This window comes from Acanthochromis polyacanthus, chromosome 24 (genome assembly GCF_021347895.1).
Source record: "Acanthochromis polyacanthus isolate Apoly-LR-REF ecotype Palm Island chromosome 24, KAUST_Apoly_ChrSc, whole genome shotgun sequence".
In the NCBI taxonomy this organism is placed as follows: Eukaryota; Metazoa; Chordata; class Actinopteri; family Pomacentridae; genus Acanthochromis; species Acanthochromis polyacanthus.
Genome location: NC_067136.1, coordinates 1615697 through 1686004, shown reverse-complemented (window position 1 = coordinate 1686004; position 70308 = coordinate 1615697). Strand labels below are relative to the sequence as shown.

General features: G+C 41.7%; 5 protein-coding genes and 1 non-coding gene across 12 annotated transcripts in view; 2 read left to right on the top strand and 4 right to left on the bottom strand.

Moving 5' to 3' along the window:
* LOC110947974 (steroid 17-alpha-hydroxylase/17,20 lyase) overlaps positions 1–2486 on the top strand; it is a 14598-nt gene extending 12112 nt beyond the window's left edge. For both annotated transcript variants that reach the window (XM_022189336.2, XM_051944335.1), the window contains 2 exons: positions 1682–1785; positions 1884–2486. In XM_022189336.2, the coding sequence (XP_022045028.2) occupies positions 1682–1785; positions 1884–2149 (370 nt within the window). In that variant the 3' untranslated portion in view covers positions 2150–2486. The remainder of the gene's footprint in view (positions 1–1681; positions 1786–1883) is intronic.
* A 1070-nt stretch (positions 2487–3556) lies between these two features.
* On the bottom strand, positions 3557–22182 carry LOC110947964 (uncharacterized). 2 transcript variants are annotated; one of them, XM_051944275.1, is made up of 6 exons: positions 21955–22182; positions 20197–20260; positions 17725–18283; positions 16384–16545; positions 14592–14796; positions 3557–12824 (listed from the first exon to the last, which is right to left on the bottom strand). In XM_051944275.1, the coding sequence occupies exons 3-6, from the start codon at positions 17867–17869 to the stop codon at positions 10889–10891; spliced, it is 2448 nt and encodes an 815-aa protein (XP_051800235.1). In that variant the 5' UTR covers positions 17870–18283; positions 20197–20260; positions 21955–22182; the 3' UTR covers positions 3557–10888. The 2 variants fall into 2 exon arrangements, with proteins under 2 accessions (XP_051800235.1, XP_022045016.2); XM_022189324.2 differs by lacking the exon at positions 20197–20260.
* A 5903-nt stretch (positions 22183–28085) lies between these two features.
* Positions 28086–33103, bottom strand: LOC110947965 (PRELI domain-containing protein 1, mitochondrial-like). Of its 4 annotated transcripts, none has more exons than XM_051944272.1 (7): positions 32851–33103; positions 31986–32001; positions 31751–31872; positions 31007–31232; positions 30823–30936; positions 30635–30713; positions 28086–28503 (listed from the first exon to the last, which is right to left on the bottom strand). In XM_051944272.1, exons 3-7 carry the CDS (start codon positions 31816–31818, stop codon positions 28496–28498), a joined length of 495 nt encoding a protein of 164 aa, XP_051800232.1. In that variant the 5' UTR covers positions 31819–31872; positions 31986–32001; positions 32851–33103; the 3' UTR covers positions 28086–28495. The 4 variants fall into 4 exon arrangements, with proteins under 4 accessions (XP_051800232.1, XP_051800229.1, XP_051800231.1 ...); XM_051944269.1 differs by having other exon boundaries at positions 31768–31872; positions 32851–33100; XM_051944271.1 differs by lacking the exon at positions 31986–32001 and having other exon boundaries at positions 32851–33102.
* Positions 32238–32309, bottom strand: trnag-ucc (transfer RNA glycine (anticodon UCC)). The gene has a single exon. It is a non-coding gene; the product is annotated as a tRNA-Gly (tRNA).
* Positions 33104–35618: 2515 nt separating the features above from the next.
* Positions 35619–52503, top strand: LOC110947966 (CXXC-type zinc finger protein 5-like). 2 transcript variants are annotated; one of them, XM_022189328.2, is made up of 4 exons: positions 35619–35857; positions 38230–38440; positions 41487–42521; positions 45544–52503. In XM_022189328.2, the coding sequence occupies exons 2-4, from the start codon at positions 38324–38326 to the stop codon at positions 45589–45591; spliced, it is 1200 nt and encodes a 399-aa protein (XP_022045020.2). In that variant the 5' UTR covers positions 35619–35857; positions 38230–38323; the 3' UTR covers positions 45592–52503. The 2 variants fall into 2 exon arrangements, with proteins under 2 accessions (XP_022045020.2, XP_022045019.2); XM_022189327.2 differs by having other exon boundaries at positions 35619–36138.
* Positions 52504–55725: 3222 nt separating this feature from the next.
* Positions 55726–63782, bottom strand: LOC110947967 (E3 ubiquitin-protein ligase Topors-like). Its single transcript, XM_051944763.1, is given in 6 exon segments — positions 55726–57614; positions 57714–57845; positions 58572–59455; positions 59458–60247; positions 60349–60956; positions 63529–63782. Coding segments are annotated over 6 exon segments (3912 nt in total). The 5' UTR covers positions 63619–63782; the 3' UTR covers positions 55726–56206.
* Between the last annotated feature and the right edge of the window lie 6526 nt (positions 63783–70308).

Here is a 70308-nt window from a genome sequence, read left to right as displayed (position 1 = left end):
TCCATGGAAACAGAACAACATGAAGAACTCAGAAACGTCTTCAGAAACCAGAAAAAAGAAGAGCTGCAGATAAAACTTTCTGATGCTGCTAAAAAAATTAATAAAGAAATTAAAAGAAATGATTGTGATCAGAGACAGAATGAGGTGTTCATCAAATATACAGCCTCAGTGGTGGTGTAGTTCCACTCAGGGCCAGAAGGGGGAGACAGAAGCTCCTCACCGAAATGAAAAAGGGTTGAAATAATCTGAAATAAAAGGATTAAAGGGACGTTTTTCTTCAAAGAGCTGTCAGAGGGAATCATCTGTCAGGTTTCTTGGTCTTTACCCCGGCTATATGTGAACTGGTGCTACAGAAGTAAAATTTAATAGAAAATATAATGAGTAAAACGCATTGTCTGAAGCAACTGAATAATGACCAGAAAGCTGCTCATCCTGTCTGAAGGTGGAAACTGTAATACAGGAATGAAATATTTAGTTAATTATAATGGAAATAATTAGATAGAACTGACGGATAAACATGTAAAAACAAATATGTCACATTTGAATGAAGTAAAACTGCTCAAATATACTTTAAATAACTAAAAATGGTGAATTAAATAGTAGAAATGTGCAGCTCCGCCACACGATCAAATACCTTAGCTACTAATGCTAGGCTTACATCACACCTTCAAGCTAATGCTAATGATTAAACTTTGACTGAACAGAGAAATGACATTCTCAAAATTCTGTTTTAGTAAAAGTTTAATTAAGTAAAACGGGAAGAAATAATTTCTAATTGTGCCTTCAGGCTCCTTAAACATTCGTTGAATGTTTTACAAAAGAAATATGAACCACAGCTCTAAAAGAATTTATCAAAAAAAAAAATACTACAATTATTCTTGAACGTTACACTTAATCAAAAATACCTGGAGTAAAAATACAGCCAGTGGAGTTAGTAGAGGTGTTTATCATGACAAATACTTACATTTTTATGCATTTTTTTTACTGCAAAAAGTCAAGGGCAGCTGAGCTACTTTGTTCCATTTAATCACTGAAGAAGATAAAAAGCTAACTAGCAGAATTAATTTCTGTAGGCTAACACATTTTGTTATATACACATACCACATTTTGTTAACTTGTTAGCAGATAAACATTATCATAAACATTTTTTATTAAATTTTTTTGCATGATGTGATACGAATTAACAGGCAAACTTAAAATCTATTTTTTGTCTAACATCACAGCTCCAAGCTAACGGTAATGTCTAAATTTAGCTTCAAAACTGTAATCAAGTGTACAACAAATCTGTTTAGTTAATAATAACGATGGCAGATGGCGGTACTTAAGCTGTTTTAAATCTGTAACTAATAAAAGATCTTTAGTTTGGTGTTTATTTAACTATCGATGCTAGCTAGCACCAAATTAGCAGCTATTTGTGGCTAGCTCTTTAACAAACGAAAACAGTTTTGCTTGAGACAATACACTCAAATTAGCAAGCAGATTATCAGCTACTAATGCTAGGCTAATGCTGTAGCCTTATTAGCTTCATGCTAATAGCTTATCTAAACTGAGCTGTGTTTTTTCTGTATTAAAACTTTAAATGTAGTGGATTTTCTTGAGAATTTCTGTGCTAATGATGCATTTATTGAGCATACATCTTAACAAATAACGACAATAACTGGTGGTTCTTTGTCTCCTGTAGCATCGGAGGTCACGCTGTCCGTCGTGGGACCCGTGTTCTGGTCAACATGTGGTCGATTCACCACGACCCCCGACACTGGGACAAACCGGACCTGTTCAACCCAGGTAGCGCTAACGCATGTAGCTAGCTGCAATTGACAAAAAGTTCCTAATGAACACCTGAACGCATCACCTTTTTTCTTTTTCTTTTCCTGCCATTCCAGACCGTTTCCTTGACGACCAGGGGCAGCGTGTCACGCCTTCCTGCTTTCTGCCGTTTGGAGCGGGGCCTCGAGTCTGTGTTGGCGAATCGCTGGCCAGGCTGGAGCTCTTCCTCTTCCTGTCATCTCTGCTCCAGCGAATGAGCTTCAGGCTGCCAAACGGCAACGCCCCGCCCAACCTGCAGGGGCGTCTGGGCGTGGTCCTGCAGCCACTGCCTTATAAGGTCATCGTCACGCCAAGGCCGGGGTGGGAGGGCGGGGCCAAGTGAGGGGAGGATCTTAGAGTCAAGCTCAGCGGTAAGAAAGTGAAATGTGATGCTAAAATGCTAACATCTCTGTTGCTTTGATGAAAGTTTTTTTTTAAGTAAAATAAATCCGTCGTCTGCAGTGAAGTTTAGCATCACACTTATATTTATGAGTGAAACTACAGATGTCAACATTGTCAGTGTTGTTAACCGCTCTGTTTAGAAATTAGCATAAAAAATATTTCAAACAGCATCAGAATCCAACCCAAAAACTACCACTGTTACCTAAAGTCTTTTTCAAAATATGCATTTAATTTTACTGTAAATTTCTGAAATCAAGATTACATTGAAGGTTATTTTGTCACATATTTTGGCTAAATTTGTCAAGATGCTAATTCTTGTAGGCTAACATAAAACTAGACCTTCCAGCAGCTTAAAGCAGATCAGTTAGAACATTCTTTCTAAACACAAGAGGGTTTTTTTTGCATAAAAGATGCATACATTATGCAGTTAAATGCTAATGCTAAGCTGCTCTGTGGCTGCACAACACTGCAGCTTCAAACATAAGCTAAGATCTGGACTTTGAGTCAAAATTTTACACTGCTTATGAAAAATCACAAAATCATGATTAACTATATCATGAATTAGTTATCATTACGTGTTATTGCAGGGGAGCATAATATGACATTATCACAGTTTTCCAATCAATCATTAAAGTTTGATTTGCAGTATGTTGACTACCAGCTAGCATCAGTTAGCTCTGACAGTTGCGTTAGCTTTTTAGCAGAATGATAAGGGCTGTTATTAAACATAACAAGCTTTTGGATGTAAAATTTGTAAATTAACACATTAGCACAGTCTTAAACTGGTAATGCTAGGCTAAACTTCAGCCTCTCTACATAATAGCTTTGAGCTAATACTAACTTCTAAAGTTTGATTCAAAAATTTTAAGCTACTCACGACAAATCATGGAAACCTGAATAAATATCTGGTGAATTAACTATTATCATTATTACTGCAGTGGAGTATAATTATACATTATTACAGTTTTTTAATCAGTCAATAAAGTTCGATCTGAAGTACCAGCGAGAATGAGAATAGCTCTTTTAGTCTACGATAAAGACGTTTAAACACAACAGGCTTTTGGATGTAATACTTAAAAACACACTGTTAACTGCTAATGCTAGACTAACCTTTAGCTGCTCTACATAACAGCTTTGAGCTAGCAAGCTAATGCTAACCTCCAACGTTATTAAAAATTGAAAAATTAAAATTGAAGCTGTTCATGACAAATCATGGAAACATGAATAATTAAGTAGTGCATTATCATCATTGATTATTGTTGCAGTTCTACACTATGACTGATATGTAATCAATAAAAACTGATAGATCATTCGTTGAAGATGGTTTTTCCGTACAAACAGAGGCAGGTTTGAGATTTGACAGTTTTATTCAGTATAGTTTCACACACTTTTAGAACAGGCTGGTTTAGTTAGGTCACACACACGTACATCCACACACACACACACACACACTACCAATACCAATAATTAGCATCGGGATTTTAACGACCGATCTCTTCTCTGCTTCCTCTGACTCCTCCGACAGAAACCTCATGCAAACCAGGAGGAAGAGAAAAGCATCGAGTCGACAGGAAGGACTCCTACAGTGGAAACAACATTTTAGTAAAATAAATAAACCACAGGTGGAGCTGCTTCCAATGAGCAAACGCTGATTAAACATCTGAGTTTGAATGGAGTCTCAGGGTCAAAGATCATTTAAATAGGATGTTCTAAATGCATGAATGATGACCCACAGTATGACTAAGAGTCCTTCAGTTCCTCCGGTAGGATCTCATGGTGGATTTCCACTCATGGCGTTTCACCAAAGTAGAAATTTGAGACAAACTTGAGGCCAACAAGCAGCAAAGACACTGCAGAAAGAAAATTACCACCAGATGCAAGCCTTGAGCAACAATCTGGCAATAATGAGAAGTTTCCCACCACTGATGGGTTGTGACAACAGTTAGCTAGTGGTGCTAAACTTCTAGTAATAAATGTGCTACTAGTCTGTCATCTTGGAAGACAGTTGTAGACAAACTTTGGTAGTTTTCCCACAAATCTGCAGCAAAAGTCATATTGTACTTTCTTACTGTGGAGTGATGCAGGGGAACGAATGATAAGGATCAGGGTTAGACAGGAAATCGAGCTGGAAACTCGCTGATTGAACTACATCTGAGTAGATCCTGGGAGCTTTGGTAGAAAACAACCTGGACTTTTCTTTTAGGTTCTTAAAGATGTTTCACCTTCATCCAAGAGGCATCTTCACTTCTAATTGACTGAGTTTCAGGTGTTTTAGCACTCTGAAGAATCCTCTTGGCTGAAGGTGAAACTTCTTGAAGAATCTAAAAGAGATGTCCAGTTGACTCTTGAAGGCTCTCAGACAAAGTCATAGTGTATTATTTCGAGGTTGATTTTCGTGCTACTTCCTGACTGGTTAGCACCGTCGCCTCTTAACAGGAAGGTTGTGGAGATGTGACTGAATCAAGCCCTGTCTAAGGATAAAGGAGCTAATCAACAAAGACTTTTCCAAAGTTACTGCTAAACCCGCTGCAGGTTTGATACACGTATAATTTGTATTTGGAAATACGACTTGCTGCAAAGTTGCGGCAACGATTCCAAAGCTGAACTACAACTGTTTGCAAGAAATATAAAACTTTCATAAAGGTGACTGGAACTTTGTAGTTAAACTGAAACCATCCTGACGAAGTTCAGTCACCCTTTCAGATGATCACCAGTGTTTAGTTGGATTAGATGGTTAGTGGATCTACTCTTTCTGTAAATGTCTGCATCACTACAGACTTGAGAGTAGTGGAGCTGATCACTACTCTGGGATCGATCTTTGGGTTGAATCTAAACTTCTGAATGTGAATCCGGTCGGAATTGTTCAGAAACATGTTTGGATTAAACATCTCAACAAAAAGACAGAAAGACGATGGTTTCCAAAGGTTATCCAGCCCTTATCATGCCTTGACTTCGCCACCAGAACATCTAAGACAACACAACGTCCTGACCGTTAGGTCCAACTCCAACCAATGCTGGCGCCTCACTGAAGCTACAGCAGGAGATAAACTTTGTTTTAACCATGTGTTCGTGTGTCCTGCATCTGTTTGTGCTCATCCTCAGGAGTCGATGATGCATAAAACATCACATAAAGTTCCTCATGTGTCGCCATGTTTGTCCTGTTCCATCTGATTCTCGTCTCGAATCCTCCAGTGAAAAGGCAAATGTGTGAATGGTTACATTCATGACGTAGCTGGTCATAGACGTGAATGCGTAGGTAGAACACAAGTATATCTCCGGCCTTACAGTCGCCAGGACAATAACCATGGAGGTCGACGGCAGTGTTCCTCCACCGTCTCAGATTTCACTTAGCTGTTATTTCACCCAAAACTAAGTTCTGTAAAATACTTTAGTTGAATGTTGAGAATTTCATATGAACTTCACCCTAAAAAACAATTTATTTTAGTCCATTTAAAGGATCTCCAAAAAATACTCAAAACTCTGACAGTATTGCAGTTTGGTGAGAACGTGGACAAAACTGTTCCCGGCTGAGAACATTTTTAAATTACTGGTCCTTGAAAATGGATAAAAGTAAACAAAACAAACATGGTATAGTGTCTCCAAAAAGTCCCCGTAAAAATATGGATGGATCCATATTTCTACTAAAATCCAGTCTTTGGTCAACATTTCACCAACTTTTGCTAGCATCAGTAGAATCTGATGTGGGGAAAGTTTGACCAGACAAGGTTCCATATTTTAGATATTTAGACTTTAAATCAGCCAAAGACGATTCATTTATCCATAATGTATAAAGATGTGTCCAACATAAGATGAATAACGTCCACAGTAACTGGAAACCTGCCAAGAAAGACTCAAAACCATCCAAAATGACAATACTGATTAATTATTGGCAATGAAAATTGAACAAAGTGCAACATTATCAAACTAGGATATTATAGTGTCCCATAAAGTTCCTGTCAGTGTTTATATCTATGGAGGGATCCATATATATCGACAATTACAGGAATTGTATGGAGACACAATACCAGCCTGGATTGAACATTTGCACATTTCTTTCCATTTTTAAGGTAGTTTTGGACACATTTTACTCATTTTGGGGAGACTTTTAATCATCCTGGACAGGTCTGGAGACATTTTAAATAAATTATGAGAAATATGGACAAGTTTGAATTCATTTTGGACATTTTTTTGAGTCGGTTTGGACATTTTTCTTTATTTTACTTCTTCACTCTGCTTTCCCCGCATTATGTTCCCTCAACCAATGGGCAGAGATCCAGGAAGAGGAAATGTAGATCAGGTGGAGGCGTGGCCTGTTAGAGTCTCTCTGGGACCATGTGGCCATCTCAGGTAAGTCTGTGGTCTAAGGTAGTGGCTGTGTCCTTGTCTTCTTTTGTTTTTTCTTTTCAGATAGCATTAGCGACTAGCAATTAGCAATTGGTACTTGAATCTTATACGAAGTCTGCTTCTATAGTCTCTGTCTGTGGTGGGCTTGGAAGAAGTAGTGAAGTATTTAAGCAATTAGCAGTTAGAGTTAGCATTAGCATGTAGCACTGGCAAGTTTGGTGGGCTGGCTTATGTAGTTTCTTTGTCCGTGGTAAGTTTGTTAAGTTTTAAGCATTTTTGGCCGAATGTTGAGTTATTTTGGACAATCCTCATCTTATGTTGAACAACTTTTTAGTAAATTTGGATGGTTTGAGTCATTTTGGACAGATTTCACTCCAAAATAGCAAAAAAATAGAACCTTGTCTGGTCAAACTTTCTACATATCAAATTCTACTGACGTTAGAGCCTAAACAGTTGGAGAGCTGTTGACCAAAGACTGTATTTTTAGTAGAAAGATGGATCCATTCATTTATATACACTTATTGGAATTTTACAGTGACATAATACCACATTTGTTTGAAAATTTTGCACTTTTTCCATTTTTCAGAGCCAATAAACCTTAAATATTGGCATTTTTGGCCAAATTTTGAGTCATTTTGGACAATGTTCATGTTATTTTGAACAACACTTCAGTAAATTTGAATGCTTTTGAGTCATTTTGGACAGATTTCACTCCAACATGGCAAAAAAATGGAACATTGTCTGGTCAAACTTTCCACACATCAGATTCTACTGATGTTAGAGTCTTCAAAGTTGGTTAAATGTGGACCAGAGACTGTATTTTAGTAGAAATATGGATCCATCCATAGATATACACTTACTCATAGAGATACTATACCATCTCTGTTGGAAAATTTTGCACTTTCATTTATTTTCAAAGGCTAATAAATAATAACTGTGTCTTCTGCTGGGTCTTTTTAATCATTCTGATCTGATTGAACTATTCTGTCTGTTCTCACCACATTTCATGGCTGCAGGAGTTCTATTTCTGGAGATATTGAACCATTAAAATGGCTTCATGGGGCAGATGTCTTTTAAGGGTGAAATTACAAAAGTTCACAGGTCTGAAAACAGATGAAATTCTCAAATTTGTGCCAAACTATTTGCTAGAACTTGGTTTTGGATCTGATTTGACGCCTCCAGAGAACAGACGGGACCTTCAGTGATTTAGAAGATCCAACCAGTTACTAAAATCATTGGTTCTGTCTGATCACGAATGCCTTCATTGATCTGTTTAGAAGTTACTACAGGCAGATTTCTGGTGAGATTCCAGATACTCCCAAAACTTTCTATATCTCAGGGCTGGACATCCTTTGGAAACCTGAGCTACAGACAGATTTCAGACAACACTCCTTCATTCACTCTGCTCAAAAGTCCACATTCACACAGAGCAAGAACGGCTCTATCTAATCCTAAAGTAGTAACAGTTGTCAAGTAGAAATGGCACTCTGCAACCATGAAGATATATAACCTTTTTAGTTCAGGTAAACAAAAAACACCATCAACCACAACATCAACCACAACATCGATGGCTCGGTGTCACCCTTGAGCTTTCCAGAGAAGGTCCTAGAGCTTCTACAAGCTCCTCAAAGACGTCCAACCACACACGAAATCCCTTCTCAGGATCCCAATCGAGTACCAAAAGGTGTGAAATCATCCGCTCTGTCGCGTCCTTCTAATGGCAGGACGATGCTTTTGTCAGAATAATTAACTTTGTCCATCCTATGGGTACCTCTGTCAAGAATGATATTGTAATGCAGCATGGTCACAGGGTTTAAGACTCGGTCAACCAGAATTCCAATCGATAGAAGATGCTCCAAGTCTTTACCCTCTGAGACGAAGTCAGAACATTCTCACGGTTCTGGTTCAAGCAATCGTCTGCTGGTGCAATCTGCTAAACGCCACTAAAGATTGACTTTTCCAACGTGCCGCACATTTGTGAAACTTTCCAGTGCAGCTCACATTACCAGTCGCAAAAACAAGTGCACTTTGTGGGAGCAGGTGTACGAAAAACTAAGAGGCATCTCACCTTTGTGCTCCAACCGGGTTCTCTGACACGAGATAACAAGCGGACCGAATGTTGGGTTTTGTTTTGACCTCCACAAATGTGATGGCGCAGCCCCGTCAAGCTTGTTGGAAATCCTGCTTTTGCTGAGTGAAAACCTCCAAGAAGAAGGCTTGTTCGAAAGTTTTCGAGCGCAGAAATTGCTTGAACCACAGATACTCAACAATGCTTCACTATCAAGCCTCTCTGAAGCTGTGTTTTTTGTTTTTTCGGACTCTTGCTGATGAAAAATATTGCTCTTTACTCATTTCAGATTCTACGGTGATTTGAAAAACACCAGCATGTACTATACAAATCATTGACAAAATATATTCTACCTTCATGTCTTTCTGTCACAAAATATTAATATCGACACGCCTACTGAGCTTACAGCGTACGAAACATCAATATGTTACAATGACGGCCTCAATGGAAATCCCAGTTTCATTTTAAAGCCCTGCTCTGACTTGTTGGGTGAATCTGACAAGGAGGAGAGGTGTCTATGAATGCAGAGATGCACAAAACAAAAGGCAGAGCTTTATTGTTCAGACCGGCTCTGTGGTGTTTATTGTTTCATCTCAGAGAAAGAGGCAAAGACGGGGATGATGACGTCTTCCGTCTCTACTCTGTTTGACGCTTTGTTTCCGTCTAAAAGTGCCCATTGTTTTAGCTTTTGTTCCCGTCAGAGCTTTTTGTCTGCGCAGGAAGCCGACCGATCCATCCGCCCCGAAACCCTCCGCACCGAGTGAGTCGGACCGGGACAGAAATCTGAAAACGCCCCACCTAATTCCGCTTCAAAACGTCGCCTTCATGAATGAATCAGTCTTCCCCACTGTCAGTCAGCGTGAATCATCCTCCTACATCTGCCTTGCTTCGATTCCAAAACAGCCAATCTGTCCGCGGAGCTTTTCCAAACCTTCGTCATCACATGAGACAGGCGAGGTGTCTCCGGGTAGACGTTCAACTATTTTAAGTTCTGAGTTTCTTGACGAACGAGAGAAAGCGTCACTTCTGTAAGGGTCGCCGTTAGACAGAAGGTTCCCATGTTTACGACCCGTGAGGGTTCAACAGCTGCGCTATTAACATTTATCTGTAAAAAACAGCTGCACTACTTCCATGCTGACTAACGCCACCACCTGCTAATCTCAACACACTACCAATATTCAACCAACTCTACTTTTTTTATGAGCATCTACTGACTTTAACATCAGGGATGTAGTTGCTGGGGACACATTTTGATTTGAAGCCAAATATGAAAGGAGAAACCAATAAACTAGAGATGATTTGTCAGATTTGCATTTTTTTTAAAAAAGTGCCATTCGAAGACACAACAATAATCTAAAACTAACGAAAGCATAATATGAACAGAAAAAGACATACAACCAAGATGTGCAGCTGTTTAAATCCAACTGGAACACTACTTAATGTGCTAACGTGACTAGCTAGCAAGCTTGTAGTCACCAGTAGCTTTGGTTAAATGTACCGGGTGGATTTTTGATGTCTCTACAAACTAAACAACTCTTGACTGCCAGGAAATGCAGCAATGGTTTATCAGAAGCTGCTATGGATGTAAACACAGTCTGAAGGTCCATAATATCCTGACTTTTACTCTCTAGTGTAGGTCGAAACACTACAACCACTGAAGTCTGTTTCATTTGATCTCTCCTTTGTGTTAAATGTAAACCTTTATAAACAACTAATTTTAAATGTTGCTGAAGAAGAATTATTCCAACACACTGAATTAACTCCTAATGTCCTTTCCAAAGCATTTACTAAATTTATTGTGCCTCATTTTGTTCTATTTTGGGCATCGGTTGTTCTGCAAGATTCGTTGTAGAGATTCTGGGAGATTCACACGAGACTGAACAGAAGCGTTACTGGTTGTAAAGCACCAACTTCGACTACATTTGCTTTGGCAAAGAATATTACCGGATGACACTTCAGAACAAGCTGCTGACCGCTCTTAGCCTTAAGTAGAGTTTTAGACATTCTTCATAAATAGACAACTCTCCAGCCTCATGTAATATGTGTCCTAATGTTCCTTTCCATTCCCAAAATGCTTTGAATGAAACGTGTCATAAAGCTTTGTGATGATTCTCATCCCATCAACCATCTGATACCTGTGGAGGCGTATTAATGCGACCCAACTCAATTACAATCATTTCTGTGGGAACAGAAAATCAGTTTGAAGCGGCGTCATTCACCTCGTGTTCAACTCTTGTCTGGATGCTTTGATCCGACCATTCATGTCCGTCACACCGTCTCCATGACAATGACAACTTTGCTGCTGTCTTCGGATGTTGGCGTGGCGGTACACAGTGCGAGTCCTTCCTCCGCGGTCATCTGTCCTCTCACAGGACAGTCCATGCTGTCATGGAGATCAGTGTCTCCACCCCCTTTCTTGTCACACTCCCCTTCTCCTCCTCCTATCCTGCCTTCCTCCTTGCTTTCCCCCTCATCCTCCTCGTCCTCGTCCTCCACCCGACACCTGCACACCTCGATCCCAGAGTCACCAGTGAGTCGCCGGTGTCGGTACTGGCTCTCATCAGCCCCCATGTCCTCATCTTCATCCTCGTCATTGTCCTTCTCCTCCTGCTCCTCGTCTTCATCCTCCCAGCAGGGGGGTCCTGGTTCAAAGACGTCCACGCAGGGAGAGAAAAGAGTCTGTTTGGGTGGGGACTGAGTAGCCCGAGGCAAGGGGGACAGGGAGGATGCATGGCCAGAAGAAGATCCACCTTTGTCAGACTGGTGCAGAGCAGTGAGGGGGTCCAGGAGCAAAGCTGGTGCAGGGAGGGAGGTGGAGGACAGGGGTGGAAGGGAGGGTGGGGAAGGAGGAGAGGTAAGGGATGGGGGTGAGGATGGGGAGAAAGCTGCAGGGGACAATTCAGACTCTATGTTTATGGCTGGGCAGAAGACAGAGGTGGACCCAGGTGTTGAGAAGGTGAGAACTGGGGTAGAGGTGATCAGAGGACCTGATCCAGAGCGTGATCCAGAACCAGAATCGGAACTCAAACCAGTGTGGACATCTGAAGGCAATGGAAGGACAGGGTCTGATGATTGAAAATGGACCAAAGAAGGAAATGAACGGTCTGCAACTGCAGGTGAATCTAGACAAGATAGAACCGCATCAGAACCTGAGTGTTGTGAGGACCCCGCCTCTGGACTCGGAGGAAAGTGGACAAGACCTGGTCCACATGACAGTAGTAGGTTCTGAGCTGATATGGGTGAAGTGAGTGCTGCATCTAGGGCAAGATCTGAACATTCAGGTTTTGGAGTTTCGTTATTCTTACTCAAGGAGTCTGCGTTGGTTTGAGGTTGTGCATTCGGAACCAGAATCTGGTCTAAAGGTGCAGGATCTGGAGCTTGGGTATGCGTTGAGAGCAGTGATTCTGGTTCTTGATCTTGGGTATGCTTTGAAGGTGCCAGAACTGGCACAAGGCTAAGACTTGGGTTCAACGTTGGGAGACCAGCAGAATCTGCTATCAGGACCAAAGTTCTTCCAACATCTGGGGATGGTGCTGAGGTTGGGCTACCAGGAACAGTGGCTGTGTCACAAGTTCTTGTTAGTGTAAGGGTTTCTAGGGCTTCAGGAGCTTCAGGGCTGAGAGAAGCGCTACCTGTTGGGGTAGGAGGCCCTGACATGCAGGTGGTCTTGGGGGCAGGGATGGTTGCTGGACCCTCGGTGCTTATCATCTGGATGGAGGGGAGAGCTGCATCAACAGCACTGGGACTGGGGAGGGTACTTGAGCTACAGGTGCTGACCATCGGGGTACCTGGTACTTTGTCCAACTGCTGCATTGTGGGAGATGTCGTTCCGATAGGAAGGGTCAGCATGGGACCAGATGAGGGTGAAGGCTGAGGGGAAGCCACCCTGGTAACAACCGCCACAGTAACAGTCTGGTTGGGAACAGATGAGTCCGTGGCAATGGGTTCCTGAGCTCCAGCAGCGTCTACTTCGTCAATGTCTACGGCCACCGCGGTGGCCATTTTCTCAGCAGCAAGTCGAGCCTCATTTGCCTCCAAGCGGGTAGCGGCAGCAGTGATGGTCTCCATGGTGACATCGAGGGTGAGGGGCATGGCCTCGCTAGGCGTGGAGGCGTGGCTTGTGTCTGTCTCATAAGTGACTGGTGCGGATAGGGAGGAGCTACATGGAGAGGAGGGGCAGCAGGAGTCACAGGAACAGCTGGAGCTGCAGGAAACAAACGCATGTATTCTTTAGGGGTTTCATCCTGAAACTAAAACAGGATCCAACTGAATGTTGACGCACATGTTCGAGATGTTTCAATGCACGTTTTTATCTCCCAATCCAATCTGACTGATTTGATATTTAGTATTTGCCAATACTAGACACCATTTACCTATTTAATAAATAGTTGAAGTACTGCAGATTAGCTAGTAGCTGCTCTCTGCCTGTGCCACCAGGTGGAGCCGCTTACTGTGTAGAGACCAGAAGAGGTTGTCGAGCACAGAGCTTTGTGGGTGTTTAGCGCATAAAGGAGCATCACGATAAAGAGTTTTCAGAGGCTTAATGACCTCCAGCTAGTGCACAAGAGATGCACTAGCACATCGGTTCTCTACTCCAGTAGCTAAAAAGCAGTGGTCTTTTTGTCATGTTACACAAAAACAGGGTTTCTGCAGGAATCAGTCAGTCAGATTTAATACATGCCATTTTAATGCTATACTGTAAAAAATGTAATGCCATGACCGTGAACTCAACAAATTACACGGGTTTGTTTTTTTCTAAAAGAAGATTTTTTTTATATGAAAACTGTCCCTAACTTTCACTATTTCTGAGTCCAGAAACCACTCCTGACCACCCACGGGCTGCAGTCATTCTCTGAAATCAACGTTTTCCAGCCATTTTTGCTGGAATTTGTATTTCCCCATTTCCCAGCTCTCCTCCACCTGGTCCAGCCTGCCGACCACTTTAACCCTCCTGCTGTCCTCATTTATGGGCACCAAAAAATATTGTTTCCTTGTCTGAAAAACATCCCAAAATTCAGCAAAAAAAATTCCCCAAATTTCTGAAAATTTGTAAAACCTTTAGGAAGAAAATTCCAATAATTCCTTAAAAGTTTACCTTAAAAGTTTCTTTTTTTTAAAAAATGTGGCAAGACAGTTCTTGCAAATATTTTCAAAAAATGAGTAAAAATCTTCCAAAAAAATCCTAAAAATATCTAACGTGACTACACATATATCAGTAAAACTTCTAATATTTTCTTTGAGAACATTCACATAAAAATCAACCAAAATCCAGCGAAATTCGCTGGATTTTGGTTGATTTTTATGTGAATGTTCTTAAACATTTTTAACATGTTCAAAAATTTTCCAAAAATGTTGAAAATGTGGACATGAGAATATTTTTTTCCCCCACATTTTCAAACTTTCAAATGGGTCGATTTGACCTGCAGAACGATAAGAGGGTTAAAAACATGCAGTTTTTGTACCCAACCGGCTGGAACAATTATTGCAGTGGTTTGGCATGTTTACACAGATGCACATATCTGATGAATAGCAGTCTATAATCATGTATTATTAGGTTATTATTGTCAAATAATTTCTTGAAAACTGCAGAAAATTTTTTTAATGCCACTGAGAATCAAATTTAATGATTTTTTTGCCATTTAAGGCCTAAATTTTCGCAAAATCAGCTTAGTGACTATTGCTTTTAAATGCCCTGCAGAAACCCTGAAAAATCAGCATAGCCTACTGCCAATAACAATCAAGAAAACGCCGTGATCGGCTCCTAGTACATGTACGCATCAGTAGCCAAATGCAGTAGGTATTAGCAGTAGTTTTACCAACAGTAGTAGCAGTACAGCAACAATAACAACAGTATCAGGAGTACTACTGGTAACTACTGTATCAGCGGTATTAGCAGTGGAAGTACCATCCATAACAGTGCTGCGGTGCCAGTGATGCTTCATAATCGCTAACCAGCTAGCGGTAGCGTCACCTGTTGTCGGAGCTGAGGGAGGAGGGCCCGTCGCTGAGCGGACGGTGCAGCAGCGGGCCGTGTTGCGTCAGCAGGTGGGGGTCGGAGGCGCGTGGAGGCTGCGGGTACCGAGGCGTGGTGAAGACGGAGCTGTAAGGAGGTGGAGGGGTGGAGGGCTGAGCCGCCACCTCCTCGTAGGACGGCAGCTTCAGCGACGCCAGGAAACCTTAAAGAGAAGAGGGGAGCGAGCTCAGAGAAAAGCAGCCCATAAATCATATGTGAACGTGTATGAGTTTTTACATTGCTGTGTAAGACTTCATTTATTCTCCAAGAAGACTGAATCTGGGGGTTAGAAGCACAGTGGTCTCACCCACAAAAAATCCAAATGCAGTTTTATATCATTTCTGTAATATTTTATGGTCGAGATTTTAGTGGCAAAGTGGTCAAACCAACAACCCAAATATAGCATTACAGTGGAATGTTAAACCTTTCTGTAGGTAGAAAAATCCTCCTGAGTAAAAAACAAACAAAACTTGAAAGTGATGAGAGGACAAACTTCTGCAGGACATAAAGGCAGTTTTACATCTGACAATCAGCAGAATTGTGCTTCAGTGCCACTGAGTCGAGACGGCAACTGATTAGCAAATCGACAGCGTCAGTCTGTCAGCCACAAAAACAAAAGAGGAACTGACTTCACTGTGATGTTGATGAAGGAGTGTAGAGACACTGAGTGGATTCCACGTCCAGGAAAACCTGGAAACCGAGTTTTGTAGGCTCCATCATTCTTTTGTTGTTTCATTGAAGCTTGCTAAGTTTAGCTTAAGCAGCCACGCTAAGTGGCTAACGCTTCTTATACGTCTGAAATGATGAACTGTGTTTAAGACTGACGAGTTTGAACCTTCTTGAGGTCGTCCTTTACCTCCTGAAATGATCCCACATGGCTGTAAGTGGACCCTCAAGCCCAGCTTCATTCCTGGCCTAAAGTCTCAGTCCTGAAGTCCAGGTTCAGGCTGAATCTCTGGTTTTGGCCCTGCAATTCAGTTTTGGTACTGAAACCCCAAGTTCATCCACAAGCCTAGTTTTGCCTCAACGCCCAGTTTCAGTCAATCCTAAAGTCTCAGTCCCAAAGCCCAATTCCAGGCCGAATGTCTAGTTTTAGTCCTGTAACCCAGTTTTGCCCTCGACAGCCAGTTTCAACCCCTCAAACCCAGTTTTAGTCAAACACCAGTTTCATTCCTGGCCTACAGTTCCCTTCCAAAGCTCAGTTTCAGACCAAATGTCTAGTTTTGGTCCTGACCCCCAGTTTTGGTCCTGACCCTCAGGTCTGTCCTTAAGTCCAAATTTGACCTTGAAACTCAGTTTCAGTCCTGGCCTTTAGTTTCAGTTCCAAAGCCCAGTTTCAGGCCAAATGTCCAGTTTTGGCCCCGCAACCCAGTTTTGGTCCTGACCCCAAGGCCTGTCCCGATGTCCAGTTTCGGCCTTGACACCCAGCTTCAACTCCAAACATACTTTCAGCCTCTCAAACCAAGTTTCAGTTCTGGCCTATAGTTTCAGGCTAAAAGTCCAGTTTCAGGCTGAATGTCTAGTTTTGCCCCCACAACCCAGTTTAAGTCTTGATGCTCAGTTTCAACCCCAAACCCAGTCTTTTTTTACACCCAGCTTTGGTCCCAAAGACAGTTTCTGTCTCAACGCTCAGTTTTAGCCCTGACATTAACTTCTACCCTCGACATTTATGTGTAGGGAACAGCCGTGCAGACGATCACATCTGTTCGACTGACTGACGGCCCTCGGTATGATGGGGTCAGGGTCTTACTGAGGTCAAGCATGGAGGACGGGTAGGAGTTGGCTCCATGGTAGGCCAGCAGGCTGATCTCTCGCTGCCTCTGCTGCTGCTGGACTCGTAGTTTGGCTCGGCGGTGTCTGTAGGCGCAGCAGCAGCTGAACAGAATGAGGACGGTCCACAGCAGCCAGAACCCTGAACACACACACACACACACACACAGTGAAACAGATGTTACCTAGACACATCTGGAGCTGCCGCGACGCCAACATCTGCAGCTGCTTCTGATTGTTAGACTCCATATTAAAGCAAAGATGCAGGACTGTGAACTTTACTTCTCGTCAGACAGACCTGCAGCTTTTTCTCACACTCTAACTCAGACATCAGAATCAGACAGTCAAGGAGAGGTTTCAGGTGATGAAACCACGAAAAACACTTAAGAAAAGGAACATATAATCATGAAAAAGACAAAATGACCAAAAAATGGACAAAAATATGACCAAACTTAGATGAGAAATGATTGGAAAAAGACTAAAAATGACCACAGTGAGATGCAAAATGGTGAAAAAGACACAAAATGAGTAAAAACTGGCAAAAATGTGACCGAAATCAGATACAACATAACAAAGATAAAAAATGATCAAAAACCGAGAAATAGGTGAACAAAATGAGATGCAAAATGATAAAAAATAGACACAAAATAACCAAACAACAGACAAAAACATGACCAAAATGAGACAAAAAAATATGTAAAAAAAGACTTTAAATGACCAAAATGCAAAGAAAATGGTAAAAAAAAAAAAAGACACAAAATTACTAAAAACTGACAAAAAGTTGACCAAAATGGATGTAATTGATAAAAATTACACAAAATGACCCAACTGAGATGCCAAAAGGGGAAAAACACATGAAATAAATTTTAAAAAGACAAAAAAGTGATTAAAATGAGATGCTAAATGATGAAACAGACAAAAATATGACCAAAATTAGATGTAAAATGATGAAAACCACATAAAATAACCAAAAATAGACAAAAAGATGACCAAAATGAGGTGCAAAATAATGAAAAAGACACCAAATGACCAAAAACAGACACAAGTTGATGTGAAAAAAATTAAAATAAGTCTGGTTTTGGCAAGAGTTTTGCACATAGGAAGCTTTTTGTCCTGATATACACTTTTTTGGCATATTTCTGAATTTGACAAGTACAGTTTAGTGATTTTTTATAAGCTCAGAAATGTCACAGATGACAGTTTAAAGAATGTTAAAATTTAAAATCTGACTGTTCTTTCTGTTTTAACAGTTTGTAGCTATAATAAACAATGCCTTTTTGAAGATAGAGGCAATTTTTGGGCCTCAGTGTGTTGAACTTACACCAGAGTTCGTAGTAGTAGGTGCAGCAGCCGGTTTCTCCACAGCAGTGTCCCGTCTCACACAGGTATCCTCCGTTAGCGCTGGCCCCAGGGCAGTACCGCGGTCTCCCCAGCAGGGGCAGGCTGCCACCGGAGTGGTACTCCATCGCACCCCTGCTCCGCCCACAATCAGCCCCGCGCCACCGCTGCTTGCTAGCCGCTAACTAGCCGTTAGCCGCTGAACACTCGGATTGAGATCACAGTCCAGCTACATTTTTGTCTAGTCTGTTTTCAGACTGAATTTCACTTCTGCACAGTTTGTTTTCGGTTTGTTTGATAGCTGTTAGCCGCTAGCTGCAGGCAGTTTCAGAATGAAGCTAATCTACATTTTTCAGCTGCTAGCCTGCAACTTTCACTGTCACTTTTCTGAGCTCATCGTCTAGCACGGGAGTGTCTATTTCATTCACAGGATAGCGCCCCCTATAGCTAGTTTCACTGCACTTCAGCTAACAAACAATAACTGCAACTGTAGCAGCGGCTGGTGGGACGAGACGGGATGCTGGCCAATAGGAGGTCCTAAACTGCAGAGAGAGAAGAAAACACAATAGTTTATTGATAAAGAACTCGACGACGCGTCACACAGCTGCACGACTGCTTGATATTCATCACCGCAGCGACTCAAACCACAACCAACACAAAGCTGCCACTCTGTCCGAGTCACACACGAGTTAGCGCTTCTGCACATGTGAGGACCATCGCTGCCGTGATGCGCTAACTGGACAGGTGTAGATGTCAAGGAGAAAAAGACACGAAATGACCAAAAACTGACAAAAACATGACCAAAATGAGGTGTAAAGTTATGAACAAGACACAAAATGACCAAAAACATGACCAAAATGAGATGCAAAATGAGAAACAAGACACAAAATGACCAAAAACATGACCAAAATGAGATACAACATAATGAAAAAGACATAAAATGACCCAAAACTGAGAAAATCATGACTATACTGAGATGCAAAATGATTAACAAAACAAAAAATGACCAAAAACAGACAAAAATATGACCAAAATGAGATGCAAAATGAAAAACAAGACACAAAATGACCAAAAACAGACAAAAAAATGACCAAATTAAGATTAAAAATGATGAAAAGGACACAAAATGACCAAAAACATTAACTAAATGAGATGCAAAATAATGAAAAAGACATAAAATGACCAAAAACAGACAAAAAACACAACCAAAATGAGATGCAAAATGATAAAAAGGACAAAATAGGCAAAATCAGACAAAAGAAAACCAAAATGAGATGCAAAATGCAAAATGATCAAAAAAAGACACAAAATGTGATGCAGAAATTATAGAAAAAGACACAAAATGAACCAAAACAGACAAAAATATGACTGAAATATGAGATCAAAAATGATTAAAAGGACACAAAATTGTCAAAAACAGACAAAGAAATGACCAAATTGAGATGCAAAATGATAATAAAAGACACGAAACAACCAAAACAGACAAAAATATGACCAAAATGAGATCCAAAATGAGGTCAAAAATTATGAAAAAGACACAAAATTGTGAAAAACGGGCAAAACACGACCAAATGAGACACAAAATGATAAAAAAAAAACACAGAATGACCAAAAACAGACACAAAATGACCAAAATGCGATGCAAAATGAGATTTAAACAAATTATGAAAAGGAGGCAAATTTGTGAAGAACTGACAAATTACGACCAAAATGAGATGCAAAGTGATAAAAAGGACACAAACAGGGACAGGTGTAGACGTCAAGAAGGACACACACTGTAAAATACTGAATTTCATCAACATTTTTAAATGAGCTTTTTTTTTTTTTTTTACAGATTCTTACCTGCTTTGTTCATTTACACATATCAGTAAGTAAAATCACAGATCCAAAATTGATTTACATGCTAACCATTTAAAAAAACGTCCCAAACTGTAAATGGGTCAATATATAAAATGAGTAGTTTTTGAAGTCCATGTGATATATCTTGCATACATTTTTATTAAAAGTAAAGAAGTAATGTTTTTTTATCTTTAAAAAATCTTTAATTATTTATTCTGGAAACAATCACTTATGAATAAAAAATGACTGGATATCACTAAAATGTCAACTAAATAACCATCTAAATTTAATTCCAACCACCTTCTAATGAGCTAAACAATAATAAAATTACCTTACTCAGAAATAGTTTTGTGTTCTGTTTATTAAGTTAGCAATATATCCAATTTTATATAGAAAATAACAAATTAATTCCCTTTCCACTGTGTTCCCCATTACAAAAACACGTCTCCAGGAAGTGTGTTCCTTACAGATCACATGACCTGCTCCACATGATGTCATTTCCTCCTAAAGAAAAGACTGGCCAGACTCCAAGGCTTTCTGACTTTTTTGATATAATGTAGTCAACATGTTTACTTGTTCAATTTAAATGTTCATGTTCAATTTAAATTTTACTTACTTGTATATGTAATACTTAGAAGAATCTTGGTGTTTGGTTATAGGCGGCCATGTTGGTTTTAGACCTGAAAACAGTAAAAATGTCAACTATGATACAAAAAGTCCCGTAATTATATATTGACCCTGTCGTTGTAGCTGCTGAAAACTCTTATTAAGCCAAACATTATCTGTCTGCTACCTTAGAATTCCCATTAATAAGTGTTTGAGAAAGCATTTAGGATACAATCTGGGCGTGTTTGATTTAGAGTTCCTGCATTGGCCTTGTTGGGACCTACACTGTTCCTAATCTAAACATCTGAGAATGTTACTTCTGACATTATTTTGGGCTCATTTCTTTGTGGAATGTTTGTTCACATTTTGCATCGTGGCTGTCTTGCTCAAGTTTTTAAAGCCCCAAATTTGATTCAAGTTATCTAAAATTTAATATTTTCAGATACCATAGACTGTTTTTGATGAGTCTTGGACTGGTTTTGGACCGTTATTTAGACTACATTTGGACTTAGTTTTGTAGTGATGATGGAAAAGTTGTAGACTTTGCCTTGAATTGGTTTTGGCCTAGTCGTTAGCATGTTTTCAGACTGCTTTTAGACTTAGTGGTGGACTGCTTGTTTTCTGGCTTGGATTTTAAACTGGTTTGGCCTACTTTTGGACTAGTTCTGGACTGGTTATTAGACTGTTGTAGCCCAGTGTTGGAGCCAGTTTTAGACTACTTTTATGGTTCTTTTGGGACTCAGGTTTGGAGTGGTCATGGAAAATTTATCTAACACAACCTGCTACTACTTTCCAGCTAAATACACACTTCAAGTACTTTTGAAATGGTGGCACCACCAGGAGGGGTCAGTTCGCAGTCAGCAAGCAGACAGCATATTTATCTAGTAAAGAGGCACCATGACAAAGTAGTCTACGATGCTTTCTGACCTCTGACTGGTGCACATCATACATGTAGAATGTAGAATATGCCACGTTTGTGTTCCACATTGTGTGTTTGATTTGGTTGATAATGCTGCATTTAAGTGACGTCTATGAGACGGCAGGGTAAGCAAACGATCAAAATACCAGGCGGTTAAAAGATTACCCTGATTGGAACCGATCCCTCGCGTCATGGCATGTTTGACTTTCTGTAGAAAACTAATTGTTTGGATTAGTCTGTAGAATAATTGATTGATAAAAAGGTGCCTCAAAATCATCAGCAGTGGGGTCCTTTCTTATGGGGCCCTATTAGAGCTCTATCCACTGTAACCTGTCAGAGTTCTGGGGGGACCGGGGCCAACATGTCCTCACTTAGCAGACTGTCCTCACATGGTCACTGTCCTCACGTACAACCGGACAGTGACCGAGTGAGGACAGTCTACTAAGTGAGGACATGTTGATAGTGGTCCCCACACCTATAGGTAGACACGTACACACACACACACACACTGCTGCAGAGTTCAACCGGACTCACCGGAACCGGGCAAACTGTCTTACCGGGCCAGGTTCTGGCTGCATGCTGCAGTGCTGCACACACACACACACACACACACACACACACACACACACACACACACACACACACACACACACACACATGCGCGCGCACACACGCACGTACACCAGCACGCAGCTCGATAAACATAACGGCTGTCGGTCAGTGAGCGCAGCACAGACGTGTCCGGTTGTGTTGTTATTTTGAGTCTAATATTCCTACGAGCTGTTTTCAGCCTCCGGCCCCGGTCACCGTAAACCCCCACGGTAGCCCCATAAATAAAAACAACCGTACCGCTCCATCCATCCGTCCGTCCTCCTCCGTGTCGCTCCGCGGGCTTTGGCGCCGCCGTCGTCGGTGTGTTCGCTGCTGGGGTGTCGGTGCTCGGTGCCGCCGGGGCCTCCTCTCTCCGTCTCTCCGGTCCCCCGCCTCCTCGCTCTCCCTCCTCGGTGCGACCCTCCGCCAGCCCCGCCGCCATCAGCGCAGCGGCACGTCAAGTCAGCGCGACGCGACACAACGCGCTTCCGCCGCGTTCACCCCTCTGCCTTCACAATAAAAGCACGTCTGGCGGTTTAAAAAGTGCAGCTGGAGCGAATAGTCGGTTAAAAAAAACAGATATTAGGAGTGTTGCTGAAGAGAAGAACATCTGTAAAATAAGTAATATTTAAGGACGAAATCTTAATGTTTAGTCTCATCTGGTAAATTTAAAACATTCATTTTATTTGTCTCATTTAGATTCTTAGATTAAAGCTTTTTTTCTGCTTTTGGATTCTGTTGGGCCAGTTTTTAGAGGCTAGTTCTACACGTTTGTAGCTCCTTTTCATCTGTTTTTGAAACGTGTTTAAACTGGTTTGGACATGTTTTTAAAATAGGCTTTCATTTATCTTTGTTTTTGAATTTGCCTTTGGACATTTGATAAATAATTTAAAGCAAATTGGTACAATGAATACCGTTATATTGTTTATATTTAAACTCTCTAGGTGGAAGCATTGATGTTTTTCTTTAACCTTTATCATCATTAAACCCATCAGGTTGTTCCACACGTGTTTATTACTGCTGAGACAGTAAATTGAACATTGTAATAATACTGTGACAGGTGCTTTTTTTAGACGAGTTTATGTGAAATCTCAAATGATAAATACAAAAATATACAATATTAACGTAGTTAACGGGTGTTTTTTTCCTGCAAACTTTTATTTTGGAAAGCAGCAACCACCCGAACAACAACCGGAAGTCGTGTATGTGTGTTGTTGGCCTTGACGGCCGCCATGACAGCAGCAGCCCTGCAATCTGAGATGTTTTTATTCTAATTCTGATGATTCTCTTGATGTTTCCACCAACAGACGCTTTTATTGTGAAACGGCCTCCGGCTGGAGGATCAAATTTGGATCATCTTCAGGCTCTCTTCTCTGCTGCTGCTCATAAATCCTGGTGTCGGAATAATAAACAGATTATAGATTCTCATGACGGACGCACTGGCCTCTGATTGGCCCGGGGTGGCGGGGTGCGGACCAATCAGAGAGCAGGCTGAGGGAGGCTGCTGCTCCTAGCAACAAGACGGAACTTTGAGTTTTTATTCTAGAGAAGCTAAAAAAGACAAAAACACAAAACTGTTCAACAACACACGGCTTTGAGCCAGTTTAAACTGGTTTGGCCTAATTTTGGACTGGTTCTGGACTAGTTTTTAGGCTGTTTTGGTTCAGTTTAAGACTACTTTTATGCTTTGTTTTGGAATAGTTATGGAGAAGTTGTAGACGTCAGCTTGGACTATTTATGGGCTGTTCTTAGTTAATCTTGAACTGGTTTGGGATTTGGTCTTGGGGTGATTTTGGACCAGTTCTGGACTAATTCTGGGCTGTTTTTAAAGCTGTTTTGGCCCAGTTTTAAATAATATTTATGCCATGTTTTGGACTTAGTTGTGGACTGATGATGGAAAAGTTGTACACATCACCTTGGACTAGTTTTGGACTATTTATGAGTTTTGTATTTATTCTTGAACTTTTTTTGGACTTTTTTTGGAGGGATTGGTTTTGGCCTAGTTATTAACCTGTTTATGACTTTGTGATGGACTGGTTTTTGACTGTTTTTCGACTTGGGTTTGAAACTCATTTGGCCTACTTTGGGATGAGTTCTGGACTGTTTTGGACTGTTTTAGGCCAGTTTTGGACCCAGTTTTTGACTACTTTCATGCTTTGCCTTGGGCTCAGGTTTGGACTGGATATGGAGAAGTTGTAGACTTCACCCTGGACTGGGTTTCGACTATTTATGGACTGGTTTCATGTTTAATCTTGGACTGGTGTTTAGATTATTTATGGACTAGCTTCATGTTTAATCTTGGACTGGTTTTTAGACTATTTATGGACTAGTTTCATATTTAACTTTGGACTGGTTTTTAGACTGGTTTTGGACAATTTCTGGACAAACTTTGTGCTTAGTCTGGAACGTGTTTTGAACCTGGATTTGGACTTTTTTGGACCAGTGTTGATCTAGTTATTGATGTGTTTTTAGACTGTTTTTGATAAGTCTTGGACTAACCGAAACTAAGTTTTTGGACTGTTTATGGACTAGTTTCATAATTAAACTTGAACAGGGTTTGGACTAGTTTTGAGCTTAGCCTTGAACTAGTTTTGGACTGTTTTTTTTAGGAGAACTGGTTTTGGTTCAGTTGTTAATTTTTAGACCACTTTTAGACGTAGTATTGGGCTTTTGTTGGATTGGATTTCGACTACTTTTGGACTATTTATGTACTAGTTTCCTAGTTAATCCTGAACTGGTTTTAGACCTGGTCCTGGGCTAGTATTGGACTGGTTTTTAGTCTGCTGTTGGACACAGATTTGTTCTTGGTCATGATTTAGTTAAGGCTGGTTTTTTCCTGGTGCTGATGCTGTGTTTGGTTTCAGTGTCGGACCTTTTTATCAAACTAGTTTTAGGTTTAGTTCTGGACCAGGTTTGGACCAGTAGTTTGACTGGTTCTGGATGATTTTTGGACCGGTAGTTTGACTGGTTCTGGGCTTGTTTGTAGTCTGGTTTTAGACGGTGCGTTGGACTTGGTTCTGATCCGGTTCAGGCTGGTTTTAGACATCCTTTGTCTTTAGAGCTGGACCAGTTGTGGACCTTTAACCTGAAACCTTTACAGTTTAAACTGCTCTGTTTCTATGGAGATCTAACTACCATCTGGACTCTGAGTTTAAATGGTCGATCATCTGGTGCTGTAACATCGTGTTCCTGGATCGGTGAAGGTTTGGTTGCTTCCAGATGTTTTCATTTCTTTCATTGGCTTTGAGAACAATGATGTCGTTGGTTGTTTCTGTGGCTGATTCTCAGTAGAATCCAGATCCGTGAGGTTTTAATGCTCTGATTCCACACTGAGGCCTTAAAGCGTTGTTCAGCAGCGCAGCAGCGCCCCCTGCTGGTCATGAAGGACACCAACTGGAGATTGTCTCCATCTCCTTCTCCATCAGACCAAACATCAGAACTGATTCATATGATTCTTTTTTTGTGCAACTGAAGTTCTAAAGATGTTTTTTCTGTTCCTGAAGACTAAAAACTGAGGACAGAACGTAGAAAAAAGGTCCACCAAGTCTACGAAAGATTTGTATTAAAGCACACAGATGTCAAAAGCCACTATATTAATGTATAAAAAGGATCAAAAACCAGGATAGTAATCAACAAAAGTGTTCTAAACCAGGACAGTGGTGCAAAAAATGTAAGAAAAACTTGAATATTAACTCTTAAATGTGTCAAAACTTAGATATGACACCAAAAAAAGTGTCCAAAACGGAGATAATAATGCACAAGTGTCCAAAACCTGGACGGTGATGCTAAAAATTGTAAAAACTTCACATTTTAATGCGCAAAACTGTCAAAACTTGGATATTAATGTGGTATTATACAGAACATTAGGTTTGTTACCACTAGGGGGCAGACCATGTTGTCTGAGTACTACATGAGAAGATTCACTACAGAGAGAAGAATGGAAATGTTGGTGTAGACGGTTAATAAAGAGCCTCTGTGATCACTCAAAGCAGCAGACTTTATATGCAAAAGAACCCGACACAACAATTAAGTGTTCAAAAACCTGGACAGTGATCCATCACATTTACACAAAAACTGTAAGAAAATCTTGAATATTTACCGTAAAAGTGTCAAAATTTTGATGTAATGTAAATAAAATGTCCAAAACTTGGATACTAACATGAAAAAGAGATAAAACTTGAATACTAATACATGAAATTGTCAGAACCCCTCAACAGCGAAGTACAAAAATGTTTTAAAAAATGGATAGTAATACACAATAGTGTCAAAACTTTGATGTAACACAAACAAAGTGTCCAAAACTTGGATATTAGGCTAAAACTCTACGATTGATGCAAAACATTGTCAAACGCAGACTGATGACCTGTCCAGGGTGTCCCCTGCCTTCCCCCGAGTCAGCTGGGATAGACTCCAGCACCCCCCTATGACCCTAGTGAGGATAAAGCGGTGGATAGAGGACGGATGGATGGATGGACATTGTCAAACGATGTAAGAAACTGTAAAAATTACTTGAATATTAACTTATAAAAGTTTCAAATATTAGCTTTAATGCAAATAAAGTGTCCAAAACTTGGATATTTGATCATTCTACTTGGTCATTTTATCTAAAATGACCAGAAAAAAAAAACATCCAAAGTGACAAAAAATGATCCAAAATGAAAAGACCCAAAATGACCAAAAAATATCTAAAATCAATCAGATTTGTCCAAAAATGATTGTAATTTATCCCAAATGATAGAATTTTGTATGCAATGACTAATAATTTGCTCAAATTCATCACAAATCTGAACAAAAAAATCTCAGAAACTGTCCAAAATTACCAAAAAATAAAATGATCCAAAGCAACTAAAATTTGCCCAAATTGACTGTAATTTGATTTTGGATGGATTCTGAGACGTCCTGGTTGCCTTTTCTGTCATTCTTCACAATAAAACATGGAATAGAAATGCTACCATTGATGTGGAAGCTGAACCAATCAAGCCTTTGACAGTTTATTATTGATTATTGATGAATATGGAGCAGAAAACTGGAAAAGAGAAGATGAATTTTTCAAACACGTTGATGCCCAAACATCCTCCAGTTCTGGAATGACCCTTATAAACCTGTTCATGTTTATTTATTAAATCTTGAAGCTCTTCTGTTTTCTCTTCATCCTACATTATTCTTCTATATCTGGGTCAGATTTTAGACTGTATTTGAATCTTTCTTGATCTGCCGTTGGAGTTGAACCTTTTCTCTACACGTCTTCATTCCAGAACCAAACGTTCTCGCTCACTAATCCTGAAATCTATTTTTACAACATCACTCAAATGTCAAGGCTGGAAAGTTCCTCCATCTTTTGTTCCTCAAACTGGTACCTTTTGGAAATTCTGAACATTCAGTGAGAAATTCACAGAAACCGCTCGAGGGCCGACAACTGTAATCGCTGCAGAGCATTTTCCAGAGGCTCAGAGGATAATTAGACGTTTCACAACCTTCAGCTCTGAGAAACACAAAAACAAACCCGTGAAACTTCTGTCATAGAAACAGGAGGGTCTGAAGATGAGAAGAAGCCGAAACAACGAACAAACAGGCAGAAAACCAGAGTGTAAAAACTGACTCCATGGTCATTAGTTTTCAGTTCTTTTGTTCAGACATAGACATGATTAGACAGATGTTGATTAACTTCTTGACTCCAGATCAGTTCTACATCCATCCAGGGGTCACAGTCTGAAGAGTAAACCTGGTTTGTGGTCCAAAAAGAGACAAAACAACAGAAGGGAGACAAAACTGTGCAAAACACAAAACGAGACAAACGACAGAAGTGAGACTCAAAACAACAGAAGGGAGGAAAAAAGTCACAAAAGTGAGAGACATTACACAAAATAAGCCAAAAACAAACACTATGTGTCTTATGTCTAAAATCATTCAGAAATCGATGGAATGGACTCAGAATTTTAAAACAATTATTTAAGCATTGTGCAAAATTGCTCAAACTTTGTGCAAAATGACTCAAAACCTGTGCAAAATGTATCTAAAATAAGCAAAACATGAGCAAAATTATTCAGAAAATGTAAAAAAAAAAATGCCTCAATACATGCACAAAATAACAAAATTGGCCAAAATGACTCAAAATTAGTGTAAAATGGCTGAAAACTTGTGCAAACCGATTCAAAATTGGTGCAAAATGACTCACAATTTATGCAAAATGACTAAAAAATCCCAAAATGATTTATAAATTGTGAAAAAAGACGAAAAATGCCCAAAATTATTCAAAATGTGTGAGGTAGTGGTACTATGACTCCTTGACCTCCTGATTAGTGGAACAATGACTCCTTCTACACCTCCTGATCAGTGGGACTATACTTTATTTCAAGACATGTGAACATAATAAAACTCGATGTCATCTGTTGAATCATGAATTTAAAGTTTAATCTGAGCAGCAGAATATGAAACATGCATCTTTACAGAAGTTCTTTCAAGATAATTAAAAACTAAAACAATGAAATTATTCCCATTAACTTCCTGATGAGGCCACAAATGAGATGAAAACACAGAAATTAATTCAACAGTGAAAAACGTGATAAGAAGATCAGCTTCAAAGTAAAAGCATCGTTTGTATAAAAATATTGTAAAACGTAATGACGAAGTCTTCACGTTGATTTGCATGCCGACCAATCATAGATGAGGTTGATGGGATGCCCCGCCCCCCTCGGTGCTGGAAGGCAGGTTTCTCTGTGGATGTGGGCGTGGCCTGTGGTGTGGTAGGAATGGCTTCTCCAATGATGCACCATGGTTGCTGCAGAGATGAGGAGTGACCTCACCTGTCTGGGAGATTTAAAAAAAGTTGTTTTAAAAAAATAAAAATAAATAAAACTATCACGAAAATAAACACAAAACCAATGAAAGGCAAAGAGAACAAACACGTTCACTATTTTCATGTAACAATTTGAGAGAAACTTTGGTGAGAATTTTCATTAACATTCTATCAATTTTCACATCATTTGGCCCATTTTGACAGACAAAAAAAGACATTTAAGCTCCATTTACTCCACGTGTCGTTATCTAAAGAGAAAAAGACCAAATTTGAGTCATTCTGAACATTTTTTTTAATCTTTGTTTTTATCTTTGTTTTTTTTCCAATGTTTAAGTAATTTGGACTATTTTTATGTCTTTTTGAACAACTTATAAGTAACTTTGGGCCAATTATGAGAATTCAGGACAATTTATGTAATTTTAGAAAATTATAATGTCATTTGACAAATTTCTGATTTTAAAAAAAAGAATGCTGCACAACCTGATACCACCACCACCATACTTCACATCATGATGCTGCCACCACCGTGCTTCATATTATGATGCTGTCACCACCGTGCTTCATATTATGATGCTGTCACCACCGTGCTTCATTTGATGCTGCCACCACCGTGCTTCATGTCATGATGCTGCCTCCACCATGCTTCATCATGATGCTGTCACCACCGCGCTTCATTTGATGCTGCCACCACCGTGCTTCATGTCATGATGCTGCCACCACCATGTTTCATCATGATGCTGCCTCCACCATGCTTCTCATCATGATGCTGCCACCACCATGCTTCATATTATGATGCTGCAACCACCATGTTTCATCATGATGCTGCCACCACCATGCTTCACATTATGATGCTGCCACCACCGTGCTTCACATCATGATGCTGCCACCACCGTGCTTCACATCATGATGCTGCCACCACCGTGCTTCACATCATGATGCTGCCTCCACCATGCTTCATCTCATGATGCTGCCACCACCGTGCTTCATATTATGATGCTGTCACCACCGTGCTTCATATCATGATGCTGCCACCACCGTGCTTCATATTATGATGGTGCCACCACCATGCTTCACATCATGATGCTGCCACCACCATGCTTCTCATCATGATGCTGCCACCACCGTGCTTCACATCATGATGCTGCCACCACCGTGCTTCACATCATGATGCTGCCACCACCATGCTTCACATCATGATGCTGCCACCACCGTGCTTCATTTGATGCTGCCACCACCATGCTTCACATCATGATGCTGCCACCACCGTGCTTCATCATGATGCTGCCACCACCATGCTTCATCATGATGCTGCCACCACCATGCTTCAAATCATGATGCTGCCACCACCATGCTTCTCATCATGATGCTGCCACCACCATGCTTCATATTATGATGCTGCCACTACCATGCTTCATAATGATGCTGTCACCACCGTGCTTCACATCATGATGGTGCCACCACCATGTTTCACATCATGATGCTGCCACTACCATGCTTCATAATGATGCTGTCACCACCATGTTTCACATCATGATGCTGCCACCACCATGCTTTATATTATGATGCTGTCACCACCGTGCTTCACATCATGATGGTGCCACCACCATGTTTCACATCATGATGCTGCCACCACCGTGCTTCATCATGATGCTGCCACCACCGTGCTTCATCATGATGCTGCCACCACCGTGTTTCACGTCATGATATTGGAAATGTCAAATTACTAGAAGCTCTCTGATACTTTGGGACTAATTTCTTGTCATTTGAGACAATTTTACAAACATTCTGATTTTAGACTAATTTTTGACATATTTTTGCTTCATTTCAAACCAGTTTTGAGTTGCTTTCAATACATTTTAGGCATCTTGGACAATTTTGAGTGAAATGTCTTGAGGTTCTTGCAAGATGTTTATAAAAATTCTGGACAATTTTGGTCCTTTTGGACAAATTTAGAGTAATTTACATACATTTTGAGTCATTTTGGACATTTTATGGTGTTTGTATGAATCTGATTAACGCCCGTAAGACAAACGAAACCAATCCTTAATGTGTATTTTTTTTAGTCATTAAAACAAAATACTCCTGCAGGTTTTCCCTATGGTATCTCCAGGTTTTCTTAAACAGAATAAAAGTGTTTCTTACTCTGTATCCTGGACAGAGCAAACTCCAGCCCCCTCATGGCTTTAGCTTGGTTGCTTTTGAACCTGGCGAGACCAAACTCCTGGTGCAGAAACAGACAGAAAAAATCACATGCTGTAGCATCAACATTAGGTAGCACAGTTTTCTTCAAATAAAGTTTATTTAAATCTCCAGAAACTCTGGATCATCACCTGGATGGGCCGAGCCAAGCCGTAGACCGCCGAGCAGATCCACGCCTCCCTCCTCAGCCGGGTCCAGGACGGCCGACTGCGGTCCTCCTCGAACAGGCAGCGCTCCACCACCGTCTGGGGAGACACAAAACCACGGTAAGGTCCATCATGAGGGGCGGGGCTTGGATGGTGCGTCTCTGTTCACCATCAGCGTGTTGTGGTTCAGGTTCCAGGTCTTGGTGGTCAGCGTGTTGGCGGCAGGGTCCACGATGGAGTCCTCCAGGACGTAGACGGCCCGCGACAGGTGGGCAGGGAAGACACGCTCCGCCCAGCCCGGCAGTCGATTGGTCTTTGTCAGCAGTCGTCGTGACAACAGGTGGTTGCTGGGGGTGACCTCGCGGTAGAGGACGTCCTCGGTCAGAACGTGGCCGCTGAGACGAAATTATTAGAAAGTCTGGAACCTTTAACCTTTTAAATTACACCTTTTATCATAAAATGAAACTGCACAAACACAAACTGTAAAAATACAAACTCGCACATATTTATATAAAAAAATTAAAAAATTAATAAGCCGTCAACTTTCCAACGATCTTTGAATGCATCGTGCACAAGTTGAATCCTTGGAATTAAACATATTTGAGCTAAAAATCAGGATTTTTCCAACCAAATCACTTCATGTTATTTATTTCATTTTTAAAAACGAACTGTTTGCAGTAAACCTATTCTGTGAAAAACGAAAAACTCTGATCGACTCTACAAAGAAATTCTGTGATTTTCAGCTGAACTGCAGACAGTGTTTCCTCGGATGTGGAGTCATTTTATTTATTTTTTCTGTCTCTAACAGCTGTAGAGTATCCAACATGTTGAGTCCAAACATATTTGACTTTTTCTCTAATTTAAGACTCATGAAATTACCTGTAGGAGTTGGGTACCTTTAAGGGTTGGTTACCTGTAGGGGTTGGTTACCTGTAGGGGTTGGGGTATCGCTGCCAGAAGGCTGCCAGCACCTGCTGCCATGGACTCTGGATGTGGACCTCGCTGTGGAAGTACCGACCCATAGTTCTCTGTCGGCTGCAGCCACAAAACAAAACACAATGTTTTTCTCCTTTCACTTGCTTTAAACCGTCCAAAACCTCAAACAGTCAGCGTATTGTTTTAACTAAACACAGGAATACTCTATTTACCTTTACCCCCAGAGTTCTTTCAGATAGACATGGAAATAAAAAGAAAAAATTTAACTGACTAGCTTAAAATGACACAAAGACATGATTGCGAAAAGTCAGTTTGTCCTTTACTTTTACTTCCAGACGCCTTTCATTTTTAATTTGTAGTTTGTGCACATAAAAGTACTCGTTTATTACAATAAGTAACAATATAAATAACCCTTAAATAATAAATCGTATTGATACAGAAATGTTGCTGCCAAAAGATAATTTTGCGTTGGCCGGGAATCGAACCCGGGTCAACTGCTTGGAAGGCAGCTATGCTAACCACTATACCACCAACGCTGATAAAACACAGGGAATACCGTGTATTTTTATACAGAACAATATAATAAACCCGGTTATGTCGTGTTTTCAAAGGCTTCATTGATATTTAATTTAGCTTCAAGTGCGGTATTACATCCAAATCCACCAGAAGCTGATGATTTGCGGTAAACGGTGCTGATTTTGTGGCTACAGCTAGCAGCTAGCATAGATAGCGTTGCCCGGCTACCAAGCTGAGCTGAGCTAGCCGCGCTTCGTCGCTTCGCTCGGTTCACTCCGCGGGCTTTTATCCACGCCAACCGGCTGGATGTAGAGTTTCTTATCCCGAACAGCCGCTGCTAACATCAGTAGCCGTTAACACCAGCAACTGGCCGCAGAGCAGGAAGCTCGGAGCGGCTGCTAGCTTCCTGCTCTGCGGCCAGCTGCTGATGTTGCTAGCGTCTGTAGCTGCTAACACTAGCAGTTAGCATGTTTATCCGCTAACACAGCAGTTGGCATATGTAGCCGCTAACACTAGCAGCTAGCTGGCTAACAGCTGCTGCTGGACGCAGAGCTAACGTACCTTCGAGCGGGGAGACCTCGGTGTCAAAGCCCGGAGGAGGAGGCAGGAGACGCGGCATCGGGTTCAAACCCCGCAGCGGCTCAGTCCGCGGTTCGTTCCGCCGCAGAGAGAGAAGAAAGCCGGTCTGTGAGCTGTACAGGCCGCCGTCCTCCGCTAGATGACGGGATTGAACCGCGTTGTGTTTGTGTTTTAGCGGAGTTCGTGGAACTTTTCCATCTTGCATCCTGCAGGTAAAACTCAAGTGAGCCATTTCTGAACTGCTTTTTAACTCGTGTGCATTTGTAGAGCGAAGTTTCACTACATGAAGCTGCTAAATGCAGGTAAATTAGATTTAAAAAATGTAGATTTTTCTGCACTAATTCTGCTGCTAACCAGCAGAAATAATTAAGTTATGTGTCTGTATTTAAGGTGGATTTACAGTTTTTTTTGTCACATTTCTGCAGGAAACTAACTCATTAATGCTGATCGGTTTACATTAGAACTTATTAAAATGTACTTTTCAGCTCCTTTAATTTGCTTTTTCAGGTTTTAAATCTAAACCAGGCGATAAAATAAAGTGTTAAAACTACTACATGCTAAAAACGTTGCACTACGGTCACATTTTCTCGTTAATACTGTGAAATACTTCTGTCCCATGTGTTTATTTCTTTAAGTTATACTGAGATTTTAGATGTGCAGCTTATTTTTATGCATTTCAGATTTTTCTACGAACAATGAGGAAGTTCTGGGTCCCATAAAATCAGTTTACTTTTATTTCCAGGGATCGTTCGCAGTGAGTGTTCCCTCAGTTATTTGTTCATTTAAAAGAAAAATAAAATGCCTCCAAAACTTTTATTTTCCATTTTTTCATCAAAGTGATGACAAAGAAGAGCATATTTATCAAATAATAAGACAGTTTTTAGTAAAAATACAAAGTTTGGATGTTTTTGGGTTTGTTTGTTTTTTTTTTTACAGATTTTCTTTCTTTCTTTTTTTTGCTCCTGTTAACATGTGAATAAATACTTTTCCTCATGTTTTCTGTAATTTAACAAAACAGAGATCATCTGAAATGCAGTAGTTTCATAATATATTCGCAATTTTTCAATAATTAATCATTTTTCAGAATTTTTATTTGATATGTTGACTCTTTTTGCTCTTTTGAATGGAAATAGTGTAATTTTATGATATGACAATGTGAAAGAACAGATTTTTTTTTAAAAGTTGTGGCCTTTTTAATGATTAACATGTGAATAATTCTATTTTTCTTTTAATCTATTTAATCTATCTGTCTTTTTTTCTAATCTATCTTTTGTTTCACAGGTGAAACCTGCAAAATAGGTCTTGTTGTAGTTTACCATTTACAACTATTTCATAGACATGTGTTTGTTTTCTTTTGTTCCCGCTAACGTGTGAATTGAGAGAAAAAAAATATGTATGTATGTATATATGTATATGTGTGTGTGTGTGTGTGTGTGTGTGTGTGTGTGTGTGTATATATAATATGCCAGTTACAGCCTTTAATGTACAGAAATGTTATTTTAAATAGTGACATATCTGTAATTTGTGCAGCAAACAATGTAAAAGGACAAGACAGTATTTGTAAAATTTATTTATTATACATTTTTTTACAATTAACATGTAAATAGTTTTTTCCCCTGTAATTTACGTAAGCAGTTAGAACCTATGAAACAAGGAAAGTATTTTTCAGTTGAAAATCTAATTAATTATCTTTCAAATACTCACAAATGTACGGCAGTAAAAGATCATCATTTTATTGTCAAACTCAGGATTTTTAAAAAGAAAAACAGAGTTTGAATGTTGATTTTTTTTTAAATTTTTACTTTTTTATGAATCAGTATTATTTTATTAATAATCTGTCAGCAATAATATAGTAATAATTCTGTAATTTTATTTTACATGTTCTTTAATATAACCAAATGTAGAAAATCTGTAAAATCAAACTTTTATATTGGCTGTTTTACCTGTTAAATGAAAGAAAATATCTACAAAAAGTAGAATACATATGTATGTATGTATGTATGTATGTATATATATATATATATATATATATATATATATATATATATATATATATATATATATATATATATATACTCAGTGTGATGGTACAACAAATGGAAAAAAAATTATGAATTTTTTGTAAAAATACAAAATGTGTTGGGTGTGTTTTTTTTTTTTTTACATTTTTAAAAACTTCTTACTTTTTAATTAATTATTGTTGTTTTTATAGTAATTTGTCAGCAATAATATGAATTAATATATTTTTTCTGCTTTTATTTTATTTTTTCTGTGATTTTATTTAATGTTTTCTGTGCATTATTTCTACTAAAACGGTGCTAACGGTGGAATAAACCCGTCTGCCATCATCATACAGCATCCTCTCTCTCTCCTCTCTCTCAGCCAATCACACGCCGGCTCTCTCGCCTCCCTCCCTCCACCCCTCTCCATTACCTTGCCTCGGCACCAATCACACGCTTCACGCTGCGCCGCACGCTGCCACGGGCGCCGCCGCCAGCCGGAGACACGGCGGAGGGCACGAGCGCTCGACACCCCCCGCCCCCTCCCCCCACCACTTCCTGTCGCGTTCATAACCTCCGCCATTACTCACCCCCTCCCTCCCTCCCCTCCTTTCTTTCCCATGGTGGTGTTTTTTCTGCTTCCCGCCCCTGCAGGGTCTCCACGGCGCCGCTGCCTCCTCGCCTTTCATTTAACGCCTCCCCTCCCTCCCCACCTCCCCCGCCTCCCCCCTCCGCCGCCTCGCTAGTGCCAAGCCCAGGTGATTATCCATCCGTTACCCCCCTCCTCCCCTCCGACCGACAAATCCCTCCCGGTGCTCCCCCCTCCTCCTCCTCTCTCTCGCCGTCTCCTTCCCCGCCAGCCATGATCCGTGGCGGGCTAATTCCCAGACGGCGGTCTTCCTCCTCTTCCTCTCCTTCTTCTTCTTCTCCTTCTTCTTCTTCCTCCTCTCCTCCTCCTCCTCTTCCTCCTCTTCCTCCTCCTCCTCCCGGTAAGTAGCAGCGCCGTCCATCTTTTACTCCTCCTCTCCTCCGTCGGACTGCATGCTGGTATTTATCGCTCGTTATCGGCTCTTTTTTTTTTTTGATTGACCCCCCCTCTTCTCGCCTCCCCCCTCTCCCTCCTCCTCCCTCATTCCTCCTCCATCTCTTCACGGTGGAGGAGGAGGGGGAGGAGGTGTTAATGTGTCGCGTGGGAGATCCGATTTCCCCTCGCGGCCGGTGGCCACCGTGACCTTCTGTCGGAGCTCGCCGCCCCGGTTGACCAGACAGGGTAATTAGTTACGCCTCGGGGGAGTCGGTGGTGGGAGGGATGTGGGAGGCGGTAGAGGAGGAGGTGGTGGTGATGGAGGGGGGGAGGCGAACACACATTTTCACACCGGCTGCAGCGCACACACATTCTCCTCTGGCTTTCATTCACACATTGTTGCGTGCACAAAAGGCGGTGGACGAGGTCAGGGGTCGGGACGAAGGACGGCAGCGTTTCAAAAACAGTGAGGAGGCGCTGTAGTCGACCACGGGAACTTTTTAACGGCCACAGGTTCACAATCTGCCTTAAATTTAACTTGTAGCCACCCGAGCTGCAGAAAACTTGTGGAACAAGATTTTAAAAAGCAAGAGTGCTTTCTGTTGTGTCCTCATTTTTCAGAATAGTCTGACTGCAATTCATTATCAATCCCTCTGCTTTGGGCAAGCAGAGAGCCTCAAAGGGGGTTTAGCCGGTAAAGGGTCACCATGACAGAGACTTTTGTGGTGTTTAATGACCTCTGGGCAGCACACATGTAAAACCTAGTCATATTTAACTCAGATTGCTGTCCTCATAAAACTAGCAGCATGATCAACTTTGGACAAAAGCTACAAAGCTAGTCAAAGGGGCACCATGACAAAGTCTTCCATGGTGCTTTATGATCTCAAGCCAGTGTTAAATCGAGCCGCGATAAACTCCGATAGTGTTTCTGTGTCCCAGGCCTGCACCTAGCAGAGAATGGTCTGGTTGCACATCAATATCAGTCTGGTATGAGATGAAAATAAACAAACACTTGTGCACGCAGAAAGTATTGTGGAGGTTTAGCTGGTAAAGGGTTGCAGAGACTTCTGTGGCGTTTAATGACCTCTGGGCAGCACGTGTGAAATCTAGTCATGTTTAACTCACATTGCAGTCCTAGTAACACAATCTGCAGCATGGGGGACTTGGACAAAAGCTACAGTGCTATTTAAAGGGTACCATGACAGAGACTTCTTTGGCTTTTATTGACGTCTGACCAGCGTATATGTAAAATCTAGTTGGGATGACTTTGGATAGCGTTACTGTGTCCCAGGGCTGCATCTAGTACAGAATGGTCTGGCTGCACTTCACTAGCTGGTAAAGGGGCATCATGACAGAGACTTCTGTGATGTTTAATGACTTCCAGCCAGCTCACATGTCGAATCTATTCAACTCAGATTGCGGTTCCACTGCTATTCTGCTGTCTGGGGGGAAATGCTCTGACATAATTCGTCAGATCATCTTGGGCGGAGCTAAGCAAAGCATGAAGCTTCAGTGTTCCCTCAGAACAGTGACATTTGAAATTGTTTTGATGCTGTAGCTAAAATGGACAGTCCAATGTAAAAACCATCTTACATGCAATTTTTGTTGCAAAATGGATTCTGAAAATACGCAGAAAGCAGAAGAAGATAAACTAGTAACACAACCAGTAGCTAATAAAAGGACACCATGACAGAGACTTCTGTGGTGCTTTTTGACCTCCAGGCAGCAAAAGATGCTAAATCCAGTTGTGATCAACGCTATCTGAATTGAGCACCCTAACGCTTTATTTGGTGCTGACATTGGGATGTCCTGATTGAGTTTTATGCTCCTGATCTGATCCCAGTCTTTTAATATTTAGCTACATGCTACATTTTTCTATAGAACACACTACAAGGACTCTAGGTTAGTTGTAGTACCTCGTTCGTAGAGTCTTTCGTTTGATTCTGTAGCAACCACAAGTGACATGTAGGTCTGTGTTGGCAAACAGACAGCATTTAGCTGGTAAAGGGGCACCATGACAAAGTCTTCTCGGATGCTTAATGATCTCCAGCCTGTGAAATCCAGCCAGTATTAGTATAGTATTTGTGTCTTCCAGTGGCATATTGTAGGGGAAAAAATACTATGCTGTAAAAAAAAGTCATAGTGTATTTTCTATGACTTTTTTCTTTCTGTAAACTGATCGTTCATGTCTCACAGTATTTATAGAATCATCCCGTCTCATGTTGGAAACGTCCGTTGTTGGTTTCAGCATTTCCTTGTGATTGTGACTCGAATTAACATTTAGAAACAAATCTTTAAGGATCAACAAATGATTCCCATCTGTGTTTTTATTCACAGCGCAGAACGTGTTGACTGCAGACGACTAGCAGCTCGTCGTTAGCGGGCAAGTGTGTGTTTGTTTGTATGCGTGTGTGTGAGCATTGGTGAGGTCATGTCGGGCATGACGAGCGGCGTGTGCGTGGAGAGCGACCTCACCTCGATGCTCCAGAGAAGCTCCGCCCCCTCGCATCATCACCCAAATCACCACGGTTACAGCGGACAGGGACAGGTGAGTTTTCTTTCAGCATTATTGGGCATCTTTGTACTGCAGGAAATTGTCGTTTACAGGGACTAACTGGCCTTTTCAGCCTAAGAATCCGACAGCTGCAAAACAAATTTAGTCTCTAGAGGCTTGTTACGTTAGCCTACATGGTAACGTTGATGGCGTTACCATGTAGGCTAACGTATTGATGGCGCTGTTGATGGCGAGCCCAGACTAAACCAGACCGCTGCTTGTTTTTCATTGTTCCTCAGAAGTGCCTGTTCTTAAGTTCTGAATGAAAAAGGTTCTCGAGGAAAGGTTCTAGTGGTTGGAACAATGAAAAATAGCCTAACCGGAACCCTTTGGTCACCGATAACTGAACCCAGGACCTGAAAGTGATAATAAGTCAGATGAGGTCTGATGGCATCCTGTTGAAACTGTTGCAGGTGTCAAGTCATACTTTCAATAAGCTGCTTTCCCCCACAGGAGCTGGTGGGTTGTTCTCGGATGTCTGAACCTTTGCACAAGATCTAACCCCAGAAAATATCCATATCACAGGGTTCCCACGCATCCTGGAAATCCTGGAAAATGACTGACCAATTTTCCAGTCATGGAAAACATATGGAAAATGAGAAAAAAAAGGTCAAATGTCCTGGAAACGGTTAACTTGTCCTGGAAAAATATTTATCCTACCCCTGTCAATGCAAACAGGTTACAAGTTATGCGCATGCATGTCTGTTGTCACCGTGTTTTCTGGACAACATTAAGGCATATAGTATATATAAAATCGCGATTCTCTGCTTCGAGCCGGTGCAGCGCCCCATGTGACACTACCAGCCAATCAAATTTGCATTCCCCTGAGTTGGCTGGAACTTGCGAGATGAAACAACTCTGATATCGGCATAGCGGCGGCTTCACAGGTATGGGCCACGTTTCACTCAGTAGTTCCCATTGTTTTATTGTCTGATAAAAATAAGGGAATGAAAACAACATTAGGAATTCTGTTGTGTGGGTGGCGTGGGTGTTGCACACCCGCACTTTTACTGAAACATCATTTCATCCCCCTCACTGCCGAGGTGTGTGGTGGCGTCCGCATAAACTACATCTTCCCACAACAGTTGAGGGTGCAGCTGAGTGTTTCATGTCTGAAATCAAACTTTCAGTCGATGACGCCGGTCAGCACCATAGAATACAGTCTGTGGTCAACACAGATAAAGTCTTTGTCGCGAAAAGTCCGCCTGTCTATGATGGTGACGTCACGGTGACATCGCTCACTTCACCTCCTACGTCTCAATCGGTGGTTGAGTTGCAGACACTGGAATGCGAATTTAGCGTGCACACGCTAATAAGCAAGAATGTCCAGTTACTACAGAGTAAACAATCAACATGTCAGTCTGCAAACGCAACACAGAATATCAGAGGGCAGAGGTTCTCAATAAACGAGGTTATAAACGATGGAACTAGGAGAGACCAGGACCAGATGAGGACGAGGGTGAACTGTCCTGGCCACTGTTTACATGTCATTGTGCACATTTTTTCCACACTGAACCAAACTTTACCCTCTTAAACCCTGATCAGCAAATGAACATACATTTGGGTATATTCTGGATATTGGCATATTCAGGGATGTCTTTTGGAACACTTGGTGGCATATTTTTGGCTAATTTGTTTTATAATCTGACCACATTTTTTCAGGTGTAGACTGGCATACCAAGAGCACATTTTGGTATTTTTCAGGTTCGTATTAAGGTCACAGTTTGGCTTTGTTCTGTCATTTTCTGGGCACATTTTGTTACAGTTGAAGCACATTTTGTCCATATTTTTGCATTAAATTGTCCAGTAGGCCAGCAGAGCCATATTAGGCTCCATATGGGCTTAAGAGGGTGAAGAAAAACACATTATCTTCATGAGAAATGCAGGTGCCAGATGTGCAGAAAATCTGAGTTAAGCAATAAACTGATATGAAACAAAGAAAATTGGTCAGTGATTTATTGAAAATATCCTAATATTTTTAAAATCAATTGCAACAGAGAAAGTAGGAGAGAAGAGAAAGTAGAGTTGGGAATTACCCAGATGAACACTGTAACTCCAGTTTGTCATGCTAGTGAACTGTTACGCTGTAATCTGTGGTTGTGTTTGCTTTATTCTATGATACATCTGCCATAATTATTTTTCATAGATAAATTATAGCCATAGATGCACATCAAATGTCTGAGTAAGAAATATAGAAACAATCTGGGTCAATGGAGGTTACAGCTGTAGTATAGAATACTTCCAAAGAATGAGGGGGATGGGAACGTATTAGTGGATGATGTGATAACGTGTGTCTGTACCGACTGGAAATGTCCTGGAAAAGTCCTGGAAAATCATTTCGGGGAAAGAGTGAGAACCCTGTATCAGATCTTTTATGTTCTTGAAGATGCTTTTACCTTGTATCCTACTTTTACTGAAGCTCCTGAGACTATTTCTTATTGTTTTGGTGCACTCAGTTAATTTTTTGAATCTGTTTTACATGTAACCTCCTTCTTTGTGCTCAGTCAATACTACAAGTAAATCAAATATTAATTAATGTTGCATTTATTTTGAAAATTATTTTAGTTTGCGACACTTACGTAGACAAAAAATTGGCCCAAGGTTCATACCGATACCAACTAAATGAAACCAGCCTGATCAGGATTGGGATTCTATCAAGCCAATTTCTAACTTACTGACCAATCCGAACGTCTCTAATTAAGGTCTGAGCACCAAATTGTGGTGCGAGGAACCTATTGTAACCCTTGGGATTATTATTTGAAGCTGTTGTTTGTGTTTTGTGAAAACCATCACAGTGCTGCCCTCCACCGCCTCCAAACAGTCTCTCAAGGATGACGCTGTTTCAGCCCCATAGCTGGTGATTGGGGTGTTTACCTCATGTCTGATTCCTTCAAGTCTTCCTCTGCTCTTTTTCCCCACAATTCATGTCTTCCCTCTTTCTTCCCATCTAATAACGGTGATGATCCACTAAATAGATAAACAAATACTGTGATTATTGATGACATTGATCAAGGTGAGTTAATGCCGGTGTCTGCTGCAGGTTTCCAGTCTGGCGCCGATGCTGGACTACACCACAGAGATGGATCGTTACCGCTCGTCCATCGCCAGCTTCTACAAGACCAACGTCAACATGAACATGAACGTGACAAACTTCCCCCAGTCCGCCAAGCTGGCTGCCCGTTTGGCGGCCGCCACGCCCATCTTCCCTCCCGCCGCTGCCAGGCTGGGGGCCATGGCGACGGGGCCGTGGGGTTGTCATGACAACATGAACATGAACCATCCGGCGACCATGTTCTGGGGTCGACCCAAACCCGTGGCGACCGCGCCGACGCACCACCACCACCATCACCCCTCGGCGACGCCGGGTCACATGGCCTCCCCACACCCCCACAGTACCAGCATGCACCCGGGCGGTGGGGGGTCGGGAGGGGGCGGAGGTGGAGGGAGCAGTGAGGGGGGAGGAGCTGAAAAACACGGACACACCGCCTCACTTCCTGTTACGCAGGCGGCGGCGCACCATCACCCCATGGCCCCGAATGGAAACTTCCTGCCCGGTTACAGCGGTGGGACGGACTGCGGCGTCATGAACAAACAGGGACACGCCCATGCAGATATGATGGGCCTATCAGAGGGTGGCAGCTGCAACGGGGGAGGGGTGATGGGCAGCAGCTTCCTGGGGGGGCTTGGATTACCCCCTGGGGTCATCGTCATGGCGATGGGGTCAGCAGGGGGCGGGATCTCAGATGCCAGCAGCGCCTTCCAGATGACAGGCGGCCAGCGGGCGCTAACAGACTGCCAGCAGCACGCCAACTCCTCCCCTTGCCCCTCGTCCTCCTCGCCCTCCTCATCGGGGGTGACGGCGGGGGGCGTCTCCCTGTCGACCTCGTCGTCCTCGTCGTCGGGTACCGTGGCAAAGAGGAAGAGGAAGCGGTGCGGCGTGTGCGGGCCGTGCAGGCGGCTCATCAACTGCGGCGTCTGCTCGTCCTGCCGCAACAGGAAGACGGGTCACCAGATCTGCAAGTTCAGGAAGTGCGAAGAGCTGAAGAAGAAGCCGGGGGGAGGAGGGGTGTTGGAGGTGAGCACATACACAGTATCACACACAGTAACACTAACACACACACACACAAACACAGTCAAACATTTAGGAAGAACTCATCAAATGTTCTGCTGTAAGAGTGAACACAAGAGTTTTTATGCACTGTTAGCATCTGAGAAACAACATACAGTGGATTACTGTTGTTATTGATGGAAAGAAATGTCGCCATAGCAATGGTAAGATCATTAGCATGTTGTGCAGCTCATGTGGCTAACGTTAGCTTTGATGGTGATAGTAGTATTGTGGCTAATGTTAGCTTTAATGGTGGTAGTAGTGATGTGGCTAATGTTAGCTTTGATGGTCAGATCTCTGTGAAAACTTTAAACCAGGAAACCAGGGCTGAGGGGTTACTCTGTTTTCATGTTAGTATCTGTTAGCTTCTCTCCTGCTCCCCGTGCTCTTTAAACAACAGTTTTATCTAGCTGAACTACAGAAAAGCTGCTCTCATTTCCAGATGTTTCTGTTGTCAGACGGCAGAACGAGGATGAAACATTGAAACTCATCAAAATGGCATGCTAACATGCTATTCCAGAAGCTAAAATACTAAGTTTATAATGTCGCCTGACAAAGTCACCAATCAGTTCAAGATGATTGCAGGGTGAAAGTTAAAATATAGAAACATAGGAAGTCATTAGTGTGTGTTTTTACTCCGTGCTGTCAATCACAGAGAGAGTCTTCTTCCTGAATGGGGCGGGGCCAGCAGCAGTTCATTTCTCATTTGTGTGTGTGTATTTTTCTATACGTTTTTTTTCTATACGTATGTGTTTTCTTCTATACTTTTGAGTGTATTCTTCTGTATGTGTGTGTGTGTTCATATTTTTCTGTATGTGTGGTTGTGGTTCTGTGTGTGTGCTGAGCTAAAGGCATCGTTCACCCCGCTGTGTGTGTGTCTGTGTGAGTGCTGTGCAGATGGTGGGTGGTGAAAAGCGAGAGCTCGGTCCCTGCTGAGGTCTGGCTGACTGCCAACACACACACACACACACACACACACACACACACACACACACACACACACACACACACACACAGAAACTCTCCACTGATTCACAGCGGTAAAGCGAGTCGGGCCAAGAGGGAGAATATTTATGCTATCTACTACCGTGTGTGTGTGTGTGTGTGTGTGTGTGTGTGTGTGTGTGTGTGTGTGTGTGTGTGTGTGTGTGTGTGTGTGTATGTGTGGCACGGACGCAGTAAGAATTAGTGGCGATCAATAATTCATTGACACCAGCGTTCGACCTCGATGATGACTCTATATATCACACACACAGCACACAGCAACACACACACAGTGACACACACACACACACTCTTCCAGTGGGAGTCCGTACAAACTCTCACTAATTATTCCCTCGTGCGCACACGCGTGTGCCGTGAGAACATACGCGGAAACACAAACTGTGTGTTAGCACGACACTGAATTAGCGGCAATAATCTGCCTCAATTACACGCTAATTGGACCTGCAGAGGCTAACGGCAAGTGACAGCACCCCACAAACGCACACACACACACACACGCCACACGCACACACCGTGTGTGTGCGTGTGTGTGTGTGTGTGTGTGCGCGTGTGTGTGTGTGTGTGTGTTTGGTGGTTTCACACTCTTGCCTCATCCCCTTTGATGTCGACCTGACAGCAGACTCGCAAAGTTTACTTTGTGTAATGAGCAGCAAAGCATCCTGGGTAGATTTTCTTCTTCTCCAGGCAGAATATCAGCAAACCGACCACCAAACCTCACGGTCCACAGGGGCGTTTGTTTCTTACATGGTTTAATGATGACCAGTTTAGACGTTTTGCAGAAGTTTTCCGGAAGTTTCGCGATGTGTCGGACCTCCGCTCTCTGTACCAAATTTGCATCAAGTAGAAGTTGAGTCAACTTTATGCAAATGAGCTGTGGGGAATGAATGGGATCCCAGTGAATGGGATGTGACATATTGATGGATCCTGTGGACATGATCTGCTCCAACTCGGTTGTCTTTAAAGTCCTCCAAAAGTCCATCTGTTGAGTCGAAACCAAAGGAACGGTTGTTGCTGATTGTTTAATTGAAAAGATCATTGATAAGTTTTCCGTCAAGTTGCTGTAAATAAGGGACAACATAGCTCATTTCTCATGGACAATGAATGGGATGCGAGGAATTGGTAGAAGCGCTGGACCAACCTGACTCAAACCTCCTCTTTTATTATGAAAACAGTTCAGCATAACGTATTTCTAAGAGTTTGACGCGAGAAATAAGCTGCTGAATCTGTCCTCGTTTTGGTTTGAGGACGGATGGTTTAGATGTTTTACAAAAGTTTCGCGATGCGTCGAACCTCCACTCCCCAGAAACTAGAAGTTGAGTCAACTTAATGCAAATGAATTGCGGGCAATTAAGGGATAATGTGGTTCATTTCACAAAAACAATTAATGGGATGTAAGGAGTTGGTAGAAGTGTTGGACCAACATTCCCTTTTATTACTAAAACACTTCAGCGAAAAGTATTCCTGAGGTGAGAAATAAGCTGCTGAATCTGTCCTTGTTTTAGTTTGATGACGCCTAGTTTAGACGTTTTATGAAAGTTTTGCGACGCATTGGACCTCCACTCCCTGCAAAGTAGAAGTTGAACCAACTGTATGCAACTGAGCCGAGGGAAACTCCGGGCATCGTGATGCGATTTATATAGACAATGAAGGGGATGTGAGGAATTGATAGATCCTGTGGACAAAATCTTCTCAACTTGATTGTCTTTAAAGTCCTCCAAAAGTCCGTCTGTTTAGTCCAACTGAGGGAATCAAAGGAAATGTCATTGTTGTTGCAGATTAACTAAAAAGATCACTGATGAGTTACCTATAAAATTTCAGTAAGTAAGACCTGGTTAAAACGACGAGTTGTTCCACATCAACACCAGTAACACCAGAACCTCGATTGATCCGTAGACATTTACGGTTGAATTGCTGGTCCGTCACATTATAACGCGACCTTTTGTCAGCTCTAACATCTCTCTTCTTCTTCTTCTCTTGTTCTTAGCGGCCGCCGTCCGTCCCGACTGGCGAAGCTTTTCGGTGGTTCTTCTAGCCTTCCCTCCGCCGACAACAGTCACAAGCATCACATGTGGACTACAAAAATCAGCAAGAGGACTACAGCTTCTGGAACTGAACCAGATGCAACAGGATTACACTTTCACACCGAGTGAAAGACAATTTTAGACGACAAATCCCACCTCAGCTGGAACAGGGAGTTGGCAGGAAACAGGAAGTAGAGGAGGAGGCAGTTTGGTCATGGTCAACGGTGCCACAATTACAATTAATCCATAAAAAATGGTTCTTAAATAGATGCACACTCAAAGTCCACGTGTTTGAATGTTATGGCTAAATATGTGAGTCACTTCTAGACTAAAAGGCTACCATTTCAGCAACACTTTTCATGTTGTATTCTTGGCACCTTACCGTTTTAAAAGTCCCCAAACAGCAACCTCCAAAGCTGCGACCCAGATCACTGTTTGCTGCATCCCAGGCTTAGCATCGCCCATGATTGGCTTAAATTAATTTTAAAAACCAGTGCATTGCTTCTCTCTATGAGCTCGTTACGATGTGACATACTTCTGGTGTTACCGTTTCCGGATTCGAGCAGCTATTGTATTGGCTGAGGATGTCTTAACAGGTCCGAGCCTAAAACCAACACAGCTTTTCTACTCTACAGAAAAAGATGAAGAAATGCCTGCAGTTGATGAGGCATTTTAAAAGGCCTAGATAAGAAAGATAGCTAGCTAGCTATCTAAAAGACTGACAACTGAATCATACAGATGTGGGATCATAGCGTGAAACACCCTAAAAAAAAAACATCGCCTGTATCGGGAGCATTAGCCACCTTCCCAGTGGGCACTAATGGTAGCCAGGCTAGCTATTTATTGTAGAACCATAGCTAGCTAGCTTCATAAACTTCAAGCTAGCTAGCTATGCAGCATTGAACAAAGACTGACAACCATCAAAAAGACCAGCTAGCATGCTAGTCTTATCTAGCTGTCTTTTTAGCTCTTGTGAAGGGTCCATTACAAGACCCGGTAATCCTATAGCTTATATCAGGAGTATTTGAAGGATCTGGAAGGAGAGCAGTCTGATCCACTTTCTGTAGTTTTTGAGAAAAATGGCTTCAAAGTTTTGTGTTTTCCAGAATAGTCTAACATTCCACATTTGGGTTGTGGGTTAGACCACTCTGACATTAAAATCTAGGCCATAAAATATTACAGAAGTTATATAAAACTGAGTTTGGACTTTCTGTGGGTTTGACCTCTCTGCTTCTAAACTCCTCATTTGTTGTCACCAATAGGTGCTAATATCAGTAGCGCCTGAAAAAGAAAGAAGTGAAAAGATCCACAGGTTCCTCCAGCGACATTTGCTTTTTGGACCTGAAGTTGTGTTTGGACGACATCAGACTAAACAAGCAGATAGATCAGGCTTTGCAGCCTGGCGTCGCTAAAAAAAATACAAAGTAATCTAGAACTTGTTGCGTTGTTTTCAGTTTCCAATGAGTGTTTTTTTTCAGCATAATGTCTCAAAAACAGCAAAACATGCGATATCAAATATACCATCAGCCTTCATCGATTTAAACCCGTCTTACGTTGAAATTATGCAGAACTTTAAACCTCATTACACTTTAAATGTGCGTTATATAAATGTTTTCTCCTGATAAGTTGTCACAAATAGTGAAATTAGCTCGAGAAACCAAAACTTCCTGTTCCAGGCTGTAAACTTGTTTATTTTTGCTGTAAAGTTGGACGTTTTAACATCTGAGTGGACTGACTCAATCTCAAGTGGACAGTTAAGGAACTGCAGTTTGGAGGTCGCTGCTGTAGTCAGAACTTAGTTGGTAAATTTATTCCATCTCCCATGAAACATATTAACTCCTTTTCAAAGTGTGAAAACCATTTTTTGCAATTTTTCTCAGTGCAATATTTCAAAACGAGCTCCACATATGCAAGAAAGCCGAGATTATTGTGGGTTGTGCAACAAGACATTAAGTAGAATATTTCTTTCCAAAACTAGGAAGGTTCCACTTGCCTTTCACCGGTCGATATTAGACTCTTTATACGCTTTGTTTCGGTCATGAAGCACACTAATGTTTTAAAGAGTGTCGATAGAAGCACAGAGCTAAAGGTGGACCTGTATACCTCAGCCTGATGTAGCTTATGTAGCCTGTGTAGGTCTGTGGCCTACTAGTCGAGTCCATTGATCGGTTTTATGTCGTCAAACCAAATCATCACAGTTTGGGAGCCAAATCTAGTAGCCAACGCTGTTATTTCAGCATGTCGGATAGACATTTAACTAGCATTTAGACAAACAGACTCAGCAGGAGCCCAAAGTTGAAGTATTTCCTATTTCCTGTTAGCAGCTTCGACATCAACCGCGAAGTTCTAACTACAAATTTATTTGGTTTGGTGCTTAACTGAGCAAATTCTATCTCAAATTTTATGGATCTCCACCATCCAGTTGAACCTCCACCAGCTGTGATAAACTGTCTCCTCCTTCCGCTTCCTCTTCCTCCCCTTCCTCCTGGCAAAACCCCATTGTAGCCAAACCAGGAAGATTCAGGACTCAACCGCAGAAACAATTAGTTCGACCAAAACCTCAAAGGACAAACTTCACCAGGGCGGGAGTACAAACCGACCTCGGCAGGACGTCATCCAGGACTGTTATTATAGGAATACAGCGTCACCACAATAGGACTACAACTACCACATCACTGTTATCTGTCTCTTCTGTCTACCTCCTCCTCGAGAACTTTAAAGGCACCTTGACTGGTTTTTAATGGGCCGGATCTCAACTCTGTCCATGGTCCGGAGCTGATCGGCCTCTTGTGGGATCTTGTGTTTGTTTCATTTCCTCCGCTGACTAAAGGAGTCGTCCAACTTCATTTTATTTGTCTGGATTTCAACAGAAAGTTCTCAGGGCGCAGTCACTCTCACAGTTGAACTGGAAAAAACTCACTTTTGTATTTGCATGAAAGGTGGCCGTGGAAAGTTTCTGTCTTCGCTAAGATCAGTGTTTTATTTAAGGAGGAAACACTCTTTGTTGGTGGAGTTTGAATGTCGGCTCTCGATTGGGCGCCAAAATGTTCTAAAGACCCTCTGCAGGACCTTGAAGAGAGTTCAGAACCGGTTTCCTGTGTCATTGTTCCACGTGGTGACAGAAAAGGAAACCGGATGGGAGAATTGGCGCGAGAACCTTTGAATCCTCCGAAGTTCTGAGCTGAACTCTGGGACTAAAAGGAACCAAACTGATCAGAACATTCCACACTAAAAACATCATTTCCAACACGTCTGTGGGTGTAACTTTGACGTGACATTTAACTTTAGCATACAGTTCTTCAGGCAGCTTCATTAAAAACTGTTGTGTTTTGAAGTGTTTACGGCTAATTGGAAGCAATCTTCTGGTTTAGGATTAAGAATGTTTCCATGAACTACTTTGGAAGGAATAAGCTAGGCTTTGTGCTGTTGTCAGAAGGTGGTGCTATAAACAGAGTAGGAGAAGAAGTCGGAAAACAAAACTGGTTTTGGTCCAACGGCCAAAGAATGAAATTTCATCCATGAAAGAACACGGTGAAAGGTCTTTGAGAATCAGAAGTTATTCAGAAAAGGTTGTTTCCATCTCTTTAGATGAAGTGAAAACCACCTCAAGTCAGTGTAAAAACTTTTGTCCCTCAATTTATGCCATTTCTATTCCAGTGTTTTCTTAAAAAATGTGCATAAATTGGTTTTGGGTGTGTTTTACCCACTGAGCTGCAATCAGATCATTCTACGAAACATTATGTAGAATGGTCTGACTCACCTTTAGATCCTCAAGTGGACATATGAAGAACTACAGTTTTCAAAAATCACCTCAATCTAGCGGAAAAACTTATATTTTGCCAAATTAAACACATTTTTTTTTCAAATTTAGTATTTCCATGAACGTTTTTTAGAACAAGACTTAAAAAGGTGTGAATGGAAACACTCGTGATGACGAACCAGTTTAAGGCGGAGTTTTTGACTGATGAAAGAGACTTCAATTTGGTTTTCTTTGTACAAAAAATAGCGAAAACGTCAAACAAGGGTAAAACATTTTTTGCAAAAATCTTTATCTTTTAGTTTTGCTGTCACCATTAGCCTTTTCCAGCTCGATACATCAGAAAAAAGTTATTTCAGTTTCCTTTAAAGCACGTGAATCCTTTTTGAAAAAGTGAAAAACCATTTCAAGTTTAATGTCAGCATTTTTCCCCCCTAATTTATGCTGTTTCCGTTCAGTTTTTTCTAATCTGGTGTGTCTAAATGTGCATAAAATGTGTTCTGGGTGTCTTTTTCCCACTGAACTGCAGTCAGACCGTTCTACACAGCATTATGTAGAACGGTCTGACTTGCTTTTGGAGCCTCAAGTGGACATTTGAGGAACTACAGTTTTTGGTGTTTACGGATGTTGCTACTTGGTCAGAAAAACTGTTTCCCTTTAAGGGCGTCCTTCAGTAAAGGGCAAAAATCACCTCAATCATATTTTTTTCAAAATTAGTGTTTATGTTTTTTGATACAAAACTTAAAAATGTGCCAATGGAAACTCTAGTGATGACGAACCAGTTTCAGGTAAAATTTTTGACTTATGTAAGAGACTTTAATTTGGATTTCGTTGTAAGAAAAAACCCAAATCAAAACGGGGAAAAATTGTCGCAATTAGCCTTTTCGATACGATACATCAGAAAAAGTTATTTCCATTGCATTTAAAGTGCACGACCTCTTTAGAAAAAGTCAAAAACCACCTAAAGGTAGTGGAAAAACCAGGAGGTTATGTCATCATCGGAGTTTGTCTGTCTGTCTGTCTGTTTGTCTGTTAACAGCATAACTCAAAAAGTTATGGACGGGTTTTCACCAAATTTTTACAGAATGCCCGGAAGAGCAAAAATAACAATCGATTAGATTTTGGAGGTGATCCGGATCACCGTCTGGATCCAGGATTTTTTTGAAGGACTCTGTACAATTGAGAGAGATGGCCGCCAGGCCATCTCTCTCAATTGTACAAAATCTGTCCATAACTTTTTGAGTTATGCTGTGAACACACAGACAGACAGACAGACAGATGGCCTGGTGGAGGTCTGTGCTCTCCGAGTGCTTTTCTAGTTTTTAAAGTGCTGTTTCCATCAAACTTCTAAAATACATTGGTGGAAAGTCGCGAATAAGAGACATTATCTGGGTCTTCCAACTCAACATAAATTTACTGTGAAAATAGCTTTTAGAAATGAAACCAAGTGGACGTTTGAGGAACTGCATTTTCAGATCTTTAAATTTTAATTAGGGAGTTGCTGCTTAATTAGAACTTATTTGTGAAGTCCCCATTAAGTCTTTTTTTTAATATTTGAAAACAGCCTTAACCGAGCGTTTAAACTGTTTTGAGTAATCACGAACTTTTTTCCCCGTATTTTGCTTTTTCCATTAAGCTAATTCCACTACAATGCTTTAAAATGGTGGAAATGTGATGAAGTCAAACAGGAACTTTACATTCCCAGAATGAAGCTTCTGGAATAAAACGTGAATTCTCATTTTTAGGTTTAGATTTAGAGACTTCGTGTTGCTCCCCCTAGTGGCAGCTCCACTGAACTGAACCATGGTGTTGGTGGTTTTCTGGAGGAATCTGGACGAGTTTTTCAAATGTAGCTGATCAAAGCAACACAAAGCAAGTATCTCAGGCCGTTCCGTCGCCTTTAAAGGACAATAACTGTTCTTGAAAAAGTTGAAAGCCACCTCAAAGCGAGCATACAAACTTTTTTGCTTAACTGGAGAATTTATTTCTTTTTAATTTTCCGTTTCCATCAAACTTTTTAAATGTGCTGGTGGAAAGAAAGGTGTGAATAAAAAACAGTTTATTGGTCTTCCAACTTGACGTAAAGTTGAAATTTTCGTCTTGAAATTGCCTTTTAAAATGAAACCAAGTGGACGTTTGAGACACTGCACTCTTTGGATCTTTATCTTCATTTAGAGACTCATTGTTTTAATTAGAAAACCGAAAAGTGTAGTTCTTTAAATGTCCACTTGGTTTAATTTTATGATTTAAGCAGCACATTTTTTATGATTTATGTCGAGTTGGACGACTCAGAAAATTTTATTCGTGACTCAAAAAAGTTTGTACACTCGCTGGAGGTGGTTTTCAACTTCTTTATTGGGAGTTATGTATAGTTGTCCTTTAAAGGCGACACAACAGCCTCAAATATTTGCTTAATTTAACTCATCCAGGTTCTTTACGATTAAGTTCAGTTCTTTAGATCTGCCACTAGGGGGAACTACTGCATGTAAATGTCAAACCGAGGTTCATTCTAGAGTCTTCATTTGGGAACGAAACGTTGCTGTTTGCCATCGCCACATTTCCACCAATGCATTTCCAAGCATCGTGGTGGAAAAGTTTGATTGAAAAATGCAAAATATGGATGGAAAGAAAGTTTGGAATTACTGAAAACTGTTTTCATGCTCACTTGAGGTGATTTCAAATATTTAGGGGGGAAAAGCACTTCAATGATTGGATGTTTTTCCCCTTTTCTTCTGAGATTTAGTCTCCATTGTGCCCCCTAGTGGCAACTCCACTGAACTGAACCTGGAGCAGTTTTTCGAGGCTGTTTTGACTGAAGTTCTGACTGAACGACTTTCAGGACAGTTTTTGTGGAGTTGTTGCATCTCGTAGCTTCTGAGACGTTTAACAGATCGTTGGGTGGAGATGAGCTGCAGCGCCACCTGCTGGTAGAGACAGAAAACTTCCTCTAATATCTGGTTCCATCCTGATGTCACGTCAAAGTTTGTGGACCTGCAGACGTGTTGGCTTTTACTTTGGAGTACCGTGAGGAACCCAAACACCCCCTCCTTCCCTGTGAGGAGGGTAAGGAGGGAGGCGTGTGCTTGGCGTGTCCGTCCTCCCCTCATGTGTTCTGTCTCCGTGACCTCCTCATGTGCTGAATTATAATAAAGCATTTCAAAGATGAGCCGTGTGAGGATGATGTCGGGCAGTTGCATCATCGTAGGGGGTGATGATGTGTGAGGGAGGGGAGGAGGGGGGAGGGGATGGGGAGGCGTGAAAATGAACAATATGTTTTTGTGTGTTTGTGTGAATTTTCTCCGCCACAAGATGGAAGCCGTGTGAGCGTGGGCCGTCGCCTCGCTAATGGAGCCGCCGTCACTCAGACGAGAGGAAGGTGGTTGTCCCTGGCGACGGTGCGCCGTCCTGTTGCCCGGCAACAGTGCTAACAATGGAGGTGGGCGTGGCCTGATGGGAGGCAGGAAGGAGGGAGACGATGAAGGTGTTTTTAACTCCACATTTATGAGTTTATCACTTTAAATACATGAATTTATTATTTAATCTCAGAATAAACATGTTTTTATTTTCCCATAAAATGTCGGTTTTATTTTCTCATAATTTTACCATTTTAATCTCATATAAAATCCAAGATTTTTATTTTTTAAATGTTTTTTTCTCATAAATAGTTCACTGTTTTGAGTTTTTTTCCTGAAGAATATGTATTTTTGTCTTAAATTTATCACTTTAATGTCAGAATATTCTTTTTTTTCCACACTCACACTTAATTATATAATTATTATTGTCATATAACATGCATTTATTTAATTTATTTTTTATTTAATTTTATTTTTAAGAGCATTTTTCTTCTAAAATACATTTTCTTTTCTCATAAATATGTGATTTTGGCTCCTAAATGTACCATTTAAGAAAAAAAAGAAAACATTTAATTTGCGAATTGTCAGAATAGAAATTCCCTTGGAAATATTTTTTCTTGAGTTTCTCGTTTTGTATATAAATATAATATATATGTCGTATTTTTGTGAGTTTTTTGCTATAAAATCACCACTTAAATACCTTTTATATATATCTTAATATCATGAAATATTTATTTTTCTCGTAAATTTGTCCATTTTTTCCTCAAACACCATTCAAGTATTTTTCCTAAAAAATCTTTTTTATTTTTTCTCATAAATATGTGACTTTTTTCATAAATGCATCACTTTCAGAATTAGTTTTTTTCATAAATATTCCACCTTTTTTTGTGGAAATTAATGTTTCTTTTCTTCTAAATATGATCATTTTTCCTCATAACTCTAGCGGTGTCATAAAGTTTTGGGACATAAAATAGTGAAATATGGTGTTAAGTAATAACTTTTAGATCTTCAAGTTTCTTTCAGTGCAGTCACAGCCAGAAAACTAAACAATCATAAAAAAAATCAGACTAATGGGTTCCAGAAAAATACAACATTTTGAGCTCGTTTTGATAGAGCTTAGTTTTGTTAGTTTTCTTGTAAACAAACAACAAAATAAACATCATGAGTATTTGTTTGTGTCGGTCTAAAGCAGCCACAACTTTAGAAACACAGCAAAGATTTTACACAAATATTTCATGATAATATTTGTGTAAAATGTAAACTTTTTTCCTCCGCTGTACTTATGAGGAATAAAATCATTCCCAAGAAGAAAAACTCCTGAGTGGTTTGTTTACAAGGAAAAACGAACATTTGTGAGAATTAAACATGTTTTATGAGATTAAAACGGTAAAATTATGAGAAGAAAAGTCCTGTTTAGGAGAAAAAACATTCCAAGAGAAAACCAGAGAACAGAGTTTATAGGAAAAAAAGATTATTCTGCATTTATATTTATATTCATATTTGTAGGAAGAAATTCATGAATCTGAGAAAAAAACACGATTTCCAGGTTAAATACTTGAGAACATACGAGATTAAAATGATAAATCTGCACTCGACGTCGAGGAAAAAGTAAAAATTTTACACAAATATTATCATGCGTCGTTTTTCTCATGAATGTATCGTTTTAATTTCCCAGAATATCTAAGATTTTATCTTTTCCACCCTTCTTTAACTACCATGAAACTAACAATCGTCTCATAAAATATCAGATGTATTTCCTCTAATAATCTCTGAGTTTGTACATTTATGACTGTTTTGCTTCACTGACTTTTTTCTAAAATGCTGATCTGTTTTTTTTTCTTTTGCTAAATTTCTCAAACTTTTATTCTGATTTTCTGCTCATTTCTGCAGGAATTAGTTTCTTTAAATTCACCTCTGATCACTGGTTTGTTGATTTTTCAGCTTTATTTTTTATTTTTACCGAACAGGTTAATGTAGAAACAGAAGCGGCGTCCTGGTGGCTCCACCTGCTGGTGACAAACACAAACTGCAGCTCTAAACCATCTTATTTATTCTATGTCTTTAAATTAAAATCTGTATTTATATTTGTTTCTCATAAATTAATGTTTGATTTTGAGAATTGAAATCACAAAGAACATCTTTACTGATCAATCAATTTACTAAATGATCCAAATGTAGCAACTTTTTATTCACAGAAATTTGAGATTTTTCTTAGAAATTAGTTTTTTTTCTCTCTAAAATATGACTCAAAATTTTTATTATGGAATAAAGTAAATTACATAGAATAACCAAGTTTTATTCCCGTTTTTCTTTTTGGAATTTTTTGGAGTTTTTTCTCATGATATACCAGTTTTTTGTGCTTTCTTGAAAACTCTTTTTTTCTTTCAAATGTCCTTTTTCTTGTAATAATATTAAAACTTTAATCTCATAATATCCACTTTTTCCCTCATAAACGTGAATTGTTTTTTTTTACATAAATGCACCACTGTAATCTTGAAGAATACCCAAGTGTTTTATTTGTAATTTTGTTTCTTTTTTTTCATAAATTTGATTTTTTTCCCTCAAATATCTCAGTTTTACCACTTTAGTCTCAGAATATCCACTTTTTTCTCAGTATTACTCAAATATGGCACTTAAATATTAGATTTTTATGTAATACATATAAGTAATACTTTAGAATACTTACAAATTATTCAGCTAAAAAATTTAAAAAATGACCCAGCAAATGCAGCAGAAATAATCAGTCATAGGTGTGACGATATTTCTGCTTTTCCTTTAAATATTTTTATAGTATTTTAAATCGTTTAACAGTCAGAAGAGACTTTTCTTTTAATACTTGAAGTACTTTTTCCTGATGGTACTCGTGTTCTTGTATTTTGCGTGATAAAGTTCAGAAATTAGTGAAAAATGACCAAAACAGAAACACTTTACCAACACGGAAGACAAGAAAACAGGAAACACGTCTGAGAAGCTGCAGTGAGTGCATTTCTGTCATTTTTGATTCATCTTTAACCAAAAATCTGAACTAGAATCAGTTTATTTGACCAAACGTTTATTCAGTGTTTCTTCGTACAGATCAACGTTTACAACCGGACCGAGTCAAAGTGTAGCTGGACGTCATTTTTTTTCATCTTTAATCTCGTTTCTCCAGAGGATGGAATCATTTGATCGCATAATTTCTCTCTCTTCTCTCAGACTACGTGACAGAATTGGTCTTTATTGTCCTCGGACCTTCAGGGACCAATAATTATCGTGAAATCAACATTTTTTTACAAACTTCTTCCTGCCTCAAACAAAACGTCTCACCAAATAGATAGAAATCCTAAACATTTTAAAATTAAATCCAAAGAATTGGCTCGTGGTCCGGTTAGAAAGTTCTGTGATCGGACAACGGTGATGAAACAAACATAAATGGTTCAATTTTAATCATAAAGAAAGAAAAACAAACAACTATTTCCTCATATTTTCTCCATGAAGGAAACGTTTCATTTGTCTCTGCGGACGTGTCGGCGTGTCCTACGTGGCGCCGCCGTCCGACCGTCGGGGCGACTCAGAGTCCAATCGGGCGTCGGAGGCGTTGTGCTGGTTCTCGGTGGAGGCGATGTGATTGTCGGTGTGGATCTGAGAGAGTTTGAGGGGAAACTGAGGGTGGACGTGGTTCTGAGGTTTGGCGGTGGACTGAGATGTGGTGAAGATGGCGGAGGGTAAGGCCGTGTGGTTCAAGTGTCTGTCAAAACAAGAGGAATTCAAGCTAGCCGGTTGAAGACGACTTTCTGCCGCCGGCTCCGGTCCGTCTGAAGCGGCGCATCGAAGGTCCGCCGTGGATTCTGGACTCCCAGAGTGAAGCTCAGCAGAAGGGCTCCTAGAATCGACGGACGAAAGCGAAGGCGACGTGTTGTTGACTCCTGAGAAAACACCGGAACCCGCCAGCGGAGGACGGAGGCCGAAGGTCTCGTTCCTGGAGGTAGAGTCAGTGTGAGCCGGTGTCTCTTTGGAACAGCTGTTGGCTGAACGGAGATCAGCGGAAGAATTCACAGGATGCGAGTCGATGGGCGACTGTGTTTCCACGGTGCTGGAATGGAGCGCTGCAGGATGGAGGGAGCCCGACTCTGGACTCGTTTCTAATGGAGGAGGCGTGGAATGGACCGGTGGAGCCAAAGCGCTCATCAGGTGTCTGTTCAGCGTGGAAATGTGCGGGATGGTTTGTCTGTTGTTGGGCGGCTCAGCGGCCAAACGGGAGTCGATGGGATTGTAACCAGAGGTCAGCGGGAGGTCAGCGGGGGAGCGGCGAGGGCTCCCGATGTCTTTGTGTTTGAGCGGCGGTGGAGTGTTCCGGTCGTACGATTGGACCGGGCTGGCCTGTCGGAGCAGCGGAGGGACGTCCCGGATCTCCTCCAGGACCCGGCACTCCTTCAAAGGAGGCGGTGAGGGAACGGAGGCGCCCTGGTTCTGCTCCTCAGCCGACCAGCTGGCCTCCGAGTTCAGGGGACGGTTTGGTTTTGGCGGTGAGATCGCCTTCAGGTCGTCCAGGATGGTGGCGAGCAGGTGGTGGTCCGAGGGCGGGGTGTTCTCTCCCATTGGCTGATCGTCATGTGTGTTTGCTGCTGGAGCCCCGCCCTCCTCCATGTTCTCCACGTCCACATCACCGTCCACGTCGTCGATTGGACCCTTGGACTCGCCCTCCGAGCCGTCGGATCCTCGATCCAGGATGTCGACGGGAAGTTCGCCGATGTCAGCGTCCAAAGCCCCGCCCACTCCGGCCGAGTGCACCAATGGCAGAGGAGGAAGGTCGGCGGTGGAGAAGTCGACGGTCTGCTGACTGCTGAGCGGACTGCTGCTGCTGCTGCTGCTGCTGAGGCGGGTCTGGTTGTTGTTGGCGTCTTGGTGGCTGCTGTCGCTGTCCAGCGTGATGATGACCGGAGAGCTGAAAGGAGATCAAGGTGATTCAGACTGGGCAGGTAACACACCTGAGCGTTACATCCTGACTACCTTCATGCTCTATAACAGTCTCTACGTGTCACACCTGCCCGGCTGCATCCCACGGTGGCGTCTCCGGCGGCGTTTGGTGGCTCGAGGCTGCGCTGCGTCCGACATGATGGTTCCCTCATAGATGATCTCCACGCTGGGACTCCGGTCTTCTCTGGACCTCCTGCTGCTGCGGGAAGAAGAGACGACTTTCATTAACACTGTCCTTTGGCTGTTCTTGTTAGTTGGCAAGCAGCAAAACTGAATCACAGAAATACAGCTGAATGCCACAGAGGCTCAACAAAATAAAGGCAGCAGGCTTTTAGAGATCATCCAGCATGGTGAAACGTCTTCTACTGATGATGAGCAGAGAGGAAACGTCTGGAGACAGAAAAACATCTACAGGATGAGGAGATAAAACGACTACAAAGAGACAATAACAACACAATGAAATAAGTGTGGCATGGCTCAAAATCAGTGAACAGAGGAGCAGAGTGAAAGTTTTCAGGAACCATGAACAGGGAATTCATTTTCAGAAAGACACAAACCACAGAAAAGGACAAAAGCGAGACACAAAACGACAAAGACACGATGACATAAACGAGACGCAAAACCATAAAAATGAAACGCAAAAAAAAAACCAAAATGACAAAAACGAAATGCATAATGGTGAAAACGAGACACAGAATGACAAAGATGAGACACTAAACAACAAAAAGAAGACACAAAATGATGGAGAAAATGAAAGTTTGGAGAAGAAGCATGGGGACAGATAGACATCTTTGGAGATCATTCTGCTTCAGATGTTGGACATGCTGATTCCAGGTCTTGCATTCATAAAGTTACAGGTTTCCGATAAACGGATGAACCTCGTTGTGTTTTAGGAAGCAGTGCATCGTGGGTATGTGAGCCTCACCTCTTCCTCTCCCTCCTCCTCCTCCTCCTCCTCTCCTTCTCCCTCCTCTTCTCCCGCTGATGGCTGCTGCTCGGCCTCCATGTCGGGTCCTTCACGTCGCTGTCCAGGTGCCGGCTCTTGTACTTCCTCTTGCCGCCGGGTTTCTCCCCGTGGTGGGTGCTGCTGCTGGGCGACAGCGAGGGCGGGGTCTGAGGCCGCGGCGGCGACGGTGGCAGAGGCGAGGAGCAGAACGGCGACGAGGAGCAGGAGGGCGAGGAGACGGAGGAGGTGAGCGGGGACACCTGGGAGCAGCGGTACTCCCAGCTGGAGTCGGGCGGTGAGCCGGACTCGGCACTGGAGCGGAACGGCGAGGGTGAGCGGCGAGGCATCATGGCGGGGTAGATAGAGCGGTTGGGGTTGTACAGCGTGCCGCTCTTCCTCTCCCGGCCTCTCCTCCTCCTCTTGCTCCTCCTCCTCTTCTCCCTCGCCTCCTCACCGCCGGGCTGCTTCCCGTCTTTCCAGCTTGCTCGCTCCCGCCGTGGCTCGCCATCTCCGGGCGTGGCCGGGCTCAACGTGCACACTGAGTTCCTGCTGCTTCCCGACCACGAGCGTGCACGTGAGCGCCGCGGCCCCACCTCTCCACCCTTCTCACCGTGGTCCGGCTCATAGCTGAAGACGCCGGACGTGGAGGGAGGGATTGTGGGTAAGTAGGGGGGCAGAGCGGTGGAGGGGAGCGGGGGAGGTTTCTCCGGCTCCTCCTTATTCTCCTCCTCGGTGTCGGATGACAGCTGCACCAGCTCCGGAGTTCGTTCTGCGATCGGCTTCTTGTAGCCGACAATCAGACACTCCTCCTCCCCCTCTTCCGCCCGCTTCTCTCCTCCCTCCTCATTGGTCAGCTCCTGAGGGGGGGGCTAAGCGACAGCGAGCAGGAGGGCTCGGCGGTGGAGTAGGAGGGGCCCGGCGTCTCATCGTCCCACCCCGACAGGCTCAGGCAGCTTCCCGTCTGGATGACGTCGTCGTTGGCTCCACCTCCCTCCTCGCCCTCCGATATGGCGATGACGGAGCTGCCGTCCGAGGAGCTGCTGGTGCCGTCCAGCTGCAGGGCGGTGACCGGCAGCTCGTACAGCGCCTGCAGGTCGTACGTGGCCTGCAGGTCGTAGTTGTCCATGCTGAGCGGCGAGCGGGCGAAGCTGAACAGCTCGTGCAGGAAGTGCTCGGTGCGCGCCATCAGGAAGGGCCGCAGCTCTTCTTCTATGGTGTGCGTGTCCTCCAGGCCGTAGTGGGCCAGCTGGGCCATGATGACGCGCTGGACCACGTCCACCAGGGAGATGTGCGCCCCGTACAGCACCGTCAACTCCCGCCGCACCCAGCGGCGCAGTCTGTTCAGGTGGGCGGGGTTCCTGCGGAAGCTCTCTGCTGTGATGTCACGCTGCTGCTGTTGTTCCTGGTTACCGGCGACTCCGCTGACCCGTATGCCGCAGCGGTAGAGGGCGCGGCGGAAAGCCATTGTCTCTCTCTCCCGCAGCCGCCGCACATTTCCTCCTTCCCGCTGAAGCCGCTGCCTCGCCGCCAGGTGCCAGATCAGCCGGCGTGACGCCCGGTCATTGGGCGCCGCCGGGTCCACCGCCCCCCGAGGCCCGCCAGATTCTCGAACACGACACCGCGTTCTGCCATGTCGGCCCCGCCCCTCAGCCGCCGCTCCTCAGGCTCTTCTCCGTCCTCGCTGTCCTCGGTGGCGTCGGGACGCTGAGAAAGAGGAGGGAGGGGGGGCAGAGGAAGAGGAGGCGAGTCCAGGTACCACTCCCACACACCCCCCGCCCTCTCCTCCCCCCTCCGGCCTCCCCCCCGGCCCCCCCTCTCCCTCCGCCGCCTCCTCGCCGTCGTCTCTCCACCGTCCGCCACCCGGTGCCTCCTCAGCATCAGCCTCATCTGGTGGTCGCTCCTTGCCGCCGACGCCATGGCTGCCACCATGGCCACGGTGGCGGCCACGCTGCTGTTGGTGGGTGCTGGCCGCAGCGTGTACTCCTTGAAGTCATCCTCGGCGCGCACCGAGTGCAGGATGGAGGCGAAGGGCTGCTTGCAGAGCGGACACTCGGCCTTGTTGTGCGACCACTCCTGGATGCAAGGGAAGCAGAAGCGGTGTAGGCAGCGGTCCAAGTAGGCCAGGTTGTTGAAGCGGTCCAGGCAGATCGGACACTTGGAGTCGGGTGACGTCTCCTCCGCCGCCATCACCGCCCGTGACGCGGAGGAGGCGGGAGGAGACGCTGCGGCGGCGGCTGCAGTCGTGGTTTTGCTGGTGTTCTTCCTCCGACTGCTGCCGCTCTCCCTCGTCCGCTCCTCTTCACCTGCGGCGGCCACGTTGTCACGGCGACGGACGCGCAGCTTCATCCGTGTGGGCGCCATCACCTGGACGGAAAACAGAAAACACGTTAATGATTTGTCGTTAGCTGCCAGCAACAGCGTACTTAGAAAAAGACGGTCGTGCATGAGGGTGGATCCGTCGTAGAACAGGAGGTCCTGGACTTGGAGCTCCATTCCTACAGATCTACCTCAGTGGGAACTCCAGCAGAAACGTAAACAAAGCATCACGACATCCATCAGCTCTGCAGAAAAGCCATGAATACTTAGGATTTATTTTTAAGTAACCAACAACTGAACACTGAAACTGATATAACATATGAGTTTATAATATTGATAAGAACAAACATTTAAAGTGTAATGAACCCATGACTTATGTTTGACCTTTAAAAGGGAAGATATGGAGCTGAGCACCAACTAAAAGCTCCGATGGACACAGACAGGTCAGGCTGGAAAGGTTTAGCCACTTACAAAAATCCTTCTCCTTCTACAAACTTACAAAGAGTTCTGGCCTTGACACACAGAACATTCCTGCTTTCTCATAATGCAACAGTTAACTCTACTCAAACTTCCAGCTCAAGGTCGTTTGAGGGAGAAACCATAATAATCCTCCCTGAGGAACTCCTGCACCCTCTACCAAATACCACTAAATGCTGCATCACATCTCAGCTACAAGTGGAGTAATACGAACTGGTAGAGAGCGGGAAAAAGTCTGTAGGAGGTTCTTCTACTGGGTGCAGCTCCTGGGGATTGGATGGATCTTCTGCCAAGAGATGTGGACACATCTGAGCTAATGGGAGAACCGAGTCTGAAGAGTCTTACAGAGAAGTAGTTTGTCTTCTATCTCAAAACACAAACGCACTCAACAGAACCAACAGTTATTCTGGAGCTAAGTTGTGGGTTTTTCTAGTTCTTCTGGAGCTAAGTTATGGGGTTTTCTAGTTATCATAGAGCTAAGTTATGGAGCTTTTCTCGTTCTTCTGGCGCTGGCTACAGCCCACAGTAGAACCCTCTGTGATCATTTTGTTTGTTTTTTGCTTATTTTCAGTCCGTGTTGTGGACATTTCAGTTCTTTGTTGTAATTTCTGTGTCTGTCATCATTTTGTGTCTTTATATGATAATTTCCTATCTCACTGAGTCATTTTGTGTTTTTCTGTGATCATTTTGTGTCATTGTTTGCGTTTTTGTGGTCACGTGACTTTTTGTGTGTCCTTGTGCTTATTTTGCTTCTTTTTTGTTCATTTTCAGACTGTTTTGTGGTCATTCTAGTTATTTTGTGGTCATTTAGTGTGTCTCTGTGGTCATTTTCCAACTTTCTGTATTCAATAAACCAGCAGAGAACCAGATGAAGTCTCACTCATTCATCAGAGGGTTGCTACAACATGTTGACCTGTTTCTACAACTTGACCCATGTTGGTCGATGTTTCTGTTCCCAGCGTTTTATTCTGTCTAATTTCACTTCCATGGAGACGGCTTTCCCTTTCTTTCAAGCATCAGAAGAGTCTGACTTATGCTGGAAGCCATAATGAAGGACAAAAAGTTGGAGAATGTAGCAGAATCCAAGGTGATGTACAAACGGAGAATGGAAACAAAGCCCCCTGATAGCGCTGCATGACAGCATATTCATCCACTCTGCTTTCACATAACCAGTTCTGATGAAACGCCGTAGGCTGAGGACATCATAAACCAGGGGTGTCAAACTCAGTTCCTGGAGGGCCACTATCCTGCATGTTTTAGATGTTTCCCTCTTCCAACACACCTGATTCAAATGATCAGCTAATCATCAAGCTCAGCAGAAGCCTGATAATGAGCCTGATCATTTGAATCAGGTGTGTTGGAAGAAGGAAGCATCTAAAACATGCAGGATAGTGGCCCTCCAGGAACGGATCTTGACACCCCTGTCATAAACCAAGGACCTCCTGTACCTGGTTGTTCCACCAGGTGGAGCCCTACACTCAGGTGTAGCTGTTTTGTGATTTTACTTGTTGTGGTTTCACTGAAGTCAAATCAGATGGTGCTAATCTGTCGTTATTTTTGCTTCCTCGTTGCCCTGCGGCAGTTTCAGACCTCGAATCTCAGAAATACCAGCTACAGGTTGTCCACCAGGTCTTGTACCTGCAGATCAGGAACCACATTATAGGTTTTAGCAGGTCAGAGACTCAGGCTAGCCCAGGACAGCTAGCTAACGTGCTTACAAACCGAAACCAGCTCAGTTATTCACTGTAATTTACAGTTTTATGATTTATTGTGTCCGTTTGGGTCCTAATTAAATTACACTTTAGGTTTGGCTCCTTTGTATTAAAAATAATTAACCCAGAGAACAGATACTGTCAGACTAGCATGCTAACACTAGCTAGCATGTAGCTAACTGACAGAAACCAAATGATGCCGCAGATCCGTTCAGATATTTAAATTTATCAGATTAAAATGGCTTCAGCTCACTGCCGCTAACAGCTGCGGTACTGCGGGGGAAAATAAAGCGCGACACGCCGCAAAATCAGCATATTTAGATAGTCTTTTACCATGCTAACAACTGCTTACACGGTCTATTAGCCTGTCAGTATGCTAACCCGAGTATATACGGTTTATTAGCTTGATAGCATGCTAACGGCAATAGTACCTGAGCAGAAGACTCCCCGGGTCGCTCCGGGACCTTCTCATCCGGGTTTTTTGTCCTCCTCCGGTACGAACTCCGCGCTGTGAGCGGCATCCACCGTGAACGGGGTTACTGGCGCGATAGGCTCCACTGCTCGGGTCCGTTTAGAGCCGCGGTGCCGTTAAAACCGGAGACATTTGTGTCGACTTGTTCCCGTCCGAACCACAGCTGGACTGATCGGAGCCGCGGTGCATGACGGGAAACAGAGCGGCCGTTTGTTTTCTGAGTAGCCAAAGATCGTCAGCAGCAGCGATGATCCACTTACTGCTACTGTCAGAATAGAATAGAATAGAATAGAATCACTTCATTCATCCCCTAAGGGAAATTCAGTACGTAGCCAGTGCGTTCGTTTACTTCCTATAATGAGGAATCCTGAGTCCCAGTTATCCTTCAAGAATGTTTAATACTCATTGGAGAATTGAAAGCATGTACATGGACCTTCTTGGTTTGGAAAACCTCAGTTCTCTGTGACTAATACACCAGGGAGTTGCTGTAGCCAACTTCCCCAAAAAGCATGCCTAACTAAACATTACACAGAGTTTGGTATGGGAATGTGTTTCTATCTGATTGGTCTATAGCTGGGGTAATCTGTGGTTTAAACTTGAACTCCACTGAACATCTTCTGTCTTCAGCCAATCTGGACCATCTCCACCCTGAAGGACGGTGTGTGAATGTAGAGGTGTTTCTGCTGTGCTGTGAGGACTGAATGTGAGTTCCTGATAACAGAAGTGTTATCAGGATGTTTTAGAGAGGCCTTGAGTGTTGAGTGAGTGTGTGTGAGCGTGCAGGGAGCGTGCACGGCTGTGTGTGTGTCTACAGTACATGTTTGTGTGTCTGATATGTCCTGTGTGTAAACAGACATGTGTTTCCCTCTGTCTGACCTGGTGCTGTTCATCTTTGTTTAATCCAAACTCACACATTGTGAGATAAAGTTCAGAGCCTCTCCTTCATTCACAGATCAACACAACTCTGTTATGTAGCACAGAATGCAATGTGTGTATCAGTGTTAAACCAGCATGTTTCATAGAAATTGTAAAAATAATAAATCCTAACGCTACAGACACCACATTGGTCACGATTAATTTTATTTATTGTTTTTACACTGAACAGATTTCAATCTTTATGCCAAACTGTCAAAAACCTGAATATTAATTCAATATAATTTCAAAGATCTACTTGTTACCCCACAGAAGAATCAAAAACTTGGATATTACTGCATAAAAGTATCAAACATCTGGATATTTCCCACAAACGTGTCAAATATCGAGGTTTTAATGCAGAAATTGGTTCAAAACCTGGATATAAGGTCACAAAAGTCTGAACAACATGGATGTTAATGGACAAAGTGGATGAACCTGGAAATTACCGTAGAAAAGTTTCAAAAATCTAAATAGTTCCATATAGACTTTTTAAATACCAAGATATTAGCATATAGCACTTTTAAAAAATCTGAACATTACCAAGAAAAAACCTAAAACAAAGACATTTTGAAAAATCTTAAATATTGCCATATTAAAATTTGAGTAAGTGGGACATTACTATATAATTGTACCATATGAATCTTAAAAACCTATTTCCATATAAAATGTTCAAAAACCTAAATATTATCCTTAAAAAATTCAAAAACCTAAATAGTTCCATATACAATTTTTACAAACCGAGATATTAGCATATAAAAGTTTCAAAAATTGAGATATTACCGTATAAAATGTAAAAACAAAAACAAACAAACCAAACTGGATATTACCATATATAACTGAGAAACATTTAGGTATACCATGTTTAATTTTTTTAAACTACTTATTATTATATATAATTTTCAGAAATGTAAATAATGCCACATAAAAATGTTAAAAAAATGAGATATTAACATATAAATTTTTCAGAAACCTAGAAGTCTCCTGAAATGTAAATAAAACGAGTCCTTTAAAAGATGAAATTCAATGATTTCTTAAAGTAATTTTGCCATTTTTGTTTTTAGAACATATACAGTTGCATTTGTTCACACATCATTTCAGCTGTACTAATCACTCCATAGTTATAGTTAAACATGCATATATTTATTTACTATCGGATTAAAGTAATTTTTATATTTGTTTGTTTGTTTGTTTGGGGAAATGAGGCGAAGTGAGACATCTTCATCCTGGTGATCTCTGGAGTCGGCCATTTTTTCGGTGCTTCCCCTGTCGGTCTGGAGGAAAAACTGCCGAACAGAACAAAATGTGGTCAAAACATCTATTTAGCATTTAAAAATGATAATTTATCAAAGACGTTCATTAGAATAAACATCCTATAGATGATGTCTGAGAGGTTGGAGTCTGAGACTTTAAAATAATTACAAATATTTGAGCTGAACTCCGAAGCGCAAGATGACGCCACTAACCGGAAGTAGTAGTAGAAGAAGAGCGGCGGCGTAAACAAACCGGACAGAGCTTTAGCTTCAATTTGAGGATTAAATGTGGATTTAAAGATTTAAAGGGAAGATGGAGACTTTTAGCGGACGGACTTTGGACAGAATCTACTCCGCGGTGCGTTTTAATTCCTTTTTAATTCATTAATTAAACGTTAACGTTAGCTGTTGATGCTAAACTAGCTGCTAACTGTTAGCAACTGGCTAGCTTCCGTTCAAGTCAATTTGGGAAAAGATTCAGATCATTTTAGACGATTTTGTGGAAGTAACATGTAATTTTATCTAAATTTCATGTCATTTTGGAAAATTTGTGTAATTTTCAAGACATTTCGACTCATTTTTATCAATTTCATGTAAATTGAAAGTAATTTCAGACAATTTTAGCGAAGTTTCTGGTAATTTTGGATTCAGATCATTTGAGATAATTTTGTGAAAATTTTATGCAAATTTCAGGTCAGTTTGGAAAATCTGTCTGCATTGTAAGTAATTTCGGACAATTTTAGGGAAATTTTAAGTCATTTAGGACACATTTGTGCAAGTTTAAAGTCAATTAACGTCAAACTCTGAGTTTCAAGTCATTTTGAACAGATTTGAACAAGGTTCAGATCATTTTAGACTATTTACTTAAAATTTCACGATCTTTTATACAAAGTTCTGCAATTTTCAAGGTATTTTAGAGAAGTTTTTGTTACTTTATTTGACAGAAATCTCAGCATTTATGACCATTTGATAAAATAGAATAATGTCTGTCATGTTTGAGTAAATTAAAGCTGAATTTATTGAGCTTCCTAAAACCAAATGAAGACACAGAGCCGCTGTTTTAATTACTTTAACATCTGCTGGCTAGTAAACATTAACTCTATTTATGTCCTCCAGGTGCTGCTAGGCGTGGTGCTCCTCTCCTGGTCATACGTGATCTACGGCAGCAGGATTGCAGCTCGCTGGCTGCTGGAGGAAAGAACATCGGTGCTGAGACAGGACTGAGCGGTCAGGTGCTGAAAGCTACAACACACACCTTATCAGGGTTTAAATCTGTTATGATCTACAATAATAAATCATAATTCATCTCTTCTTTTATTCTGTTCTGATCAGTTCTTCAGTCCTGCTGGCTTTAAAATGATTCAAATCACTTTAAAAGTCTTAAAATGTCTAAAAAAAACACAGCAGGAAGCATGAAGGGAGCAGATATTTGGATCCTTTTTTAGTTTTTCTGTCCCACTTTGGTCATTTTTGCTCTTTTTTTTTCATTCATTTTTGTTGTTTTGTGTCTTAATTTAATATTTTTTTTGTCATTTTGTCTCATTTCTGGCTATTTTGTGTCTCAGTTGACTAATTTTGGGTGCTTTGGGTCTCATTTGGTGTCAGTTTGTTTTGTTTTTACAGTTTTATGTTTTAATTTAATATTTTTTCCTCATTTTATGTCTCATATCTGTCATTGTTTTGTCAATTTCTGTCTCATTTTTGTTGTTTTTTTTTGTCCAATTTGAATTTTTTTGGCAATTTGTGCCTTGTGTCATTTTGTGATGTTTATTTTGCCCTTAATTTAATATTTTATTCATTTTGTGGGGACTTTTCTTGCTTTTTGTTGTTTTCTGTCCTTAATTTAATCATTTTTTGCCATTTTGTGTCCCAGTTTGGTCATTTTTTGACACTTTATGAGTAATTTATGTGGTTTTGCTTCTGAATTGAATGTTTTTTTTCTCGTTTTTTGTGGTTTTATTGCCTCAGTTTGATCATTTGTGTCGTTTTGTTTCTGTTCTTTGTCGTCTTCTGTCTGGTTTCTGTGTGTTAGAAGATGGTGAAGCTCGTTTTTCTGGTATTTGATGCCGTTTTCTGGTCTCTTTGTGTCCCGTTTCTGACGTGTTAAAATGTAAAATGAGTTTAAACCAGAACTGACCGTCGTGTCAGCGTTTGTCCACCAGAGGGCGCTGCAGCCTCACTGGACTAAACTCAGTAAACGAACGTTCCCAGGCAGATATGTTGGTATTTTTGACTCGTGTTTATTAAAAATCCAGCTTTTGGAGACAGAAAGAATCACTGAGAAACTCTAGGTGTTCTTTAGATTTCTTGTTTGTTCAGATTTTCTCTTGAATTGAGCAAAATTCTGACATTTTCACTGTTTTCTGACACTTTATGAAGCAAGTATTCACAATAATTATAAATAATGATAATGATGACTGCTGTGTTGTCGGGACTGAGCCGGACCTGAAGGACAGAGCCGGACCTGAAGGACAGAACCGGACCTGAAGGACAGAGCCGGACCTGAAGGACAGAACCGGACCTGAAGGACAGAACCGGACCTGAAGGACAGAGCCGGACCTGAAGGACAGAAGTGGACCTGAAGGACAGAGCCGGACCTGAAGGACAGAAGTGGACCTAAAGGACAGAACCGGACCAGTGAAAGTGGACAGACGGTTGATAACGGACAGAAACGACAAACTGGACGAACCCCAGAAGGATCCACGTTTTTACAAATGAGTTTCTAATGTTTTTCTTTGTGTTGAAGCTGATTAAAACTGATTTTAGTGTTTTTATCGCCTCTAAGGGACGTTTAAAGACTGAATTTAAGACTCTCTGGAGCTGAAACCAGATTTATTTAATAATTAGATGTGAAATTAATCGTCATTCTGGAGCAAAAACAGAATAAAATCATGAGTTTCATCAACATCAGATGCTTTTTGTTTTGTTTTTTTCTGCTATATTTCAGACAAATATCTGTGCTTATGGTCTCATTTATGTTGTTTTGTCTTGTTTTTGTCTTTTAGTGTCTATAGTTTGTTATTTTGTGTCATTTTTGCTCATTTTGTGTTTCACTTGTTGATTTTTTTGTCACTTTTGTTGTTTTCTGACTTGTTTGTCATTTTGTCTTGTTTGTTGTTGCCTTCTGTCTGTTTGTGTCTATATTTTGTTGTTTTGTGTCTCGTTTGTCATTTTGTCTTGTTTTTTGTTGCTTTTGGTTCCACTTGTGTCATTTTTTTTTTTATCATTTTGTGTTTGGTTTTTGTTGTTTTTTTGTCACTTTTGTGTCTTTCCACAGTTCATTTGTGTCACTTTGTCTTGTTTTTTGTTGTTTGGTGTCTTAATTTTATAATTTTGTGTCTTGTTTTTTATCATTGTCTTATTTTTGTGTTGTTTTGTGTCTACCTTTTCATTTTGTGAGACATTGGGTCATTTGTGTGTCTGTTTTCTTCATTTTAATGATTATTTGTCATTTTGTGTCTGTTTCTTGTTTCCTGTGTGGTGTGTAGTTGTCGTTTTGTCTTGGTTTTTGTTGCTTTCTGTCTCCGTTTTGTAATTTTATCTTGTTTTTTGTTGCTTTTGCTCGTACTGTTGGGTAAAGCATAATTTTGGACTAAAATTCTTTCTTTTTTATTCATATTTTACGGTTTCTGGTCTCATAATGGTGTTGCTATCTCGTCTTTCAAACCTGGTGGAGAGTTCTGGGATTGTTTTTCTGCATGTGGATCACTGAACCATGAGCAGACGCTGTAAAACCTGAACAGTTCACTTTTAGATGAAAAACGCCTCCTGGTTCTCAGCAGGTTCAACCTTCAGGGAGCTGCTGCAGTTTTCTTGTAGAATAATCAGATATTTAATGAGATCAGCCTGAACCCTGGAGGAAAGCTGGTTCCAGATTTGTTCGTTAAACCTTCTGAGCTCTTCCTGCTGCAGAAACTCGACTGAATGTTTATTTTACGCCTTCAGACTTTTATTTCCTTCGTTCTGGTGAATCTTTTCTGATCCAGTTCATGTTGGAAACGTTTTTATTTGTGAATCACACTGAAGTCCTCTGATTCTGATCATTTTACCTCCATCAAGGAGGTTATGTGACACCCGGCGTCTGTCTGTCTGTTAGCAAGAAAACTCCAAAACGTCTGGGCAGATTCAGATGAAACTTTGAGGGGATGTAGACTATGGTAAGAGGAAGAGCTGATTTAATTTTGGTGGCAATCCGGAAAGGATCCTGGATCCTGGATCACTTTGAATGTTTTAGTATGTTTTAGTATGTGGTCCAAAATATGACAAAACATCATAGGTTAGTATGTCGGCCAACAAATTGGAGCAAGGTGTCCAGATAGCTCAACTGGTTAAGAAGGTGATTCATAAACAGAACTGTGTCAGAGACGCAGGTTTGATTCCAGCTCATGATCCTTTACTGCATGGGTTTCCTGTTTTCCTCTCTATCCTTGGAGGAGGTCTGCGCTCTGAGTGCTTTTCTATTTACATTATTTTGTTGTTTTTTAGTATAAATGCTGTTTTCTCAGATGTGCCGACTCACTGCTTTTATTTTCCTCAGAATGTTTTTAGAGGTTTTTTTTCAGCCTGAATGGATT

Excerpts from the sequence above, each read along its gene's own strand:
- LOC110947965 (XM_051944269.1), bottom strand. The coding sequence starts at position 31,859 with ATGGGTCGGTACTTCCACAGCGAGGTCCACATCCAGAGTCCATGGCAG. Across the intron at positions 31,233-31,767 it reads CGATACCCCAACCCCTACAG|CGGCCACGTTCTGACCGAGG; the intron begins GTAACCAACCCC and ends ATTTCGTCTCAG. Across the intron at positions 30,714-30,822 it reads GCTTGGCTCGGCCCATCCAG|GAGTTTGGTCTCGCCAGGTT; the intron begins GTGATGATCCAG and ends TTTCTGCACCAG.
- LOC110947966 (XM_022189328.2), top strand. The coding sequence starts at position 38,324 with ATGTCGGGCATGACGAGCGGCGTGTGCGTGGAGAGCGACCTCACCTCG. Across the intron at positions 38,441-41,486 it reads GTTACAGCGGACAGGGACAG|GTTTCCAGTCTGGCGCCGAT; the intron begins GTGAGTTTTCTT and ends TGTCTGCTGCAG. Across the intron at positions 42,522-45,543 it reads GGGGAGGAGGGGTGTTGGAG|CGGCCGCCGTCCGTCCCGAC; the intron begins GTGAGCACATAC and ends TCTTGTTCTTAG.
- LOC110947964 (XM_051944275.1), bottom strand. The coding sequence starts at position 17,869 with ATGGAGTACCACTCCGGTGGCAGCCTGCCCCTGCTGGGGAGACCGCGG. Across the intron at positions 16,546-17,724 it reads CTACTACTACGAACTCTGGT|GGTTCTGGCTGCTGTGGACC; the intron begins GTAAGTTCAACA and ends GTGTGTGTTCAG. Across the intron at positions 12,825-14,591 it reads TCCCTCAGCTCCGACAACAG|CTCCAGCTGTTCCTGTGACT; the intron begins GTGACGCTACCG and ends TGTTTCCTGCAG.